At 41.6% G+C, this 69,687-nt stretch overlaps 7 protein-coding genes and 1 long non-coding RNA gene across 11 annotated transcripts in view; 2 read left to right on the forward strand and 6 right to left on the reverse strand.

The window, feature by feature from the left end:
• Positions 1–829: 829 nt before the first annotated feature.
• LOC117484080 (myosin-7) lies at positions 830–10,689 on the reverse strand. Its single transcript, XM_034132513.1, has 36 exons — positions 10,481–10,689; positions 10,224–10,367; positions 9,984–10,140; positions 9,864–9,891; positions 9,667–9,772; positions 9,492–9,584; positions 9,282–9,345; positions 9,089–9,187; positions 8,914–9,017; positions 8,695–8,833; positions 8,467–8,585; positions 8,240–8,389; positions 7,991–8,161; positions 7,586–7,895; positions 7,414–7,484; positions 7,132–7,337; positions 6,903–7,026; positions 6,678–6,814; positions 6,344–6,599; positions 6,011–6,253; positions 5,676–5,852; positions 5,447–5,592; positions 5,267–5,357; positions 4,798–5,187; positions 3,855–3,981; positions 3,656–3,774; positions 3,379–3,575; positions 3,061–3,244; positions 2,773–2,938; positions 2,548–2,672; positions 2,125–2,433; positions 1,835–2,038; positions 1,462–1,758; positions 1,272–1,376; positions 1,087–1,182; positions 830–985 (listed from the first exon to the last, which is right to left on the reverse strand). The coding sequence occupies exons 1-36, from the start codon at positions 10,682–10,684 to the stop codon at positions 830–832; spliced, it is 5,814 nt and encodes a 1,937-aa protein (XP_033988404.1). The 5' UTR covers positions 10,685–10,689.
• Positions 10,690–13,875: 3,186 nt separating this feature from the next.
• Positions 13,876–16,799, reverse strand: LOC117484157. Its single transcript, XR_004556080.1, has 2 exons — positions 16,564–16,799; positions 13,876–14,001 (listed from the first exon to the last, which is right to left on the reverse strand). It is a non-coding gene; the product is annotated as an uncharacterized LOC117484157 (long non-coding RNA).
• Positions 16,800–16,952: 153 nt separating this feature from the next.
• On the reverse strand, positions 16,953–31,119 carry slc22a17 (solute carrier family 22 member 17). The gene is given in 10 exon segments (XM_034132621.1): positions 16,953–19,011; positions 19,795–19,906; positions 20,811–21,034; positions 21,246–21,351; positions 22,241–22,365; positions 22,963–23,128; positions 23,304–23,458; positions 24,739–24,842; positions 30,589–30,989; positions 30,992–31,119. Coding segments are annotated over 10 exon segments (1,740 nt in total). The 5' UTR covers positions 31,062–31,119; the 3' UTR covers positions 16,953–18,734.
• A 5,147-nt stretch (positions 31,120–36,266) lies between these two features.
• Positions 36,267–39,519, reverse strand: cebp1 (CCAAT/enhancer binding protein (C/EBP) 1). The gene is made up of 3 exons (XM_034132622.1): positions 39,443–39,519; positions 38,155–38,433; positions 36,267–37,750 (listed from the first exon to the last, which is right to left on the reverse strand). The coding sequence occupies exons 1-3, from the start codon at positions 39,443–39,445 to the stop codon at positions 37,445–37,447; spliced, it is 588 nt and encodes a 195-aa protein (XP_033988513.1). The 5' UTR covers positions 39,446–39,519; the 3' UTR covers positions 36,267–37,444.
• Positions 39,520–39,858: 339 nt separating this feature from the next.
• ngdn (neuroguidin, EIF4E binding protein) lies at positions 39,859–43,630 on the forward strand. Its single transcript, XM_034132623.1, has 11 exons — positions 39,859–39,914; positions 40,201–40,260; positions 40,716–40,791; positions 41,181–41,317; positions 41,408–41,492; positions 41,577–41,629; positions 41,875–41,986; positions 42,132–42,306; positions 42,453–42,606; positions 43,085–43,148; positions 43,422–43,630. Exons 1-11 carry the CDS (start codon positions 39,894–39,896, stop codon positions 43,439–43,441), a joined length of 957 nt encoding a protein of 318 aa, XP_033988514.1. The 5' UTR covers positions 39,859–39,893; the 3' UTR covers positions 43,442–43,630.
• A 753-nt stretch (positions 43,631–44,383) lies between these two features.
• Positions 44,384–55,630, reverse strand: pabpn1 (poly(A) binding protein, nuclear 1). Of its 2 annotated transcripts, none has more exons than XM_034132625.1 (7): positions 55,164–55,630; positions 52,952–53,060; positions 52,199–52,266; positions 51,276–51,382; positions 50,194–50,281; positions 49,522–49,715; positions 44,384–45,082 (listed from the first exon to the last, which is right to left on the reverse strand). In XM_034132625.1, the coding sequence occupies exons 1-7, from the start codon at positions 55,296–55,298 to the stop codon at positions 44,893–44,895; spliced, it is 891 nt and encodes a 296-aa protein (XP_033988516.1). In that variant the 5' UTR covers positions 55,299–55,630; the 3' UTR covers positions 44,384–44,892. The 2 variants fall into 2 exon arrangements, with proteins under 2 accessions (XP_033988516.1, XP_033988515.1); XM_034132624.1 differs by having other exon boundaries at positions 44,384–46,194.
• A 397-nt stretch (positions 55,631–56,027) lies between these two features.
• On the reverse strand, positions 56,028–68,179 carry zfhx2 (zinc finger homeobox 2). Of its 2 annotated transcripts, none has more exons than XM_034132389.1 (5): positions 68,011–68,179; positions 65,790–65,948; positions 64,423–64,483; positions 59,959–64,055; positions 56,028–59,093 (listed from the first exon to the last, which is right to left on the reverse strand). In XM_034132389.1, exons 1-5 carry the CDS (start codon positions 68,014–68,016, stop codon positions 58,698–58,700), a joined length of 4,719 nt encoding a protein of 1,572 aa, XP_033988280.1. In that variant the 5' UTR covers positions 68,017–68,179; the 3' UTR covers positions 56,028–58,697. The 2 variants fall into 2 exon arrangements, with proteins under 2 accessions (XP_033988280.1, XP_033988281.1); XM_034132390.1 differs by lacking the exon at positions 68,011–68,179 and adding an exon at positions 67,448–67,632.
• Positions 68,180–68,743: 564 nt separating this feature from the next.
• thtpa (thiamine triphosphatase) overlaps positions 68,744–69,687 on the forward strand; it is a 2,616-nt gene continuing 1,672 nt past the window's right edge. For both annotated transcript variants that reach the window (XM_034132558.1, XM_034132559.1), the window contains exon 1: positions 68,744–68,835. The gene's annotated coding sequence lies outside the window, so the exon portion shown is untranslated. The remainder of the gene's footprint in view (positions 68,836–69,687) is intronic.

Genomic DNA, 69,687 nt, shown 5'->3' on the forward strand with positions numbered 1-69,687 from the left:
CAGACTCTGTAGTATGAAGTCTACAAAATAGACACAACAACATTCCCAGCCATCACCTAAAGAAATGTAACCTTTGTTTATATTTGTCATTTCAACATGCAATCAATGTGTTAACTTCACTTCAGTCATATTCCATTTGACTTATTGATCACTGCACTGGCTACTCCTTCAAAATAAAATATTTGTCTATCATTATGGAGAATGATATTCTTATTATTGGAGCTCTTTGTCCATCTAGTGGTGGCTGAGAGTAATTCACCTCAGTTGCTAGTTTGATTTGTTTGGTACAATAATCTTGTGTATGTTTGCACTATGAGAAATAATTTGAACCCCAAAAACCACACTGTTTGGATCTTCTGAACCACCATTTTGGCAATAGCTTGATTATAATGAGAGAGTACTGTAAGCAGGTCTCAACCACATTCAGCTGGTATGAGCAAAAGATGAGCACTATTGAACTCTTTCACTCCTGTCATGTCAAAACATGAAAGCAGCTCTTGTTTGGATGTTGGGAGGCGCTGCATTCACTTTATGAAAGAGACTACGTCAGAGTGCAGGCTTCTACTTTCATTGTTTTCTTTGTAGAGCAGACTCACCTTTTTTCAAAGACAGAAAATACAAACATAAAAAGTGTTGCATTCATTTATTCCACTCGTGTTGCATGGAGAATAAAGAAACTAAGTCGACACTCATTTGGAGGATCCTGTTGAAGGCTTCACTCTTCATCGTGTGCTTTCTGTGCAAAGAAAAACATTTGGGATAATCAGATTTTTGTATTCCTGCCAACTCATTTCATATTCTCAAAATGCAGTTATATACTGCATGATTATTATTGGTGATTACTGACCTTCTTAACACCAATGTCCCGGCTCTTTGCCCTCAGCTTGTTGACCTGAGACTCTGCGATGTCGGCCCGCTCCTCTGCTTCCTCAAACTCATGCTGTAACTTGTGCAACTTGCCCAGATTTCCATTGGCCTGTTCCTCCTGAAAAAAAGATGAGAACACGTTCAATTGTTATTGAGCTGTTTTATAAAGAGGCAAATAGACCATATATCAGAAGGGGAAGGTTTAGTGTCTTTGCTTACAGCCTCCTCTGCAGATCGCTTGTAAGATTTAACCTTCAGTTGCAACTTATCCACTAAGTCCTGCAGACGGCTCAGATTCTTTTTGTCCTCGTCCGCCTGTTAAATAATTACATGAGTCTTATTTCCTATTCAAATATAAGCTTTCATCTTAAGGTGAATGTGTATCACTGACAGAGTGTTCGTACCTGGTAGGTGAGCTCTTTGATGCGTCTATCGTACTTGCGGATACCTTTCACCGAGTCACTGCTCCTCTTTTGCTCCATATCCACCTCATTTTCCAACTCTCTCACCTTAAAACGAACAGACATTGATTACGCTTCATTGTATCGTACACTGCTTATGTGAGGCACCACAGAAGAAGACGGAGATACTCACCCTGGCCTCCAGTTTCTGAACCTGCTTCTTGCCACCTTTCATGGCAATTTGCTCCGCCTCATCCAGACGGTGCTGCAGGTCTTTGATGGTTTGCTCCATGTTCTTCTTCATCCGCTCCAGGTGAGAGCTGGTGTCCTGTTCCTTCTTCAGCTCCTCTGCCATCATGGCAGCGTCAGTAATGGCCTTCTTGGCCTTCTCCTCAGCATTCCTGCACTCCTGCACCGCCTCCTCCACCTCATTCTGAAGCTGAGCTGTGTCACATTCAAGCTTCTTCTTCTGGTTCAGCAGGCTGGTGTTCTGCACAGAATCATACATGTTTTCTTTTAGTACAATTACATGGATATACACTCAAATGACGTGATGTCTGACATACCTGAGAGTGCAGCAGCTGAACTCTCTCGCTGACATCCAGCAGCTCCTGCTCAGCCACTTTACGTCCTCTCTCCGTCTGCTCCACCAGAGACCTCAGCTCGTCCAGCTCCGCTTGCTGCAGGTTGGAACGTCTCTCCACGATAGCAAGGTTCTCCTTCAGATCATCATTGGCCCGGAGAGAATCATCCAGCTGAAGCTGCGCATCCTATTCAGAAAGATTTTTGAACATCTTTGAATCCTTTATTCCAAGAATGAATAGAATAAAGACAACATGTATAGTCTCTTCTGTACCTTGAGGTGAGAATGGGTTGCTTTGAGCTGCTTCTGAGCCTCTGCTGCCTGCCTGCTGGCGAGGCTCAGCTGGATCTCCATCTCATTGAGGTCTCCCTCCATCTTCTTTTTTATTCTGAGAGCCTCGTTCCTGCTGCGAGTCTCAGCGTCCAGCGAGCTCTGCAGACTGTCCACCGCTCTCTGATGGTTGCGCTTGGACTGCTCCATCTCCTCCTCCTTCTCAGCCAGCTTCCGCTCGATGTCAGCTTTAACCTGGTTGAACTCAAGCTGCGCTCGGAGGATCTTACTCTCCTCATGCTCGAGGGAACTCTGTTAAAAAAACAGCAAATCACTGTTTTGTCTTTCAAAGCATCAGAGGGTATTCCAGAGAAGGGAACATTGAAAAAATGGCGTGTACATGAAAAGCATTTGATATTTGTTCACCTCAGCTTCCTCTAAAGCAGACTGTATCTCAGCCTTCTCCTGCTCCAGGTGTTTGCGGGTCTTCTCCAGCTCGTGGATGGTCAGTCCTCCCTCACCGAGCTGCTCAGTCATGTCCGAAATTTCCTCTGTTTGGTGATATTCATTTGTTTTACTATTGTCCCAACCTCCCCACTGTATTGAGTGTATGCTTAAAAAGGTAAATCATGTTTTAATATATGTTCATACCTTGGAGATTCTTGTTTTCTCTTTTCATGGTCTCCAGATGATCCAGAGATTCTTCATAAGAGTTCTTCAGTTTAAAGATCTCGGTGCTGAGAGAACGAGCCTCTTTCTGGGAGCCTTCCAGCTCAGTCTGGCACTCCTCGTACTTCTGCTTCCACTCAGCCAGGACCTGAGAACATTATTAATTAAATACGTTTATGTTATTGAATTATTCACACACTAAATGTGTAAATTCATAATTGATTCTGTACGAGAATATGCTTATCAGGATGTCATTTTATATGTTTTTACCTTGTCAAAGTTTCTTTGTTTCTTGTCCAGCACTGCAGCAGCAGCATTAGATCTCTCCACATCCACCATGAGATCTTCTATCTCACCCTGAAGTCTGTGTTTGGTTTTCTCCAAGGATGAACATTTAGCATTAGCAGCTTCAACCGATTCTTCCGCATCCTGTAAGCGTTGAGTAAGCTTTTTCCTAACAACAAAAATGCAAGAATTAAATCATTAGATTACATTTGATTACAGTTAAAATGGGAAAACCATAGCATAATGTAGGAACTGTCCTAAGATGGATCCATATGACATGCTAATAAGTAACGTGATCCTTACTTAGCTTCTTCCAGCTCTTCAGTTCTCTGGATGGCATCAGTTTCGTACTTGGTTCTCCACTGAGCCACCTCAGAGTTTGCCTTGGACAAACTGCGTTGGAGCTCAGCTTTGGCCTCCTGCTCCTCCTCATACTGCTCCCTCAATAAATCACAGTCATGGCGAGCAGACTGCACTGCATGGGCAAGTGCATTCTTTGCCTTTGATAAAGAAACATGAGGTCAAGTCATTTTGCTATTAGAGATCAGGCTCTGTATGCTAAAATCAGTTTAACAGCTACCTTGACTTCCTCCTCCAGCTGTCTCTTCAGGTCTTCAATCTGCTGAGTGTAAGACTGCTTCCCTCTGGTCAGCTGAGAGACAAAAGCGCTCTTCTCCTCCAGCTGCCTGGTTAACTCACCTGCAAAATAAAAGGTGGGATATCTTTATTTTCCAAACAGTAGAAACGCCACTAATTGTGTGTGCTTTTAAAATGATTACCATTTTCAGTTTGAAGCTTTGCTTTTTGCATTGTGAAGTCATTGATGATACGCTGGCCTTCTTCTGATTTCGTCTTGTATTCAGTCATCTGATCCTCCAGAGTGCGACACATTTTCTCCAGGTTGGTCTGAGTAAAGCAAGTCATATTATTAAGCAAGTCATACAATGTCTACAACCCAAGCAGTATTTTCTGTATATTATTTCATTAAGCCAGCAACTAGTGGTTTTAGCTTAGCATAAGATTGCTAACAGCGAGCTTGGTTTTACCAAAAGCAGGGTTCATACACTTTTTCACCAATGATTTTCAATGACTTTTCCATGACTTCTCCATGACCTTTACCTAATTTTCCATGACCAAAATAAATGACTCTTTCTCAGCGGTACCACTGAAAATTGTTTATTACAACATGGAACAGGAAAATAAGGTCTGCATATGAAACATGTTGTAAAACAAATAACTTATATCAAAATAGTAGGCTTACTAGCTCCTACAGGCTAAAGCCACTGTAGACTAGAGGGCGTATTGTAAACATCTCTCACCAGCTAAATACCGCGACAGTTAAATGCCATTTTATGTTTCATTACTATACGATACAGTATTTATTATCATTATAGTATTACTATTTCGGCGATTAGATCAAATATAAATTATATTTGATGCAACTTTAGTTACATTTTCATGACTTTTCCAAAACTTTGGGAAAAATATTGTTTTCCATAACTTTTCCAAGGCCTGGATTTTGCATTTAGAATTTCCATGACTTTTCCAGGTTTTTAATGACCGTATGAACCCTGCCAAAGATACACTCTAGACTTTGTGCTTATCCAAGTTTACCAGTAGCTTCATATTAACTGCAACAGACATGAGAGGGACTGTCAGGGACAACACTTAGTGAATTCTGCATAATTCCTAAAAAGAGAAGCATGCTTTTAATTTGCTTGCCTTGATTTTGGCAATCTGCTCCATGTTGGACACCACATCATCCAGCTCCAGTCTGAGCTCGCTCTTTTCTTTCTCCAGCTTCTGTTTGACTCTCTGCAGGTTGTCGATCTGCTCTCCCAGGTCAGCCACGCTGTCTGCGTTCTTCTTCCTGAGGGTAGCAGTAGTTGCCTCGTGCTGCAGAGTTGCTTCTTCGAGGTCTCTGCGCATCTTCTGAAACTCGGCCTCCCTCTTCTTGTTCATCTCGATCTGGGCAGAAGTGGCTCCTCCGGCCTCCTCCAGCCTCTCACTGATCTCCTCCAGCTCTCTGGCCAGGTCGGCCCTCTGTTTCTCCACCTTGGCTCGAGCGGCTCGCTCTGACTCCAGTTCCTCCTCCAGTTCTTCAATGCGAGCCTTAAAGAAATTCATCATATGTTTAAAAAGTTGGAGATGGGGTAAGGGGAATAACAATAAGCCTGAATTGTGCAGTTACCTGTAACTCCTTCAGTTTCTTCTGGAGTTGAGCCCCCATGGCCTGCTCATCTTCAATCTTACCTAAATACTGGCTGATTTCAAAGTCTTTCCTACAAAAAAGGCAAAAGGGTTCATGTTGGTAATCAGCTGTTGTTGCACAATGGGCATTGAGTGTGAGATTATAAAAGACAAGTTATACTTTTTGAGTTTTTCCTCCAGCTGCTGCTTGGCATTCTCCAGATCCATCAAATGTTCTTGGGTTAACTTTAAGTCCCCTTCCAATTTTCTCTTGGCTCTTTCCAGATCCATCCTGACTTTCTTCTCTTGCTCCAATGATCCTTCAAGCTAACATACAACACAATCCAAACATTACCCATATATTGTCTATACAGGATTTGAGATTTAGTTGCAAATACCTTTGTACTCACGTCATCAACTTGCTGTTCCAGCTTGGTTTTGGCCTTGGTCAGAGAGTTGACTTTATCCTCCTCACACTGAAGGTCGTCCAGCGTTTGCTGATGAGCTTCCTGAAGAGCTTTCTTCTCTTTGGTCAACTTAGCGATGATTTCATCCAAAGCTGCCATCTCCTCAGTCATGTTTTTAACCTGAGAAACATTATTTATGAATACAGTCACCGGTCCTTAAACCTGCAATGACCAAACCAAACCAAACCAGAACGCTGAAAGGCGCTAAAACTGCAGTCTGGGGATCATTTTGTGTGGCTTTGGCACTGCCATCCTACATTGATATCTGCAGTTATTACCTTGTTCTCTGTGGCATGCTTTTCCTTTTCCACTTTAGCCAGAGTCAGCTCCAGATCATCAATGTCCTTCTTGAGTTCTGAACACTCATCCTCCAGCTTTCTCTTCTTAGCAGTCAGCTCTGAATTCATCTCCTCTTCATCTTCCAGCCTCTCTGTCAGCTCTTTGGTTTTGGCCTCAAGCTGGATCTTGCTCTTGATCAGACCCTCACAGCGCTCCTCAGCATCTGAGAGATTGTCTTGTTCCTGCAGACATCAGATATAACAAATGCTGTTATTCATTCACATTTTAGTACAATTCTGTACATTTACTGAAAAATGAATGACTGATCTTACAGTTTGAACGTGGAGCTGCAGGTCGTTCTTCTCTTGGAGAAGGGTGACCATTTTTTCCTCAAGCTCTTTCTTGCGGGACTCAGATTTAGCGTAAGCCTCTTTGAGCTTCACAAACTCCTCCTTCATGTTTGCCATCTCCTTCTCGGTCTCAGCTGATTTCAGCAGAGGTTTGATCTTGAAGTACATCTTCATCCAGGGCCAATTCTTGACGCTCATGAAGGCTCGCACGTTCCACTGGATCACCAGTATGGCATCCCTGTAGACAACATCTGTGAGCTTGAATTCTTTATTCACCTTGTCTTATTACAGTAAAAGTTCAAAGTTAAGCACCAACCTGCGCTCCACGATCTTCTGGAACTCAATCCTAGCGAGTACTCCTCTGGATCTCGCTTGAATTCCGGTGAGGATGAGAGAGAGTCGATCGTCTCTCATCTCCTCAAGAAGACCAAGCAAACCGGCTTTAAAGAACACCTGAAAAAGACAGAACGTTTTCTTAACCTTTTCCTAGCACACTTATTTATACCAACACCAAATCCTCCTCTTTGTAAACACAACCAACCTTTGTGTGTCCCAGCTTATACTGCTCATGGTCAATATCCAAGGAGCCCAAAAGTTTCTCTGCTCCTTTCTTATTGTCAATGAACTGTCCGTCAGGGATAGCATTAGGGTTTAGTATGCGATATCTGAAATAATAAAACCAAACAAATATTACAATGATTAAATAAGCTTGCAAATTAACAAATTAATTTAATATCAACGACCCTAGTTGTGAAAGAGCAATTTCTTGCCTTTGTTTGAAGTCCCCATACTGGATCCTGTTGGGGAATCCCTTCCTGCAGATCCTGATGCCTTCCAGCACACCGTTACAACGCAGCTGGTGCATGACCAGAGGGTTCTCCATCGCCCCCGGAGTCTTGGTCTCATTGGGGATGAGGCAGCGCACAAAGTGGGGGTGAGTTGACTTGAGATTGGTCATCAGTTTGTTCAAGTTCTCCTGTAAATGAAGACAATAATATATGAACAGGTCCCACATACTAAATCAAGCATACCAAACCGTAGACATATTTTACCCTGTGCAGTGCAGATACAGTCTGGAAGGAAGAGCCTTTCTTCTTTCCTCCCTTTCCTTTGCCTCCTGCATCTATGGTTGTATGGAAATAGTAGATGGTAAGGTAAGTCGAATTTTCTTCCTATTTGATGTTCGAGAGAATTAATGAATTGTCGGTGTTAAAGATCTCTTACCTGATTCTGCACCTGCATACCCAGCAAACAGGATGCCCAGTAATTTGAGGTTGGACTTCTGAAACAGTCCCACCACGGTCTCATTCAGCGGGTCCTTGTTCTTCACCAGCCAGTTAAAGATATTGTAATCAACAGTACCAGCATAGTGAACAAGGGAGAAATTAGCCTCTGCTTTCCCCTTCACTACCCTGGGCTTCTGGAAGTTTGGACTTTTACCCAGATGGTTGTCATACAGCTTGGCTTTAAATGTGGCATCACTGGCTTTGGGGAACATGCACTCCTCTTCAAGGATGGACATGATGCCCATGGGCTGAGAGAGGAAAATTATAAGAACTGCATGTAAACCAGTCAAAAAGTATAGCTTACATTTGTTACATGAATTCTGAAGTTTATCTCTGCACCAACCTTCTCGATGAGTTCAATGCAGGCTGCCAAGTCCATACCAAAGTCAATGAACTCCCACACAATGCCCTCCTTCTTGTACTCTTCTTGTTCCAGCACAAACATGTGATGGTTGAAGAACTGCTGCAGCTTCTCATTAGTGTAGTTGATGCACAGTTGCTCAAATGTGTTGAACTAGGAAGAGCATTGAAAGAAAGAAGTTAGGGAAAGTATGTTTGATCCTTACAACTCCATATAACCTTTTATACTCACATCAAAGATCTCAAATCCAGCAATGTCCAGCACGCCGATGTAGTACTGACGGGGTTGCTTTGTCTCCAGAGATTGGTTGATTCTCACCACCATCCACAGGAACATTTTCTCGTACACTGACTTGGCCAGTGCTCCAATCGAGTAGTTCACCTGGATAATTGCATGAAATCCATTACATTTACATTATTTTGTAAAGGTCTGATGCATTGCTTGCATTTTCAACTCACTTGCTGCACATTTTGACCTTTGGTGACCCACTCATTGCCTACTTTCACTCTTGGGTGACAAAGGCCCTTAATGAGGTCAGCAGAGTTCAAGCCCAACAGATATGCAACTTTGTCCGTATCTGTAATGGATTTAGTGACAGGGAACATTTTCAACATCATTTTGTGGCAAAAAGGCATGACTTTCTGGTAGTTATATTCTTGAGTTAAAGTCAACCGAAGATCCTTTACCCTCTGTGCCGTCCGGCTCTGCTTGCTCTTCCCTCTGCTTCTGTTTGAACTTCATGTTTCCAAAATGCATGACAGCACCAGTCATTTTGTAGATGCCGTTCTTCTCTTCTTGGGTAAAGCCCAGGACATCAAAAGCTTCCTTGAACAATGAAAATGAAACTTGAGTTAGCTGTGAAACTTTATATGTGGATTTTTTAACCCGCAATATGTTTCATTTACATCAGTAGCCATCAGCTCTTCTGCATCATCAATGGAGGCCACGGTTGTCTCTCCTTGGGAGATGAAGGCGTAGTCATAGGGGTTGTTGCTGATTAGCAGCATATCTGTTAAGGAGAAACGTTTTAGTCCAAGCTCGTGGCTTTTCTTTTAGGTCAAATGTATATGGAGGACTCACCCAGCAGTTCTGGTTTCTTCTGGGACAGAATCTGGTAGAAGATGTGGTAGTCTCTTTCAGCATTGAGCTGATAAGTGACACGAGATTTCTCCAGCAGATCTGAAAAAAATATCAAATGAGATGATGTGATATAGTCCACATTCTTCCAGGGGGGTGTGCTGCAAAATGGAGATGTTCATGTCACATTGCTTACATGTCTCAATGTCAGCAGAAGACAACTTTCCACTGACACTAAAGTGGATTCGGATGAATTTACCCTGTGAGCAGTAAGAAAATAAATAAGATTGATTCATTAAAAAAATCGTACTTAACAGGGAGGACATTTGAGTTTGGGGCACAGTTGGGCACAATATGAAAATCAGAGAATGCATCCTTAATAAAATTATCAAAAAAAGGAACTCACAAATCTGGAGGAGTTATCATTTCTGATGGTCTTGGCATTCCCAAAGGCCTCCAGAGCAGGGTTGGCCTGGATGATTTGATCTTCCAGGGTGCCCTGCGCATTCAATAGATGCAAAAATGTAAGCCAGAAAAAATCTATTTATTGTGGTTATCATAATATATCAAATCAAACTTACCTTTTTCTCCTGAGCAGCATCCTTCTTGCCAGAAACAGCTGCGATGCTGGCAAAGTACTGGATGACTCTCTTGGTGTTCACAGTCTTTCCAGCACCAGATTCTCCACTGCAAAACAACAGGCGTGTGAACTTAAGACAAAAACATAAACGGTACTTTTTAAAAATGGAATCAGATGTCGCTATTATGAAATACTCACGTGATAAGGACAGACTGGTTTTCTCTGTCTGCAAAATGTAAGACAGTGTTCAGTAATAATGAACATGTTAGGATGGTGTCAGAGATTACAAAGCATTGCGTTACAAAGAGCCTGACATACCTGACAGCATGTTCTGGTAGGCGTTGTCAGAGATGGAGTAGATGTGAGGAGGGGCTTCACTCCTCTTCTTCCCCCTGTAGGCGTTGACCACCGCCTGATCGTACACTGGCAGACACTTGTAGGGGTTGACAGTCACACAGAACAGCCCTGAGTAGGTCTGTTGACAGAGACAGATTAAACAACTCTTTATTTATTGATGTCATACAGTAGGAAGATGGTTAGATCTGTTGTCAGACTCACGTAGATCATCCATGCTGCGTAACGCTCTTTGAGGTTGAACAGCACAGCAGGTTCATGGAGAAAGGTGAACATCGCCATGTCCTCAATTTTATCGAACTTTGGCGGGTTCTGAGGGTGAATATCTTCCTCCTTATGGACTACAGTCTGAAATGATTTACCACAGGGAATATCTCTCAACTCAAATTGTCATCAAAGTAATTAGTTAACATTGAAACAACCATTCTCCCAATGCCGTTTCTCAGTGTCAATATACTTACTTTTCCAAACTCAGTTTCAACTGTGACTTTGTTCCCATCTCTTAGAGTGACTTTGGCTTTGACGTACTCCACCTCAGGGTCGGGCACAAAACACTCCTTCTTCATGTCAAAGAGTCGGGTCTGGGCCTCCAGGCGCTCCCTATCTGACTTTCTCAGGAAGGAAGCAGCAGCCCCAAACTCCGCCATAAGGGCGTCGGCTGACATCTTGAAGGCTGTGAACCAAAAACATTGTTTATTTTGGTCCCTGTTGTAGCAGTTAAACATAATATACAAACTGTGTATAACTTATAAGGAAATGCGTTGTAAGTTAGGTTTGGTGATTGAATGCATTTCTATATTATTGTACAGAACATCTCGCATTTTCGTAAAAAATCCTAAAATAAGAAAATAGTATTTGCAATTACTATAAACGATGATAATCAAGAATATGGTAGTGGTATGCTAGGTTTTTATTGATTTATTTTTTCAAGTTAGAATAATTCAGAGAGGGTTTAGAGAGTATTAATTTTCCTATATTGATTTTATTTTGAAAAGCTAACAACATTGATTGTTTACCTGTTTCCTTTTCCCCTTGATTGAATTGATGCGTCTCTGGATGGAAAGAACAGAAAGATGAACATAGTATGTTCAATATGTGACATTATAGTTTAGTCATTACTTGTCTGGGTACTTACCTGCAGTTAACAAGTTCCCCGAGCTTAGCCCTCTTTCTCATCCCCTCTTTATATTCATCCTGGAGGCAGAGCATCAACACCCAGCCAACCAATGAGGGACGAGCGGTAAAACAAAGGACTCTAATTAAAAAAGAAAGCTCTGTATTTGGAGATAAAAGGTGTGGAAAAAAACAACATTGGCAAGTAACCATTGGCAAGTGGATTGAAATGTAAGAGCTGACTTTAGATCAGCATCTATTTCAGTTCTCTCCTTGAAGTGACTGAAAAGCCAGTAAATTACAAAACATATTCATATATTAATGTTATTTTTCATTATATTAAACCACTTGTTTGCCAGAAACATGTATGTGGATCTATTCCTGTTTGCTCCTCAAGGGAAATATATCTTGGATATAATGATGACAATATAGCTTCACCAAACATTTTGTTATGTATATTAAAGAACAATAGGCATTGTCTGTGTGTCTCCAGACTGTGCCATTGTCTGTCTTCTATTATCCTGGAGGATAAAGATAAACTTGTGAAATGTTCTCTTGCATTACTTCTCCCGGTGGTCGACTTTTTGGCCTCCCAGTGGACCTCAGCTGACCTTCCTTCATCTTTAATAAAAGATCGGGTATGACAGCTGCCTGCTCTCAAAGGTTTCAGTGACCATACTGTATTTAAATATAAGGGTCATACAGTACACTTATCACCCCCCCACCACACACACCTTATCACGTTATCAATGACAAAGTGCTTCTAACAAGTGTCCCATTAACAGAGCAGATCCTTCAATGACTTGTATTGAGTGGACCACCTGAAGACCTCCTGAAGAAGCACTGGGGCCACTTTGACTTAAACAGATTAACACTTTCAACTTCAGACTTGGAGGTCTTGACAGTTGCTTAAGTCTGCAACCAGCGGACCACCCCTCAGCACGTCAAGGGACACGCTGGCTGTCATTCCCAGCTGCCTGTCCTTCTGCTGTCAACACGGCTTCATGAGCAGACCCCCCGGTCTGTTTGTCAACATGGGAATTATAAAGATATGGCAGGTGGTTAACAGACATACTGTATGTGACATAGGGGGGTTTTGTATTGTTTTGTAGTGTAATCATCTATGTGATTAGAAGTCTATGATTTATAGAGTTTGTATCGAATGGCATTATCTCGGATTGGGCAATTAAGAAAAAGGCCTGTGTTCAAAGAGTTAAAAGGCAGATTGATTCCACCCTCAAGTGCCACATGTTCAAAAGCAAATAACTTAATATAAAGACTGGCAAGTATAGAACAAAAACTGTATACAAAGTTGACGTAGCAATCATGATGTCAATAATTGGACTATAGTTTACTTTGAAGCCATGTATTCACAAAACATAAGAGCGTGGGACTTTGTACAACCAGACTCTAAAAGAGACATTTTCAGAAAGTGTGTAAAGCCTCTCAAAATACAACAAACCGTATAAGTGCAAGAGCAGTAAATTGCTGATATATTTCTTCAATTCAGATGCTCTTTAGACTGAAAGTGAAAGCACTTAAGTACAACCCATACTGAGAGGTGTTTATGGCACATTCTCTCCTTCTGTCCTTGAGCTCAGAGATAACCACATGACATTAACTAAGCCATTACAAACTTCTTTGGCACACTGAGGCAGATCGCAAAGGCCCCGTGAGTCACTTTGTATCAAACTTTTAGACTCACACTTACTGGCTCCTTCTCATACTTACACACCTCCAGCCTAACAGATATAAAACAGCTTTTATAAACAGCTCTGCATCTTCAATATATAGTCACCTCTTTAGGAGGTGGTCAGTTATGTCTATATTGACCAAAAGAAAAGATGTGTTCAGTAATCCGCCAAACATAAAAACAATAATGGCCTTTGTATCAATCAGATGGCCTTTGTATCAATAATTGTACGTTCTTTAATTTTTCTTAAGTGCAGTTCATAACAACGGTTCAGTGAGAACACAATGACAGTTGCAGCTGTTCTGGGATCAGGTCACCACCCTACGTTGGCACTAGCTGCTACCTCAAACTGAAACTCTATACTCCTTCTTGTTGGCCTGACTTTGTTTCCTTCTATTTACCCTTGAGGACAAAGATAAACCTGTGAAATTGTTTTGGGATTACTTCTACTGAGCTCAGGTGAAAGCGCTGACCTTTGCCACACAGCAATGACATTACTATTGTGAGTGTGTGCTATTAAATTAAATAAAGTTGATTTTCTTTACCAATTAAAACGCTTAAAAGTGAATAAGAAATGGATCAATGTCGGTGACAAACCAAATCTACTGCCCTCTTTTGACAACCAACATCATGTGCAGCTATCTTCTTTCAATTGAATTTAATGTCCAGCAATTTGGGAGCAGAGAGGGGACAGCATAGACTCAACTTGTAAATCGTCTGAATTCACAAGTGGTCAGAGTAAACACAAGGATCAAACCAGCTATTTGTGCACCATGCGAGGTGTTAAGCCGTCTACAAGGTGGAAACGTGTCTCAGATATTGGAGATGACATCTAACTCCTCAAGACCTCTGCATAGCATAACAAGACCTTTTCAACACTTGATGCCCCACACCGCAGACCCTAACCCTGAGGAGTCTAATTAGCTTTCACCAAACTAACCCTGTCAGTCCTCAGCTGCTGTAGAAGAGCTGGCCTCTGACATGTTCTTCTGACACTCTTTGTAACTGATTCACACATACTCGTTCATTGAAAAGCAACACCTTGTGTGATTGATTTAATCGTTTATTGGACAATCTGAGGAGCGATATATGATGGTTGAAACTGGACGAGAAGAGAGGGATGTTTGGAAGTTGGGAGATTTAGGTTCGGGTTGTCTGTTTGTCTCCAATGGGTTCCTAAAAAGTTGGAAAAATAAAGATATTGGTGAAGGAACCGATAAAGTTAATGGTGATTAAGTTTGCACAATCATAACATCTAAACTGCAATTCTCAGGTTATCAAGTATCATGCGTACCATATTGTGTTCACCATTGTAGTGGTGAACTTTTAACCATTTCAAATGATCATTAAACACAAAGTTAGTCAACATTTCGTGGCGACCCATGCATGTACGGGTACAGTCTGGCATCCAAAACTAGTAGCACATTTTGTTTTACTTGCTCATGTAGAAAAAGAGAGACTGCATTCATTCAACTCCCACATGGCATTTCGAGCCTGCTTCTGAATTCTAACAAGCACTCGCAATGTAAATAACAAGGTCCTGAGCTCAGTGCTGGGGTCCTGGATTTATTGCTTCAGCGAGTAAAGGTCAAGTGTGCTGTCAAATGCTTTCGGGGGAAAGTGTGCAGCCCCTCTACAAGGTGTTAATTAGTGATGTGTCGGTCGCGAACGAGCCGATTCTTTTGAACGGCTCTTTGGTACGAACGAGGGGAACCGAGTCCTACTTGGTGAGAGCCGTTCTTGTTATCGTTCAATCGTTGGTCCGCACTCACTGCCTGCCAAAATCCACTCGCCTTTTAAATAGCTTGATTTTGTTCCCCAAACGTATTCTGTGAAGATCCGCCCCTACTCTGTTTGGTAGGTTTCAGCCTTCTTATTATACATCCATGGTTTCAGCACGAGGAGTGAAATGGGGTGGGTGTTAACGGAATACACGAGAGAGAGAAGTCATACCAAGTGGAACAGGACAGGTAGACAACGTGTTTTTCGGATGGAAAATGAGCCAAACGCGAAAACGCAGCAGCATTTGGATTCACTTCAACCAAAACCCAGGCAGTGATAAAGCGCACCATTTGTAAAGGCAAAATATCCTTTAAAGCAGGATCAACAAATAATCTCCATCGCCACTTAAAAACACAGTATCTAATATTAAGAGTTGCATGAATTTCATTCAAGGCAAGGCAACTTTATTTACTTAACACATACAGAGGGTAAATTCAAAGTACATTCACTGACATGATGACATGGATATGGCGCCACCTTGTGTCATGTTTACAATGCCGATTATTGACATTAGGTCTGGCAATACAGTCAATCATTATCCTGGTGATTATTTTGCAAATAAACCTAGTAACCTTCAAAAAACGGCTCTTTTGAACGGCTCTTTTGAACGGCTCTTTGAAAGGAACGGAGCCATAAGATCCGGCTCCCTTCAAAGAGCCATAATTCCCATCACTAGTGTTAATGGGCTCTTATGTGACTGGAGAAAGTAAGACGACCTAACTCGCCCTGCTCACTTTCACAGATCCGCACCTCGTGTTCCGAGAGGCGTGCTCTAACCTTGAGGCCATTGTTCTTCTATCAGGGTGGAACATACCAATCTGTGTTGAGAGGGTCATTCTCAGCTGCCTTGCACTCGTCACTCTGGCCGTTTCTCAATGTCGAGTATACCTGCTGCAGAGCCACTATTTCAAGTATACTACGTCATCGAGTGGCGCCGAATGCTGGGCATTTAACATGCATTTAAACAGTCCTTCGGCGCCACTCGATGACGTAGTATACTTGAAATAGTGGCCACTTGTGTCGCTGCACATGGAAAAACTTTCTCAGTTTCAGGTGTTTAACACTACTGAAAACATGGTTATGAATATTTTATTCCGTGTCTGCTCATAGATCCCATAATTACCACACACACTGGCCCTTATTTTCTGGCAAATAGGCTGCTTTAATAAGAGATCAGAGTCCTTTGTCAACCACTGCTTACTTTCCAACTTTTATTTTCCAATCAATTCTGAAAAATGTGTTTTTTTACATGTTCAGCTGTTGAAAATTAATCTACACTCAACTGATCCTACATTGATTCCCTAAGCAGAGTCTTCTGTTTTAACACTTTAATGCATCAATAATTATACTCAAAACATATCATATATATTATTCTGAAATGGGCCAACCTGCATAGTTAGTACTTTAAGTATATTTTAATGCTAATACTTTTGTGCTTTTACTCGAGTAACATTTTGATTGAAGGACTTTTACTTTTAACCGAGTACTCGTACACTTTTACTCAAGTATTGAGCCTGTTGTACGTCTCCATCTTGTGGTTTCACAAGGTACCGTCTTCTTGCACACTTCATTAATGTGATCAGTGACCTGACACCCCCCACCTACACACCTGTTCCCACTCTCCTCTTCAGACCTGCATACTTACCTTCCCACACACCTGTTTCCAATCACCCTCGTTAGCTCTGCAGGATTAAACCAGACCATTTCCATTGATTGCCTTCCCATTTATTAAAGTTTCTGTGAGCTTGTAACTTGTTGTCTGTCTGTTTTTGAAATATGAATTTCCTTCCTGCCCCTTTGGATGCATTTGCTGTTTTTTTTTACACTCACCTGATAATTTCAGTTATCAGCTTGTGCCATATATTTTTTCTTATATCATTCATTAGTGGTTAGGCCAGCAGGAAAACAGAGCATTGAAAAAAGAAGAAAACCCCAAAATAAATAAATGGAACTCACCAGCAGCCGAGAGGAGGGTTTGCTGATCAGTCCTCATTGTCCTCAGAGTTCACTTGTCTCAATGTTCCTTAAGTACATTAAAGTAACACCATACATACTAAAGAGCTCAATTCTTCTTAATTCACTGCCAGGCTTCCCTCTTTCCTCTCTGTCTCAAAACTCCCTCCAAAACAATTCCCTTCCCCTTGGTTCCCCAGGCCACGCCCCCTTACACCTGGAAGGAACAGCTCAACTGATCAGTGCCTAGTGGGAGGAGTCAAGATCAAGCAGGGGAAAGAGCACACTCAAGACTAATGAACTGGAAATAATGTCAGTTGATTAGTTTTTATACAGTGGCACAACTTCACACATATCATATTGGTAGAACTCCCGTACAAAAAATGTCCATGTCTCGTTTATTCAACCAATTTTATTTTTACATTAAATCAGGTTATATAGTTAACTGCATAACACTCATCATTTAACAGGTCATCAGTGGTGTCAGACATAATACTACTCGAGTCAAGTAAAACATAGTGATAACAATTATCAGTGTATACGTGTTAGGACTTGTCGAGTGCAACATACAAAGAGGGGAAGAAAATTGACAGAAAGGCTGACGGAGGAAGAAGCCATCAGCTAAAGTGTCCTTCATAATTACTTTTAGTAAATCCTTTACGTCAGAGTCCAAATTACTCCCGCTTCCTCTTAAAAATCACGCACCCAGGAAAATAATTACCCAAGAACACAAGCATACATTGGGATATTTTTGTGAAGCACTAAAATGGCCATGCTTTGGTAATTCTCCGTCATGATGTAACCATGTGCAACATCAGCCAGCACACTCAAAAATAAAAAAGCCATAAGAGAAAGTATTTCCTCGGTGCGTGGTTGAGGAGTCGGGGGTTCATTTGGAGCTCTAGGGCCCTCTTCAGCTCCCATTGAGCATAATCACCGGGCCCTTTCTCCAGCATCGATAAACATTCAGGCAAGATAACCGATGACCTCTTTCAAAACGTACACATTTTAGTGCTGACATACAATATATGTGCCTGGTTATAGAAGTCATATTTAAACTTCTACTGTTCATACCCGTCTATTCTTTTACAGCTGGTCATCTAGAGAGGTATTAAATAACTATTAGCTTCTGAGGAAATACAGAAAAAAGCCCTGCAGTGCTCCCGGACATGCAGAGAGGAATGTTGTGACAGTTTGCAGCCAACCCAATTTAACAATCTTTAGCTTAATACTTAAAAATGCTAGGCCTCTGGATAATTTACTGATTAAGATTAATAACAACATAAATAAGACATAAATATTGCTGGCTCCAGGCCAGACCAAAGAATTGGTTTACACAGTTTGAACTCTTTTCTGTTTTAAGGCCTTTTTTGTTGAGAGTTATTCACCCTCATTCCAAAATTGATTGGTTCGTACAACTGTCCCTTATATTTGAAGATTTTGCTCAAGTTATCCACCATCTTTAAAATAAAAACTCAAAGTGCTCTGCACCGCTTCTTCACTGTACAGCGTACTGTACAGTTTCCAGCTACAGGGTCTGCTTTAATGTAACTCAGATGCCCTACAAGTTAAAGAAACTAGGTCTAGAGTATTTACAAGGCACCAACACTCAAACAACATATGTTGGAGAACAGCGGCCCACCCCTGTTGGGAGTGCCACATGGGAGAGTTTTACCACAGGTGTCACAGGAAAGTACACAAAGCTGACTCTGCTTTGATTTTGCACACCTCCGAGCACTTCTACTGTTGTCGTACACATCAAACACGACAAAAAACGCTCTACGTCAAATGCTAGGAATAATTTGCCGACTACTCTCCGGGCCCCCTCTGGTCTGGAGTGCCGTATCAAGCAGCTAACATCTCTACAACAGACGCACAGATGCAGCAGTGTATGCTGGTGTGCACATGGAGATTAGGATGGAGACTCCCTGCATGTGTCGCTGTTAGATCTACACATGTGAATGGCAGGAAGAGGAGAATGGTGAAGAAGAAATGGCAGCTCGACCCAACCGCCTGGAATGACTTGAGGATGATATGTTAGGAAGCTTAGAGTCTGATCACCGTCCCTCATTGTCCAATCATCTGTGCAGCTCTCCTCCTCTGCATGATGGATGTGAATGTTCTAGCTGCAGAGTGGGTGACTTGAATCCATCCTACTCTTTTTCAGGAGTGTTTTAGGTCTCTGGGTTGGGCGTGGCTAGCAGCGGCACGTTGTCCCTCCTCCTCCTGCCCAGCGGGGGGCGCCGGTACTGCTCCCCGTCGCCCAGCGTCTGCGGCAGAGGCTTCCTCTTGCTCTCGGGCAGCAGCAGGATGGACAGCACGGCCAGCAGGGCCAGGGAGGAGTAGACCACGTGGTGCAGGAAGTACCCGTAGTGGTTCCTCAGGTCCATGAGCGGGGAGCTGAGGCGGCCCACGCAGCCCAGAGCCAGCACTATGCCCACACCACTGCCCCTGCACACACACACACACACACACACACACACACACACACAACATCAGGGTTAACATCTATATGTAATGATTACATTTTTCTTGTTCACTCTCCACTTATCAAAGACATAACTCTCCTTTCATTTCTGTATTGCTGCTGTTCGGTGTACTACAAAAAGTGGATTGTTTTCTTCTAGTGCCTAAACTATTTTTTTTTGCCTAACCATATTTTTGGAAATGCACTTGTTTACGATTACTAACAGTTAGATGTTGTTCTATAAATATGAAGCTGATTATTCTTGTTTGTTTAGACCATTCAAAACTTGAGTTTAAGCATGTCTTTACCTTTGGACAACGCTAGGCTAGCCGTTTCCTCTGTTTTATGCTAAGCTAACCACATCCTAGCTGTAACCTCATATTTGGCAGACAGACATAAGAAGGATATCGATTTTCAAATATGCATATTGAACTATTCAAGTATGGCTTAATAAAATGTGTTTAAGAAATATCAGGTTTTACAGAGTAAACTACCATAAACCCCCCCCATCAGGCGTTTCCTTCAGTTCCAAAAGATGATTAGCTAAGCTGTCAGAAATGTTCAGTGACCCCTGTCAATGAAGACATTTCTCAGATATCTAAAAGCGTCTCTTCATTACTTATAGATACAATGATGGAAATGTACTGCATTTTTCATGTCCTTCATTTCAGCAGCTGAGCAGGCTCATTTTCCACATCTCAATATATTTGTACAAAACATAATAACGAGGAGAGTTGTAGCTTTTAAAATCAGTGTTGATGCGTTACCTGATGACGGTGGGCATGATCTCTGCAGTGAAGAGGATGCAGAGGGAGGCGGTGGCCTGGGAGGAGAAGAGACCCAGCACTGAGAAGACTGTGATGGCCGTCTCACTGAGATCTAAAGGGAGGAGGAGGGACAAGCATCAGTTACTGTGGACTACCTTAATGAACCGCAGCCTTTCTGAAGATATATCATGCTGCCCTGTTGATTTGAAGTGATGTAGTACTCTGAGTCATTTCTCTACAGCTTCCAGACTACTGTAATTAACAGTAGACACAGAAAGCAGTGAAAAGAGGTGACCTGAAACACACCACCACCCAGTGCTTCGCCCCCCCCCCCCCCCCCCTGCCTTTGATGCATGATTAAAGCTCAGCACCTGACACAGCTTTGACATTGCTGCCACTGCAGTGTCCTACATAAACGGGGTGTCATACTCATGTTCAGCCACAAGGAGGAGACTGAGACTCAGGCAACTGTGTGAGTGTTTGGACATCATGCTGGGGAAAGACAAAGGCACCTGGAACATAATTTTCCATGAACAGACCGGTTTGCTTTGGATCCATTTCATAATGCATGATTAACTTAACACATAACTATGGTGGTTAAGCATCTATTAAGCTAACTTTTACCTTCATTCCAGTTAGGATTAGAGGAAGTAAAACATGTCATCCTCATACAAGCCTCACATAATGTCTCTACAACAACAGAGGTGACTTGTGAGTCAATGTGTCACCCTTATCATCTCCTGAACAGCTAGTATGAATTGTTAGCATCACATAAGTGAGTCCCAGGATAGACTGGACACTCTTTTGTGCACCAGTCAATCCTGAAATTAAATACGAGCCATTGTAGAAAAAATATGTTCCCTTGTTGCTTCCTTAAATATTTGTCCTTGAGCTGCTGTGATGCAAGAAAAATGACAGTTAAGTATCATGGTGTCGTAAAGACTATTAATAGATTTCTTCATCCCTCTCCAGGTTTACTTGGCAAAAACAATATCCTGCAACTAAAGCCTGCTTACACTCCATGAGTCCCAGGAGGATCAAAGAGGCCAGCCCCGTCATTGTCATGGCGAGGAGCAGGATGCCGCGGCGACCGAACCTGTCTACCGTGGCCCAGAGCAGCAGCCAGGCCCCGCCCCCCGCGCACACCGACAGCAGGTACGTCCAGTAGAAGCTGGGGGCTGTGCCTCTGACGTCTCCACGGAAAGAGCTGTAGCAGTGACTGATGCCGTGAGAGATGAAACTGAAGGAGGAAGGAAGGAGAAACAAAGAGTAAGCAGTCATTGTTCATGAGAAGTTCTTTTTTAGAAAAGTGGTAATAATCAGTCAAGACACTATGAGGATGAAACATGAGACTGCAGCAGCAACCAGTTCCTGTTAATAAAAGTGCAGCGCAAACTAAAGTGGAAACTGCAGAGGTGCTAAATTACTGTCACGAGTGTGGGATGACTTACGAGGTGAAGCCCAGCACACACATGTTCTTCCAGATGTTCCTGCTGTGGAAGAGCTCGGGGTAGGACAGGTGGGGGCGTGAGGAGGGGGCCGGCTCTGAGTCCAGCTCTGCAGCATTAAAACAGGAGTAATTTACAACAACAGACAGAGAATGATGACCTGACCTGGATTCTCTTTTAATCAATAGCCCACTGTCCGTGTTTATTTATGTCTAAGTAACATGTACAAGAGGACATGAGTTAATCAATGTTCCAATGTCTATTTGTCAAATAGAGTTTGTTCAATAGCCAGAGAATGAACATGTATGCTATGGTAACACTTGATGTTAACCAATATCGTAATATTTCTGCAATAAAAAAATATTTATACGAGATTTCAAGAATAGACTTTGTTCGGAGTTTCAGCAATAGGCGACCTTTGGAAATGCATGGATGTATTGACTGATTTTTACAATATGCAGAGTAATACATATTTAGATTAGTGTGCGGGGATGAAAGTGTTACATTGAGCACAGCATTGTTGATTATAGGTTATAGTTTTTATAAATTATTGTATGGTTTTGAAATAATACAACAAGTATTTTAAATATATTTAAAAAAAATAGGTACTTTTGCATCTATTGTCATTATTTCTACTTATATAGCAGTGTGATCTATGGGGAGCCCCAACAAATGAAGGAGTCAAATCAATGTCACCAAATGTATCTTATAGCGGCACAGTGGATATCCACCATATCATTGTCTATGCACGGCATCATGCCTTATTCTAATTCCATGGCTCTTTAATAAATCATGAATTATAATTGAGCATCATTACCTGCTCGGGGTAGTGATGTGTGGGTTATCATGTTTTGAAATGCACTGCATCAAGTAACCCATAAATAATGCAGACTTCATAAACTAAACCCAGCATTGAGGCAGGAAAATGTAAGCTGCTCTCTTTTTGTGGAGGACAGTAAGAATCTAAACTCTCTGCACACACAAACACACAAACACACCTGTGAAGCTCTCGTCATCCCTCAGGTCCCTGTTGGAGTTCCTCCTCTCAGTGAAGGAGTTCATGTCTGCAGATCTCTCTGACAGAAGGAGCCAGCGAGGGGACTCAGGGAACACCCCAGGAATGCTGCGGAAGAGACAAAACATATGTTCGGCTCAGTCTTTGATCTTTGCTGACCTTTCACCAGCACTTATAACCCAAATGTGCGTCTTGCTCCATGAAAAACAAATGTAGGTCGCACATTAACAGAATTCCTCCAGCTTTATTTCTAAACCTGCAATCCACTGCTAGTAAAATCATACTTTAATCTTTATTAATTTTGCTTTGAAACGGCAATGGAGGCTAATCTTGTTACAGAAGTCCTAGAGGGACCGGGGACCATACCAAGTGGTCCTAATGCATTCTGACATGAACTGAAAGCTTCAGTGTGACGAGGGCATTGGAATCAATACGATCCTACAGAGCGTTCAGCCAGACAGCTGGCATCAGGACACTTTATCAAAAGACTATCAGGTTCCTTCACTCTCCTGTCCCCTCAGTTTCACAGTCAAATAAAACATGTGTCCATATACAAGTACACAGAAAAGAGGAAAATCTAAATATGAAAGTACTGATTACGTACTGGATGGAATACAAGAGCTAAAACTGAACATTTCACAGGAAGCTTACAAACAAATAATCCTACATGGATATTTTTTCAAACAGATAAGCAACTGCTCGTACCCGTAACTGAGGAAGAGTGTGAGGGGGGCGGCGCCGGCCCCCAGCAGGCCCCTCCAGGACTGGCAGCCCAGAGCCACGGCCAGCAGCAGCAGCTCTCCAGCAACAGTCATCAGCCCGGCCAGCATGGTAACCAGCAGCCTGATAGACGGCTCACACAGCTCCAGACCTGAAGGGCACACACACACAACATCATTACTGACTCATTTGGGTTCATCATAACAACATAGCTGTAGATGGAAAGCTATATAGCCTTTTTCTCAACTAATGACATACTTTTAATCTTGCTTGTTTGTACATTTACACTAAAACAAACTCTGTGCTTTAAATGTTGAAATACTCACGTGTGATGTACAGAATGAGGTAGACTCCAGCACTAGCTGCCGCCAAACAGAAACGCATGACGATGAAGATGGGGGGGCTCGGAGCGACACACACCAGCACCCCGAACACCACCGACAGGGTCAGAGAGGCCAGCAGAGTCTTAGACCGGCCCAGCCTGCAGGGAAAGGACACACATTTTTAAACAAAAACATCTACAACTTATTCATTAATGAAATTGGCATATTGTTGATTTATATTTTCACAAATCTATTAAGTAATTAGCATAAAACAAAAACGATTAACAAAGACAGTTAAATCCAAATCAAGGTAAAAACATTTAAACCGAGACTTGCAACAGCAAAAAATGATCTTGTAAGTCCTGATTATGCAAGAGCAAAAACACTTCACATAAAATAAATATTAACAGCAAGAGCGTGGAGAACAGAAAATAGGACAACAGTCTACTGTGAATAAATTAGATAAGATAAAATGGAGAAACACAGTTAGAACTGAACCATTAGCCTTTCTACCACATTCCTGAATTTATGTATATAAATGGATAGCCTATCATTTTTTACTAAATACAATTTTAAGGCCGGATTTAAAGCCTAAGATGAAAAACCTGCAGACAACCTTAAATGTGATATTACCTAAAACTTAGCAAAAGAGATGTTGCGATCACAAGAAAATAAAAAGGCATTTTTCACCTCAGCTCACTTGCTGATAAGTAAATGTGATGATTAACCATTTTGCCATGCAGGTGCAGCACTTTGTATCCAGCCTGCAGATTAGCACTGCCCCCTGTTCTCCTTTGTACCAGGAGGCAGCATTAATTCACCAGTCTTAACAAACAGACACTAGGCTCAATTGGTCAGCAAATAGATGAAGGCTGTTAGCTGATTAAACTGGCATCATCTCCCTCACAATTCCCCCTAAAAACGACTGCTTCCCCTCTTCCATTTCCAATCTGACAACACAGCAGGCACAGGTTGGAGCCATTATGACAATTATCAGAGGCTGTGCCTAATGCAGACAGCCGTGCACTATGCCTTAAAAGCGAGCATTATAATGCATTTCACTTTCATAAAAGGCCCTAACTCATGCTTATGTGTAGTAAATCGTGATTGAGATACATTCTGTAGTTCATCTTGCACAAATGTATGTCTTATAATAGATGGAAGCGGCTTTAGAAAATGACATCTGGGCTTCTTGGTACTAAAGCTATCTTGCTTTCATCTGCAGGATACCATCTGCAGACTGGACTTTGTAGTGTGTGTGTGTGTGCATGCGTGCGTGAAACTGCAACATAAAGACATGAGACTATAGATTAAGGAAGTGATTTAAAAGCACAGATGTCTGCAGAACGAGCTGTGTGTGTGTGTGTGTGTGTGTGTGTGTGTGTGTGTGTGTGTGTGTGTGTGTGTGTGTGTGTGTGTGTGTGTGTGTGTGTGTTACCTGTCAGCGGCATAGCCCAGGCCCAGACAGCCGGTCAGGATGCCCAGGATGCAGCACACCTCCTCCACTGGGACCAGCCAGTACTGACCACACACCAGATCCCACTGGACAGCACACACACACACACACACACACAGGAGACAGATCTGTTAAAGATTATCTGCTCAGGTTAGCACAACAGCATACATGTTAGAGAACTTCAAGTCATGAGGAAAACATCACCGCGCATATTATTTGCCTTACAAAACATGGGAATTATACTAACATTACTGATTTGTACTTATCAGAAATGTATTGAGTGTAAAGAGTAAGGACAAAGGTGCAAGGTGAGGTCCAAAACCAATGTTTGTCTGTTACAATGACAGAAAACAGAAAAAAAGCAAATCATTGATTGAGAAAGTATAACTGAATGACCGTAACTCATTGAATTATCCACACTTTTGATGAAGTATTAAAACTGTAAACCAAAAGTGTTTCGAAGATCAAAAATATAAAAATCACAGAACCTTCCACCTCAAAAGATGACTGCAAAGATACTGTGGTGTATGAGTTCTGAAGAAAACACAAAGACAAGTAGAAGCTCTTTTCTCACAAAGAGAGTTTTTAATGCGTCGCCTTCCTATCTGCATCTTTTATAGCCTTAAGACAAAATGTATAACACCACTGAGCATTCACATTTATTGTTAGCTTGAATTACTCATGAAGAAATATGCCTTTGGCAAATCAAATCAACTTCATGAATTACTTAGATTCAAAAGGCAGCACAGCTCAAGGCTTTAATTTAATCAACATAATAAGTTATTATTATTCAATAACTTCACAGAGATAGAACAAGAGAATTACAAATAACACTTATTCAGCTTTGTTTTGTTAAATATTTATTTAAGTGTACACTTAAATTACAAAAGGCTGAGAGAATAATGCAGTAAAAGTAAAACTATAACAAAGGAATACTTAACTAAAATATTACTTTGTATTCAGAAAATGGTATTACTTACTTACTATAATTAATAGTAGTACTGGCAGTAGTAATAGTAGTGCCACATGCATTAACTGTGTGACTGTACATGTACTGCTTCTACATTTGAAGTCAGAAAACTCAAAGTTTTAATCACATTAAGCCGACTCACTGATTTGCATTAACAGCTGAGCTCTGCTAATGTCTGCATCCACGGAGAGCAAAATGATTTTAATGATGCAGAGAGGGGAGCAGAGGGCTGGTCGTAAAAAGGCCTTACATAATTGGAGCCCGTGCACAGAAACATAAAAGCCTGTCACATAATATCAGTGGTCGTACTGCTGAGGCTGGGAGCCACTACAGTGCACACCGGGCGGGTAAAGGGCAGCAAAACAAAGCTTTGTGCTCACAGGGAGGACTGCTGGGGACAACAGGAGGAGGTGAAATGCAAACAAACAGGTTGGTGAGCTCCTCAGACTGGTTCTACAGATGACGCTCAGGCACCATCACGCAGCGATGCTCTGGGAGGAAACCTGCAACCAAGTCAACCTTTAACATTTCTCACTGGGCCTCGCCTTGGCTGGGAGATAAGCTCAACTGAGACTTTGCCAACTCATGTTTGGTTGTACTTTTCCACTCAATTTAGCATTAGTCAGACTCTGGACAAGAACAGATTTTTATCAAAACGTTAAAGCCTCTTTAGTATAACTGTTTAGCTTTAGACCAAGACAAATCTTATGATTATATCATTTTGCTTTGCTTTTAGGACTTAACACTTTGCAAAACCCATCTGATTGTTATTATATAAAAAGGGAATGTTTTGAACTATTATTCTAAAAGTAATATTATATAACAGATGTCTTTCTTTAAAACTGCGTAATAACATTTTTAGGTTTGGAAATTTCGGCAAAAAACAATACTTAAAGGTGGGGTAGGTAAGTTTGAGAAACCGGCTCGAGATACACTTTTTGTTATATTCCATGGAATGCTCTTAACATCCCGATAGCAATGAATATCTTAAGTGCTTTGACAAAAAATCCATTAAAAAATGTCATCTGTGGAAGCCGTAATACTGTAAAAAAATACGACCAATCATTTTAGCCGGCCCGGCTAAAATAACTGGATGGCCTACCTGCCTGTCAGCCTTCCATCTGTGCACAAACTTATCTCGTGCCCTCATTGGTCATGTGCGCGTTTGTGTGTGTTGGAGGAGGGGCTCTGTAAGGAAGTGGCAGATTTTCTCCGGTTGTGTATTTTCAAATTCTAGCGATCTCGAGCCGGTTTCTCAAACTTACCTACCCCACCTTTAAATCAGAATAGTTTGATAAATATTATACCTTTAACTAAATAATGCACCTTCTGGGATTCCAATAAAAAATTCTGAATATAATATAGTAAATGTATTGGAAAAAAATCAATTGAGAAGGAGTTGTGTTAAACCTGATATATGAGTTTTCCATTAAAAACGCTGCCATTAATGGAGTCCCGCTTATTGATTTGCTCAATTATTCCAAATGGGAATATAACACCAAGAAATATCAAAGATGAAGCTATTGAGGGTTGACATATTAATAACCTCAGGGAACATTATCATCATTCTTCCGAACCGTAACGATGACAGGAAGTGTCTGTGCATTAGCCGTGGATCCAGCACGGGGATGTTGAGTGGAGATGCCTCTCGTTCAGTGACACAGTATGTATTGATTGTGGTGGAGGAGCAGCTGATCAGAGCGCCTCCTGCTTCCTGCTCAGAGACTGGCAGCTCAGCACGGAGGAACAGATCATCATGACAGCAGAAATACTTTATGAACTAACCCTGATTTAAGAGACAAAATAGAACAGTGTCCATGTCCCGCTCAGTATGTAATACAAGGGGAGGACGAGACTTTAAGCTTGTTATTTTCCATGCGTCTATAAGAATGCATGTGCACACTTTCTCCTGCTCAATGCCTCCCTTGGCAGTGTTTACGTCTCCTCAGCTTGCTGCAGTGCTGTGGGTGGATTACCAGCAAACTGCCCTAATACCACGGACTATAGGCCTGGGTGTGGTTCCCACATCAGAAGGCACCAGAAATATAAACAGACACACAGTTTCCACTCTGTGACCTGCCCCAGTGACTCTGTTGAAGACATTAACAAGAGTAAGTCGGGTTCTGCTATTGAATAAAGCTATGGGGTAAATGCATGTTTACTCCCATCCATTGCAAGTTAAACAAGCAGTGTACAAAGTGACACTTTAATGCATCAACACAGAATGTACTTGCTGTGTTTATAACATTGTCTACATGTAAGGATAATTATAATACATGTACACAGAAGCTGGTTTCTTTTATTAATTTAAACAGCATGAGCAAGCTTTCATCAACAGCTAAGAATGTGAAAATCAGACCTAAATCTATAATGATTATACGATATACAATTGTTGATACAGGGTTATCATTCTAACCTGTAGAAAATGTCTGTGTTTCTGTGATTCAAAGCTGTCATGAGTTGTAACAAATATTTACTCTTCCACTGTAGCTTATCTTCAACATGGTTCTGCTGTTTGAATAAGACAACTAAGTTACATTTCAAAGAAGCAAAAGTATGGCCACAAGCGAGACATTTCTGTGTACCAATCTTTTTTAATATTTGTATATGTTTTGGTTTATAAAGTAAAAAACTGATGCAAATCATATTCCGAAGCATGACCTTTAAGATTAAGATCAACCTTGGTGTTCATTCATTTAAAGGAGACCTATCATGCAAAATGCACTTTTGATGTCTTTTATATATAAATAATATGTGTCCCCGGTGCGTCGGGGAACTCACGCAGCGTCAGAAAATAAAACCCTCTCTCTTTTCCTCCGTACCCAAATCTTTTTAAAACGGGGGTACAACGAGCGGATACAGATTTGCTGCCGATATGACGTCAAATCGGCAGCGGACCCACAGAAAGTTGCTATCAGAAACAATGCCTGACGTGTTTTGGACGTAATCTCGTCTTTGTTTACATTAGCAAGCCTCGCTAACACTCAGAGCTAACCTGTGCTGGAGAGCACATGTGTTTAAAAAGAAGGACATTTAAAAAAGGAACTCACCTTGTGATAAACCCGCAAGAGAAAAAGCATTTGAGCTCCATACTGTTTCAGAAATAATCCTTGATGTGGTTTAGAACAGGATGGCGTTTTATCACAGCAGAATTGAACTTTATCTATAATTCTGATCAGGCATTATCTTCGCCTCCTAATTATTTTTTTTTCAAGCTAAGGACCCAAGATCCGCGTTTCTCTAAGGCCCAATCCCAAACCACGCCCTACACCCTACCCCTACACACTCAACGAGGCTCCCTCCTGTCAGATGGAGGGAGTAAATACAGCGGCAAGCTTTGGGACAAACTCTCTCTCCGGCAGAAACAGGAAATGCCGTAACTGTATGCAACAACAAAAAATTAAAATAAAATAATAACTAAAATAAAACTCCAAACATCTTTGATTGTGTTACTTTTTTGTAAAGCTCTTTTAGTTTTAAACCTGATGTTTATAAGCTTCTTAGTTTTTGCAACAGTCTGTAAATATACACAACTTTATAATAAAATGCACACATTTACCTTTTTCTAGACTAAACACAGGTATGATCCTAAGTTAAAAACATATGAGGTTATCATGAGGCTGTTAACATCGCAGTTTATCAGTGGATGTTTGCTGGAACTACTTGTAAACAGCGCGTTTCCTGACGGACACACACAGCGTGACTCCGGTCAGGTAGAGACCGGTCTCAAGTCAGCACCGATGCAGACTCGCTGTTTGAGGGCTTGATAGCCCACTCCCCCTCCACACCGCTCCACACTCGTTGGTTTGGAACAGCACTTAAAGTGGCGGACCCTCCGCACGAACGCGCAAACGGAGGGGTAGTGTGTAGGGGTAGGGTGTAGGGCGTGGTTTGGGATTGGGCCTAACAGGGCTGCAAAAGAGGGGTATGAGCAGTATGAAGCATGGCTACAATGGGTGATCCGTTTGGTATTTTAAGCAAATAACTTCACAGACATGTTTTGTATAGGTATGGCCCTACAATATATTTTTCCAATATAGCATAATAGGTCCACTTTAAATACACTTTCTTTCTTTCCATACTCTCAATGGTTAACTGGTTATGAGAAGGAATTGGTCTGTCTTAGTAAAATATTAAAGAAAAACTTCAGAAATCTGTCAAATCTATCTCTCATGGCCTTTTCAGTTTGACACAGTGACGTAGATGAAAACAAACATATCTGAATGAGTCACCGGGCATTCTTCAACGTGGTTTCACAACTTTCTCGAAAGGTGCTAAAAGGTTAGTCAGATACTCAGGTGTTTTCCGATTAGCAGCTAATGTAGCGAGTCTCAAGCAGAGGTGAGAAGCTGACCAATCATGTGTAATTATGTTGTGTAGCAGGGATGTGTTTGGAACAACAGCATCATCCTGTCCTGGGATTCATTTCTGACAACAGTCTGACTACCTCACACGCAGGTACTACGCACATCAGTTCTTGAAGCAAACAGCAGCTTTGTTTAGGGAAATGGCATCAGGGATCTCCCAAATCTCTTACATTGGCCTTTTTTTAAGGAAAGAGTTTTCACAACAACTCATGTCCCCATACAAACCTTACAAAAGCAATTAAAGGCTCAAGGATCTACTGTACAAACCACCAGCATAAGACTTTTTGTCCGACTAATCCGAAAAATGTGCAGCTTAAATTTAGCAGGGTATTGCAAAAAAGGAAGCTGCATGCTCAGCAAGACCCTCCTGTGGATAACTACCGTTTCAGCATTTTAAAGACCTTAGTTCATACATAAATGAAATGTTAGCCCCCCCACAGAAAGGCAAAACAATAAACTATGCTAGGATTGTAATGAGAGGGTTTAGGAGCTTACCTCAGTAACAATGTTGTTCCTCAGTCCTTCCGTGACGTTGTAGTCCCATCCGACCTCGCAGTCCACCACCGCTGACTGGCTGCCGTTGAGGTACTGCTTACAGTGAGACAGGCCCCCGCTCTCCCCAGGTCTCCCCCCTTTCTCCCAGGGCAGGGAGGCGTTCAGCACCTCGGGAGACGGTAAGGGCCCCGGCAGGTGGCAGTGGTGGGGCGAGGAGAGGGTGATGAGGGGGTCGGAAGACAGCAGGAAGGCCAGGAAGAGGTTGGGCAGGATGGAGAGAGCTATCAGGACTCGCTGCTTCTTCCTGCCCAGAGCCAGCACCATCACCTCACCCGTGGGAGGCAGGGAGGGCGGGGGGGGGAGGGAGGAGGAAGACGGGGCTGGGGAGGAAGGAACAGGGAGGAGGGGAGGGATGGAGGGGGAGCAGGGCATGGGGATGGGGAGACAAGAGGGGGAGAGTCTGGGGAAGTCATCGTTGGTGTTTAACAGGGAGGATGTTGTGACCACAGTTGGTTCCCAGGTAGAGACGTGGAAAACTGTGGAAAGAAGAAGAACACAGGATTATTTTATAGTTTAAACAGAATATTTAACAAGATTACAAAAAACATTCAAAACGTAGTAAAAAGCTACAAAAAAATAGTAAATTAATGATGGCTGAATTCCATTTAGCTACTTCCATAGTGTCCCGGTATCATGCTTACTTACAGTATTTAAAATCTGATTATTTATTTGACATTATGGCATTACTAAGATGCTAGGGTGTGTACCACCCATGTGTCTGCTGGACCACGTGTTGCACGTCACTTGAGGAGTGACACTGATGTGAAAGTTCACAGGAACGCAGCATTTTGGCCCACACTTGCAGAGTAAGAGGGGACACACTGGGTCCTTTCACAGTGAGACTACACTATTTTAAACACTGAGCAAATATTTGTCCACACTTTTCTACTGAACAGAAGCACACTGTACCACACAGGAGGAGGTTGTTTATTTAATCCAATTCTCTCCATCCACAGAGAGTACATTTACCACTGGGGTTATGAGATCATACCTGGACACTTCTCATGTAACCACTGGAACATGTGACCCAATTTCAGAATAGATAGAAGAGCTCAGATGATAAATTATGATTTGTAGGCCAAAAAAAATTATGTTTAAATACATGTAATGTTTGCTGTAGCCCTATTTCAGACCCAGTGGTGTTTTATGCTTCTAAAACTCTAGCTATTGGTTTTATGCTTGTTAAGAAATCAAAGTTGATTTGTGCTGACAAGTGTTGCTATAACAGTCAGTAGCCTTTATGGGAACATGAAGAGACAGAAATGGACATGTATAGTTAAAAAGGTTTGTGGTTAGAGAAAACCCCTGAAGTGATGGGTGTTTTCAGGGAAGAGGGAGCCCTTCCCTCTCTGTATTACAGCAGTGTTCCCGGTTGAGGGCAGGAATGTGAACAGCCTGTGCTTTCCTCTGTCGGTGCACATGGAGCTCCTCTATCAGCCAGTGTTGTTGCCTTGCACAGGGCCAGGAAGTCTTTCCACAAAAAAAAAAAAAAAAGGAATCCCAATGGGTTACATAAGAGCTTTTACACGAGGGGGTGACAAGGGACGTGGGGGGAATTAACACCCAGGGGCTGGCTGGCCTCTGTGAAGTAGCTACTAACAATAAAGAGACAGCGGCAGTGTGAGGAGAATTAAATGAAAATTGTAAGGAGTGGAGGGGACTCGAACCAGCTTTGATAAAGACTAACACCTGCTCCAAACACATGCAGTGACTGCGTGGTTTAAGAACAGACGCATACTGTTACTTACCCCCTTTGAAGTGTTGTCAAATGTGAGCCAAAATGCTACTGTCAGTGGTCTCTTCCAAGCGTCCAACACATTGCGGGGTAAAGGGGGAGTACTTTCACCGCATTCACCGAGTCTCCTCTGCCTTGTCTGTTATATGGAAATACATGTCCGTCCCGGAGAAGTGTCGTAGCCTCCAATAAGCACCGCTGCTGCCTTTGACACACGCAAGGACACCGGACTCCTGTTAGCCACTTTCACATGAGATGATGCTACTGCTCTCTCAACGTCGCTGCTTTTCAACGCTGCTGCTTAGTCCATTTGTTCTGCCTGCCGAGATTACAGAAAATAATTAAATAAGGCATAATTGTTTCCGACATCATCTTAAAGGGGAACGTGTCGTTGGTCAGCCGGTCGCGGACAAAGAGCGGGTGGAGAGCTGCATTGGGAGAAGCCTGTTTATAGAGACCAGCAGCTGGCGGGAAACTTCGACCCCACTCGGCTAAAACCGGCAGAGCGACGTCGCCTCGTCTCCCTGCTGCCGAAGATCCTTTATTATTAGCTGGTGTTTCACTCGGCAACAAATCCTGCTTCCTTTGTTCATGTATTTATTGACCATCGAGATCAAAATGGTCAATGTAAGTCCCTGACCATTTTCGTCTCTGATGGTATACAAATTTATTTAAAGCAATGCATTAAAACAGGGAAACATTTAACTACATTCTTATGATAAAAAAGCCATAAAACAAAAAAGAGTCTGAGTGCTATATTATAACAGACTTAGGTAAAAAAGGATAACATGCAGAATTACTTATTTTAGGTATTACATACTCTAACCAAACCACCATGTACATTCAGCTAACTCTCCTCTTATTTCATATGAATATTTAGAGAGGCCACCCTTGTCTGTATGGCTTTTTTTTAATTTAGTTTAAAACAAATCGCATGACAAAAACACAGAACCGCTCTTGATACAATTCAAAAGTGTTAGTATTTGCAATAATAATTGTGTGTACACCTATATTAGCTATAGACACTAACTCGAGATTTTTGCACCAGTCTAAGAATAAACATCAAACATTGGGATTGTATTTGGATAGCAGAAGAAGTACACAGATGCATGGGTTGAGTGAGATATCTGTTGTTTATAAAATATCTTTGCAGAAGGCCTACTTGTATGCTCCTGCCGCATGGTGGAGCCATAAATCACAGACCAACACCAGAGACACCTCACCTCCATGGTCCAGGCTGATATGGGTTCGATCTTTCTCATGAAATGAAATTATCAAAAAGTCATTCTTATAGGTGAGAAATGTCACGTTTGTTCTCTATAGTTTGAGATATTATTGATGGTCCTTGAATTTACAGTAATAACATCCTATTTCATGAACAAAGACATGACCGCTGGTGTGAGCCAACCATTTGGTAATGACCGCTAAGCTACACTTGATGGCACTACGCCAGTTTGTTTCACTCGTGTTGCAGCAGCCAATAGTGTAAGGCTTTGATTATATCAGACAACACACACATTGCTGTAGATCTGGTCATCATGAGTCTAAAAATTGATAATTTAAAAGATTCTTGCAAAAAATAAAAAGGGCCAAGGTTTAAAAGTAGCTAAATTACCCTCGATGGGACAAACATAGCCCTGTACACTCATGGATGGGTTACTGAACTGGCACAGACCCAGGGGCCCAAAGTGTATAGGGCCTTCACCTAGAACATGTCACTCAAAGAGACACATACTGACCAGGAAGAGACTCAAAATGACCACGAATAAATGTAAAAGGACTGGGAAGAGACAAAGATACTTTAAAGAGACCAAAACAACTACAAAAACACTCAAAAATGCTGCAATGCCACAAATAAATATCACAAACAACTATGAAAAGGGGTAAAACAACCACTTAAAGACCTACAACTATAACTCAAAATGACTACAAATAGTCTCACGTTGACTACAAAGAGACACAAGACAAAAACAAAAAAAGGCTACATTACTATAAAGTCAGTGTCTCTTGCTTATGTGTAGCAAAGGGCCTTTTCCATATCAGCGCCCAAGTGGCCAATTGTCTAATAATGCACCCATGTTTACTGCAAACTCTGTCATTGCAGGATTCTTTCTTTTTATTTGATTATGTTGTTACCATCGCTGGAAAGTTTTTTGGAGATGTGGTTGGAACCTGAAGCTGAGAACGCCAGGCATCTGACCGCAGAGCTGTACAGCGGAAGTGCTGAAACAGAGGTAAAGAATTTGTTTGCATATTAGGACTGAATATTGTGCAGCTTGTACGTTAATATATTCAGTTTCTGTGGAGAAAATTCTGATTACTTTCTTATCTGCTGCAATAAAAAACCTTTAATGGACAGGAGCAGTGAGATTGGAGCTCTTCTCTGGGGTTGTGGTGGGGTTCATATGGGCTGCTGCTGTTGAGTAACGCGGTAGGGATTAGGTGAAATACGGTCTTTCTTCACTCTGTGGAGATGTTGCAGTCCTGGGACCACAGATTACCCCACACGACTCTGCGGGACATTTCAACAGACACGGACACACAAGAAGTCATTGTGTGCTGCTCTACACATGTCCTCTGTAAATGTTCTTAACTCTTTATAATAACAAAAATGAATACATAATCAAATATTTGGCAGTATAGTGCTCTATCCAATGATAACATGCAACCACCACTCTAAAAAATAATGCTCCATCTACCCTATGCTGTCTTCCTATCATGACAATTATGATCAGACTTATATACAGCAGATTTGAGGTCCACTCATATGGAAATTAAGTCCAACTTTTTCTTCTTTTAGTGGTATTTTCAAATGCTTTTGAGCAATCATTGTTTTTAGCTTGCACTTTTAATGATACTGATTGTCCATGCAGATCTGCACTGTGTTATAAATAGTAATGAAACACTCGTGGACTGTATGTGATTAGTTTAAGTACGTTTTGGATTAATAAACCGGCACAGTTAACAGTGTGGGCGGATTGAAGTATGTCATTATTATCTGTTCAGTTTGGTGATGATGACAACAAAGATAATAAACATTTCTAAATATAAATGTTGATCTTAAAGTCAATAGCAAATTAAGCTGTGAAACAAATGTAATGGGATCAAGAGTGCAATAAATGTGGTGGAGTACAAGTACAAAGTAGCATCAAAAAAGTATTGTATTTGAGTAAAATCACTTCAATGATAACAAATGACAAGTTTTCATTTTTGTAAATGAAACTGAGTGTGAGCTTCTTTCTTTGTATTATTACAGAAAGAATGATAGGTCATGTGGTCATAAATCTTGGTAAATGCAAAGGATTCGCATGCTGTTATCTAATAGTGTTGAAAATAGATTAACCAACTATTTGGACTATAAGATTTAAAGAAAAAAAGCCAAATGTCTGGCTGGTTGCCCCCACCCCATCCTCTGCATCTCCTATCTCTGTGTCCCTTCCCTGCCATCACAGCCACAGGAAGGCCCTGGCAGCCCCAAACACTGATACTATCTCTGCGCTCCGCGTCTCTGTCCTCTCTGTGTCGAAATGTTAGCCATCCCACAAAGGGAAACCGCGGAGGCACAACGGTCCATGGCATGACGTCCGTTTCTGTGGCTAGACAACTTACGGTAAATAATGTGGCAGGTGCACGCATGTTGCCTGATGCAGGATAATGAGATATTAAGGTTATATCACAACATTTTCTAAGAGAAATATCTGTTGTTAAAGGTTCAGTGCAATGTAATAAAGATTTCAAAGGTTGTTTGGGGAAGCAATGAATGTGCTTCAATAAATGGCATATTTTGTTATCATTTGTATATATTTTTCATATGAAAATAGTATAATTTGTCAGTTTTTTAAATACAAGGGACTTGCAGATATAAAAGACATTTGATACAAGCTTAATCTCAATAATTTGTTTATTTAAAGAACATTTTTCACAAAGTATTGCTATAACAATGCTTGACTATAAAAACACAATCGACAACATTAAAGTTTACAAATGATTTAAACATTCTTTCAAGTAATTCCACACTCACTTAGTGACAAAAGATAAGAGTATATACAGAGAGACATTTAGATTTCCATTCAATCCCCTACAAACCACAGGTAGTTGTGTAACCTTGTTGGGCAACAACATTTACAATCATCTCTGACAATGACAAGAAGTGTCAAGTGTATGATTAGGCAATGTTTGTTAAATCAAATAAAAACAAGACATCTGTATAATGCACATAGTGGTTTTCTTTTTGAAGGCTCTGTGAGATTGATGCATGCACTACAGGAATGCACTTTTGTTATACCCATGTTTTGCTTGTGTCGCATAAATGGACTAAGCTACAACTGCATTTTGTTTGCGTTGACAGTTGACATTGCAAAGATGGTATCTTCAAGGAGATTCAGTAGAGTTCATTTGGAATTTGTGTGCAGTTTTTGTGCATTTTGCAGCAATTAGGATTTTTACATCTGAGGTACTCTCCCTAAAATCCATTCACCACATAGTCGTATTAAATCTTGATATGCACATATTTAACCCCTCGCATACGGTTTATGTGCAGTCTCTTCATTCACAGTTAAGAATATACAATGACATCTACAATCAAACCACGTCTTACGGATCTACATTAGGACTGAATGTCTCTTGTTCAGGTGATTATTTCATTTATTTAAAAAGTCCAGCAAACAGTGCATTAGCCACACATTTTTAAAAACCGAGGTCAGCAGGAAGTTGCATGGGGTGAAACCCCCCTTATAATATGACTGGAAACCCCCCAAAGCCAAGAGTACTAGGGTGGGATCCAGGTCTTTTCTAAGCCAAATTTGAATGCTTTATATTTATTTATGTTAGGAATTCAGATTTCCCATGGCCCCCTCTGACTGTTTTCCTGGATCTTTCTGTGCCTCCACAAAACAATCTCTCTATTACAAAATCCTTCATCTTCAAATGAATGCCTAATTATTTTATAAATGACTTTTTTCACAAGTAGATGCAATATTCGGCACCAACAAGAAGACATTTAGAGGCCTGTTTGGACACGAATATTGAATCTGATTGCTATGATTAATACAAATGGTGGTTCTAGATACCGGCCTCTCCTGCAGCCCCCCCCTCGGCTCCCTGCAGGTGCCGCTGGGACAGGATGTGTTTCAGAGAGTCCAGCTCCTGTGTCAGCTGTCCGATCCTGCTCTGCAGCCTCTGGTTCTCCTCCTGCAGCTGCACGGCCCTCTGCTGGGTCATCTGGATCCTCCGGCGGGCCTTGTCCCTGCTCTTCCTCACGGCCACGTTGTTCCTCTCTCTCCGCAGCCGGTACTCTGCACTGTCCTTGCTGAGGCTCCTCTTGTTGACCGGGGCCCGCAAAGTGGGCATGAGGAAGGAGGAGAAGTCCTGGAGAACAGGAACACAAGCAGAGGAGGAAATACTTAGATCTCTTACACTGAAACAACTGAAACGTTGACTTTAATTACATGTATTATGTCAACAGATTTCACATAACTGTATTAGGTTAGTTGAAAGCAATAATATTAAGTTGCACCATATATTTTTTATTTAAACGTCATATTATTGCTTCAAACCAACCTTATACAGTTATGTATTATAATGTAGCATAATGTGAAAATACCCCAGTGAACTACAATTACCTCAACATAAGTTGAAGTACTTGAGTAAATGTACTTAGTAAGAATCCGTCACCGAGCACAAGCACCCCGTTTGATGGTTTCCCCGCATCAGAAATGTTGTTGGAATTGTTATATATTAAGTAAATAATCTTTACACACACTAACACACACCTGCTGCGTGTTGATGTGGCTCTGGTGGTGGTTTGTGTTTCCTGCGTTTGAGGTGTTGCTGAGACAGGAAGAGGTGTAGGGCAGATAAGACAGTCCCATCATCTGCTCAGAGACCCTGTCATCAGGGCCCCCCCGCCCCAGCCCCTGAGCCTGCCCGTACGGCATCATGTCCATCTGAGACAGCTGATTGGACGCCGAGGTCTGGTTCAGGGTGTGGTTCTGACCCGGGTATGAACCGGCCCACTCCTGGATCACAGAAGAAGCCCTGGAATCAGACATCTGGGGGGGAGAAGCAGAAAATAAATGAAAAAACACAAAAAGAACAATAAAAAATACACAACAGCTAGAAAAGTAACACACGAATAAGAAAGAGAAACAGATCACAGTGGTATACTCAGATCTATGAGTAAAAGTAATACAACAGTGTATCAAGTACCGAAAGTTAAAGTACTCATTATGCATAATGGCTAAATTTAGAATAATATAAATCATATCACAGGGTTAAAACCATTATGTTATATCACTGGGGTATAATTAGAGATGTATTAATGTCTAAGTATCACTAGACAGCTGGAAATGTTTTATACTTTAAGTAAAATAGTGTCCTAGAAGTGCATTAGAAGTATAAACTAAGAATGATAATGTAAATACATCGAAGTGGTTCAAAATGGTGTAGTTTTACCCAGTTAAATGTAAATAGTAAATAGTTAAATTTGACCAATGAGAACAGAAGAACTGCAATGTTAAAACATGCAAAAATGTGTAATGTAGTTAAATCTGCTGTAATTCTATCAACAACATTAGTAAAAAGGTGGAATACATGTTACTAACAATGGTTATAAAATGGAAATATCCTAATTCTACTCCCTCATTCTATATTGTATATCTAATTTACTCTTGAGATTTCCAATAAATATGAAAATAAAACCTATACGAAAAGGAAACCATTCAAAGGAGAGATGCAACTTTGGCAGATCGTAACAATGTTTAAAGTGTACAATAACAGCATATTATAGCTGAAACTATTATCGACAGAAACAATCAACATTTTGGATTTTTTCTTTCTTTTAAGGTAAAAAAATGCAAGCCTTACATATTGAATATTTGCTGTTCATATTTGTCTTATTTAATAGTAATCACTGTGTCTAGGTTGAAATATAAAGACTCTGGTTATGATTTTTTTAAATGTTTTAATTCATTTCAGAAAATAATCAAGAGATGAATCCACTGCTAATATAAGTGCAAACTATTTTTCACACACTATAAACAAACTTAATATCTGACTTACCATGATTTGGCACTTCAGATAGACTGTTCTTCAGGTCTGTCTGACAGTTTGACTTACACTGGACTGAGAGACAGGAGACACACTGACAGGTACTCACCATCACTTCTTCCTCTCTCTCTCTCTCTCTCTCTCTCTCTCTCTCTCTCTCTCTCTCTCTCTCTCACTCTCTCACACTAAAGCACATGCACAAACAGTAAAACGAGGCAGTGTAATTATCTTGACATTCAGTATAATGCCAATAATGTTACCAATCAAAAGTAATTTTCACTGTAAACTAATTCTGGAACACGAAAATTAAACAGATTATTGTGTGAGGTCACTAACTACTACTGTCAAAAACATTATTTAACTTTACGCTTGCTAAAGTGTTATCATCGGTTTTCATGCAATTTTGTAACGCGCATAATCTCTATTGTCCCTCTTCCCCTTCCGTAGACCACTTTCAAACAAAATGGCTGCCCCTATTGACAACGTGAGTAAAACTTGCTAGCTGAAAATAAAAACATTTATTTAATCTTTCTACACTTTACGTCAATATTATAGACATTTTCTACGATGTATAACCATGCTTTTATCGTTTATAATTGATATTGGTAAAAGCTAGTGATAATACTTTTTTGAAATGGCTCAAGTTAACCAGCTTGCCACTAGCTCACTCGCTTTTTACTAGCATCTCTACTACATTACCCACATTTTGCTGTAGATAAATAGTGCTATGTGTTTTGCATTGTATTTCTGACATGTTTTCTTTCTGACAGGATTTAATAGAAAGGGATTTGCCTACAGCTGTACAGCTACTGAGGAACCTCACAGAACAGGTAAGAACTTTGTGTTGTAATAATGCTCACTAATAGAACCATTATAAACAAATAGCTATTACATCTCAAGGTGACATTACAGAAGATTAAGGATAAAAGACTTGTCTATCACATAAAAACACAACATATTCTTAGTTTAGTGGCTCACCCAAAACTAATAAAAAATACATAAAACTACATTAAAAAACAAACAATTCAAAGACAAGTCAGAGCCAGTGTGCAAAGCTGCATTCAAAAGAAGGGAAAGTCTATAAGGCTTTAGTTTTTGTTAGTTCAGTCTTTTTTTTCCTGGTTGTTTTGGTTGCATGCATGCTTGAGAAAATATTATTTGTATGTTGTTGTTGTATTTTGTATTTTTGGTAGAATTGGTCATCAAGTGATTTCATGTCTCATTGTTATTTTACTGTGGTGGTTACTTTTGTGACATATAGCTTGTTTTGCTTTTCTCTCTTTAGCTGGCCTCAGTAACAAGTCATGTGCGTGAGCTGATAACAAAAGTCAAAGATGGGGCATTCAAGACATCGAAGGTGAGTGGGATCTTGTTATCTAAAATCCTGGACAGCAAGGCTAATAAATATGAAAAACCAAACATCAGATTTAAACAATAAGATTAAAAAAACTGGTACATGACAGGATACAATTTAAGGAACCAGCATACATTCCGAAAACATGTAGTAAATCGTTAGAAAAGTATAATGACTAGTAGTTTGTTAAATGGGATTAAATATAAAGTGGTAAAAGCAGTTTTTATGTTTGCAATTACAATGTTTTTAGAGAATTTCCCCTTTTTTTAGACACCTGTAACTAGGGATTTTTTTTTTTACCCTCATCTAAATAAAACAGATTGTAAAGAATTGTTTAGCAGCTCTGATCTAGACGAACAGTCCTTTCCGGACTCACTCTGTCTTCTCTCTCTGCAGGGTTTGTCTTTTTGGACCTTCGGTATCACCTGCTGGTCTTCTACCTCCAAGACCTCACTCACCTGATCAGCATCAAAACAGAAGGAGGCAAAATAAAAGACAGTGAAGCCATAAGTAGACTGGTCACTATAAGAACGGTGAGATGATGGTAGAGATAAGCTGCTAATAAAGAACCTATTTTTTTATTCTTAAAGCGTCTAAATGCTTTTTTCTCATCCTGCTTTAAGGTCTTGGAGAAGATGCGACCGCTAGACCACAAGCTTAAATACCAGATTGATAAACTGGTGCGCACAGCGGTCACTGGCAGTTTGGGTAAGACTGATTGGACTGATCTGAGATCCTTCCCTCCATGTTTAACAGGCTTCAGTGTATAACAATGCATTATCTTAATTTCAGCTGAGAATGACCCACTGCAGCTGCGTCCTAATCCTGAGAATCTCATCAGCAAAGTAAGGGCTGAATATCGTGATCATTTTAATAACCACTTTTATTTAGGTGTTACACTTTTGTCATTGATAAACCTTAATGCTTGTGCCAAACTGAAAACAGTAAGAGTAGCAAAATTGTATTAGTTATTTTTGGATAGTTCCTTTTTCTACATTTGCTAAAAGACATTTCAGGCGAGCTTTGATTTAATAATTTGGGATGAAAACACAGCATTTTAACTGATTTCCTTCTTTGCTTCATCAACCAGTTGAGTGAATCTGAAGAGTCTGAAGGTGAAGCTGAAAATACAACGGAGAAGAAAGCAGCCCACTCTAGTGGCAAGAAATATGTACCTCCAAAGATTGCTCCAATGCACTATGGTAAGGTCATTTGTCTTTTTTAAACTGTTATTTGTTCTGTTTCTTGTCAAAAAAATCCAAATCAAATCCCTGCTCAGCCATAAAATCAAAGATGTTTCCCATGTGGAATATGTGCATGACAAAAATCTCACCACGTGTCCTCCAGACGGTGACATGACAGAAGCGGACAAGAAAAAGGCTCTGTTGGAGCGTCAGAAGCGAGCGGCCCTCAGGAGCTCAGTGATCCAGGAGCTGAGGCAGCAGTACAGCGACGCTCCAGAGGAGATCAGGGACAGGCGGGACTTCCAGAGCGACAAGGAGAGCCGCGACGAGCTGCACAGGTGTTTAACAGTTTGATTTATTTCAACAGGTCTGTTGGCCGATAGCTGATAAGATGCAAGACAGTGGGGGTTTAGCCTTTACTGGAATACTTGATGAGGATTTTTAGATGAGTTTCCATCCTCTATAACTCTTTTCTTCCTCATAGGAAAAATTACGAGGAGTCTATGTTGGTGCGTCTCAACGTGCCAACTCGTCAGAAGAACGCCAATAAGAGAGGGTCCATGTCCATGTCGGGCCAGCTGAACGGCATCACACACTTCAGTGACATCTCAGCATTGACTGGCGGCGAGGGGGGCCAGGTGAGCGTACACTGACATCTTTACACAAACCTCTCAAAGAGGGGGTCACATCCCACTCTGAGCTACATTTGTAAAAATCTGAATATTAAAGTTTGAGAGGAATTTATTGAGAGTTTGTCTCAGAGAGAACAGGAATTTGGGGCTCTAATCAAGCAGTAGACCCTTAACTGGAGAGAACAGGACATGCTGAATTGTTCATATTTACTTTAATTCAATTTGGGCTTCCAAGTGCACATAATGAATGTCAGAATGGACACATGCCCCTCTGTACCCTGTCTGAATTCACTGTCATAAAAAGTACTAATGAGTCAGAGTAATGACTTGCCAACCTCGTGCTGCTATGTTTAGATTTGGTGCCGGACAACATGAGAAGCTACAATTGTTTATGCTCAAAGGCTCATCTCGGTCCGGCATGAATGGGAGCGTTGTTTTTATTTTGATCACATTCCTAATGTGACTTTTTTCTTTATTGCTGCAGGATGGGCTTAGCTCTGGCCCCAAGAAAAAGAAGAAACTCATGAAGAAGAAAACCAAAAGAAAGGGTAAGGACTTTCAAATATACCTCAGAAAACAGAATTGAGAAAAAACAATTATGCTCCATTACCTTGAAATCCTACTAATTGACTTGTTAAGAAAGTAATTGGTGTACTTTTGGTAGGTTAAATAAGATCTTTATTTTAGAACCAAAGTGTGATATTGGTTTGGTGTAATTTACTATTCAATACAATGTTTAAAAATAAGAAAATAAACCACAATCAAGTGCTTTTTTTGCATTTTAATCCTGTTTGTGAATATCTGCTTGTCCTTCTCTGCAGCTTTCAAGAAGCACAAATAGACCGGCAACATGATGCAAGAGGACCAAATTATGACAAGAGGACTTATCTACAGCCGTCATTGTTTTAGTTTATACTTCAGAGGATTTGGAAACAAAGAAGTCAGTTGTGCTTGGCATACATTCTCCACCTCTGCAATATGTATGACTTTTTCATTCAGTTTGTCAAATAAACATTTACCTTTGACTCTAGCATGTCTGTTCAATTTTATTTATGTCCATTAGAGGGCAGTCACATTGCTCCCTTATCAATTAGGATAAAAACTGGAATGTTGAGTGACTTTCAAGATAACTGCCATCTAATTACCTCGTGCTAGGAGAGACATGATAATGTATTTCAGGACATGTTCAAGTATTCAATTATTGATTAACTTTTAAATAGACCTTCAGTTCCACCATGTGTACACAATAGCTTGGGAAGCAGCCAGATGCTGATTTAAGCTGCTGCAGGAACCTGACAACTATACAAATAATTGTTTCATTATGCTGGTCTCTGGGTGATAGTGTGGTGCTAAGGTTAACCCTACTGTTAGCGTTAATTAGTAAGCATACATGTAGACATTTCAGGGCTACAACCAAATACGTTTTTCATTGGCAAATCGGGTTATCACTTTGTCAAAATATCAACCCCAATTTCTCAAAGTCTAAGGTGTTAGTTGAAAACCCAAATGTTTTCAGTTCATGATATAAAACAAAGGGCTAATGTTGGAGAGGCTGCAAACATCATACAGGCATAAAAACAATTTTGTTGGATCATTTCTTTTTAATAAGGATTGCAGCACTGTATCAACATAGGAAGGACAAGTGTAATTGTTGGAATAGTATTTAGATAGTGTACAGTTTAACCTTTTCCTATGGTAGACAGTCTTGTTTATTGATATTAAGCATCACTTTTTACCAGCGGGGCAGAAATGGAAGTCAGAACAAACTCAGACACAAACAGTCTAATTTTTACACAATGTCTTTATTTATTTTTTCTCTAATTACAGACTCATGGGTTAAAAATAAAATTAAAAAAAGCAAAACATTTGTTCAAACCCACTCCCTCTTTTCAAAAAAAGAAAAAGTCTCCACACAAACCCCCACCCCTGAAGTTCCCCACCCTAAAATAACAGCTCCGGCCCACTCCAATTATTAAATTAATACTCAATGCCGTTAGCTTGTCGGCCTTCCTCAGAGAAGCCGTGGCTGCACTGCGCGTCGTCAGAGAAAGGGGGGGGGGGGGGCTTAAGGTCAGCGCTGTACACCCCCTGAAAAACACCCTCGTCTCTGGTCCTGCCTTCCTCACTCTCACGCAGACTCGCCTGCCACTCCGCTAAGTTGGCGTCAGCTCTCTGAATATAAATCATGTGTTGGGTTGGCTGCCTGTTAACGTGTGTGTGTTGTGTGTGTGTGTGTGTGTGTCCTCTGTGTGTCCTCTGTGTGTCGAAGTGTGAAAGGGTCTAAAAGCATCATCAGCGTTTGCTGTTGTAGTAAATGCCCCCCGCGGCAGGCCTGTGGTCGCCCTGCCCCCCTCCCCCCCACACGGACAGGATGGGGTGAGTGTGCATAGCGGGAGCAGAGAGAGAGAGAGACGCTGCAGAGACAGTGGGGGGGGCCTGCGCCACTTGGGGAGGGGTCGTCAGCCTCCACTGGTCCTGAAACCTGAAACGACAAGAAGTGGTCTAATATACAGAGAGAGGACGGGGGAGGGGAGGGGGGGAAGACGGGAGACAAGGATCACAGAGGAGGGGAGGGGAGAAGGGGGATGGAGGGGGGGGGGTGCACGAAAATAAAAACATCGATGCCTGTCAAATGAATAAAACGAGCTGTGGCCATGCCTGAGTTGGAGGTGACAATATGGACGAGCGGCGGGGAGGGGAGGGGGGGGTCAGCAGGAAGACCCCACCCACGAAAAAAAAAAAAAACTAAGCATTTACAATCCCACTGAACACTGAGGGTCCATCACTGTCCAGAGAAAAAACACAATCCATGGTGTGATGAGCCAAACAGCAGGGCAGGGGGGAGAAAAAGCATGAGTTATAAAATGCAGCAGGGGTAAGGGGTGAGGCAGACACAAAGGGGGGGTTCGGGGATGGGTAGGTAATGATATACTCCAAACCACAAACTTAAAAACACAACATATATCCTGGCTGAGTGGAAGTTTCACATGTGTACGGTACATTAAAAAACATAACAGTTGATTTTCTTGTTGCCCCACCCCCCCCCCCACATGTTTTTTTTTTTTTTTTTTCGTTTTTTTTGGTGGTGGTGGAGGGTGAGTGGGTGGGCTGTGTTGGTGATGGTGTGAAAGCAGGAGGTCACAGCCAGACCAAAGGAGACACATCTGCAGCCTGAGATACCACCATCTTCTCTGCCCCCACATGCCCCGCCTCCCACTCCCCTCCCTCAAAACCAACAGAAAACAAACGAGCCACCGTTTCCTCTCCCCAATGGCCAACTGATACCTTACCAGGGGTGACGCACCAACCTCCGCACACGCACGCTCACACACAATCGCACACTGCGGCCAGTCAGTCTCTCTGTCCAGGAGAGCTTTTTTTTTTTTATTCCTTTTTTTTGTCTTTTTTTTTTCTCTCTTCTGGGATTCTCTTCTTTTATTGTTGGGGACTTTTCTCATATTGTGTGTGTGTGCGAGTGTTTTTTTTTTTTGTTTAAATGGGAACAGAGAGGGGAGAGGGTTGATAGTATGGGAGTGTTGGGAGGGGGGGGGTGTTTAGTAAGGGGAATACCACGATGTTGTTCGCCCTCGGCCCCTGGAAAAGAGAGAGAAAAAGAGGGTGAGTTTTTTTTTTCTGGTTGGCTTAAGAAGACTGACACCAATTTCCTGGTGTGATATATGTGTGTGAGATTGTGGCCAGAGAAAGAGTCTGCAAACTGAAGGGGAAAAAATATATTTATATATTTCAATATGACAGTGTTCACAATTAATATATCGACATACCATGTTAACGGTATTGACAAGGAGTGGACTAAAGTGCTGAAAGAAGCTGAAAGCAGCTTTGTCAAGAGAGAAAAAGTGTTTAATTTCCAGATATTGGAATAATCATTAGTGTGTGGGTGTGAGGGGACAGCAAAGGCACTTTCTCTCCCTCTTTCTCTCTCTCTGTGTGCGAGAGCCGCCTCTGGGGTCACTGTGGGGAAAGACCTTGAGGACAAACAGCACCACACATGCCCCCAGCAAGACACGGTGCACATACATACACACCGACACACAGTTGACAATTTGGGGGACTCACAACTGCAGCATTATTATTTACACTCACAACACTGCCTTGCACACATCTCCTCTTCCTCACTCACACACACACACAAACACACCATTCAGTGGCAACGAACAGAAAAAAGGCCACACTGGGACTGAAGCCTGTGGTTGTCAGTCTAGATGCTGAGGTCAGGCTGCAGTAATGAACCCTCGTTTCTGGGAGTGAACGCTGTAAAGGTGAATCTGGGTTGGAGTATGTGTGTGTGGGAGGGGGTTATGTACATGCAAGGACATACACTCTACGTAAGCACAGGAAGGCAAAGATATTCTGCATCGTGTACGTTTTCTGGCTCATGTCAAAATCTCGAATTTCCATAGTGTATACTTGGGAAGATGACAATAAGGATGTGAATCAATGCAAAGCTGGAGACAGAGGCCAATTTCTGAGGTGCAAATTATAATAAATGACTTGATTTAGCTTTCAGTCAAGGTGCAAGGTGTTAAGTGCTTCCCTAAGCCCATTAATACTATTCAATCTATGAAATCTTCCCAAGCTCACAATGGGTCATTGCAAAGATTTTGTGATATTCTTCAACATGGATGTGTTCCAACAAGACAAGGCACACGTGAAAAGTGTTATTTGGTTCAGATCTGAGCATGATTCTGTTCAGCTGCAGCAGTCCTGAGAAGACGAGGGATGAATTCCTAATGTAGCAGCCAGACTGCTCCTCTGCAAGATGTGACCAAGGCCACTTAGGGTGGAACAACTCTCTGCCTGCTACTCTGTAGGTGATTAGAACATATTAGCCAATGCTGTATGATAATACAGACACACATTGTGCTTATCTGTGATACACTTAAGGGTGTTTTCTATGATTATTAATACAGTTGTATCACTTTTGGCAACAACAAATATTTCACAACCTCGGAACTGCCATGTTCCATCTGACTGACTGCAATTTACTCATCAACATCTTGAACTGTTAATATGCATGGTTTTTGCCACTCATTATATTAACATAACTGCACACATAACCTAGCACACCAACCAACAACTTAAAGCCGTTAAAGGAAAATGCAAAGAATGCTTTACGCTGATAAACTACACATGACTATCAGTTCTTTAAGCTTCTGCAGATTTGATGTAGTATTAACAACCCTTTAGCTTCCCCACATATCTGTGTGCGTTGTCCTGCCGCTCAGCAGCGAGTACACTGGCAGGGTTAGGGCTTCTTGGTATGTGGGGGGGGGCGGGGGCCGAGCGCACAGAGTGATTAGAGAGATTCTGACCTTGAGGTTCAGACACTTTCTCACACAAAGGAATGAACAGAGATGTAACCATTTCTCAGGTTACATCTCCAAATGTAACCCGTTACAGGCAGTCTTGCTGAAATGGGAATTAATTGCACAAATACTAGTAAGAAGCATGGGAATAACTTAAAAGAAAAATACACAAGCTAAAATAATTAGAATAAATAGCTGCTCGTCAGAAGAACTTGGCATACTGTCTTCAAGACTGAAATACAGATCTCTGTATGAAGCGCTTTCCAAAAGAACTGCTGCAGCATCTTTTCCTGGAATATCCTCTGTTGGACATTAAGATTGAAGCATCAGCCAAGGCAAAAGGTTCCAGATGCGTAGCAGGGTGGATCAAATCAGAATCTCTCGATCTCAAAGCTCAGTGCGTGTGTAGGGAAGCTGGCATGCTGATCAACGTGTTTGGCGCCACACCTCCTCAGTTATGGAGTTACCATTGACATTCTTTGTAGCCTGGATTTATTCCTGCTTTCAATGACTGGCAACATTTTACAGTAAAAGGGACAGCAGATTACCTTGTTCCTTATGTCAGATTTAGAAACTGCAGTTAATAGTTGACTGCCAGGTGTTTTTATCATCTCATGCTGTGAACGTTTTAAGTTATACTGGCCTTGCAGTAGAAATGAAGACTACAAAAGACTCTCAGGGTCTCACTGCAGAGGTCTAAATCACAGCCTAACCCAACACTATGTAGAAAGCCACCCTGTGCACAACACCAGGCTAACTGTGGGTCAACATGGATCACAGTAATGGCATTACGAACACACTATTGATGGGATGGAGCAAACAATTGCCACAATTCCTCCGTAGAGAAAGCAAAGCTAAGGGTCACAGTACTGACTAAAATGATTGATCATTCCTTTGCTATAAAAAGGATCCAATTACAAATGACATCCCATATTTCCAAAAGACATTAGCATAAGAAGCAGCTGCCGGAGTTTTAGCAGCATCTTTCTGTTGTCGATTAATTACCGAAGAATGGGCACTGACCCGACTTAGTTCCAACTAATGCAGAGTGTATGTACAGCCTGGGATGAACAAACTGATGTGCACAGAGTTGAGATGTTATATGTGATGTGGCATGCAATGAGCCCCGTAGTCCCACAACCGTTGTGATTTCTAAACCCACCGCATGTACCTGTGTTTCTATTAAAGTCTCCAAAACAATCTATATAGTTGAAGGCAGGCTTGAATTTGATTTAGGTTCCAGTTTGCGGACACTACAAACAATGGCGAACTAATAAAATATTTTATAAATGTATATTGTAACATTATATACTTCCTCATTGTGTTATTGTTTTTAAATACAAGCAGAATACTTTTGAACCATTAAAGGAAAATCTAAGTAGCTGTAGAATAGCAGCCTTATCTGAGTTTCATTTTTTCTGTCTGTACAACAAATAAATATCTACAGGTCTATGTAAATCATTTTGCCCTCCTGGCTGGTCATGATAGTCTGCCTCGTTCGTCCTGTCCTTTGAGAAGCTAACAGTGAGTGAGGTGCAGTGCATGTAGTGTTCTCCCAGGGTCTCAGAAGAGAGGTGTCTCGGCGTGAGCTCACCTGAAGGCCCGGCCTCTGCCTCTGGGTGGTGTGTATCCACTGTAATAGCGCGCCCTCGACGAGAAGCTTCCTCCTCCTCCGCCGCCTCCACCTCCTCCTCCGCCACCGCCGCCTCCACGTGACCGGAACCGAGCCCGTGGAAAGCCGCGGTCTGTGGTGCTGATGCCAGGTCTGTTTGTTCTCTTAGCGCCCACCTGAGGAGCGGGGATTCAGCAGGAGTTACAAAAATGAATGTGACCTTAAAAAACAGATTTTTAGGAACACTGCTAAAATTCCTGATTATTATTGAGGTTTATCTCAACTCGGAAAAAAAAATTCACAACTGTCTTGTTTCCGTCTTGGAAATACAAGATATATTAAGGTTTCTGTGGTTTGCAGTTCCAGTCAGGTGCCGCTTTGGCAAAGGCATATAAAGCCATTCCATTCACTGTTCACCCAGTGTCAATATAGGTCAACTATTTTGTTGATGTAGTCACGGTTACTTCGGCTACAATATATTGAGTTCAACAATTCACAAGATAAAGTTACAGTTTTTAGAACACAAGGGATAAACATGCTTAGGCTCATTTAAGAGAAAATGAAAGTAACCGCGAATGTCTTGTTTCCCTTTCACAGCGTTCACACTTGTCATTACAACCTTAAACTGCTGAAATCTCAATGAGCGAATCTTACCTTTATCTGCCTTCCTCTAAAAAGGGACTCATCCAAAGCCATGGCTGTCCTAACAGACTCTTTGTCTGCAAACTCAATATAGGCAAACCTGAAGAAAACACAAAAAGATTAATCAACTGGATGTGGAAAACTTGATTTGCTTCATCTTTGATAAATAGTAGAATAAATGGGATCTCAGTTGTCTTCACTTGAATCTATGTTTATTAAAACACCAATTTGACACCAAGACTTGGTACAGCATGTATGTGTGGATGGTTATAACAAAAACATTGCACTTAGCTCTATTTGCTAACCTAGATTCTTGAATAATCACTGCGTGTGGGAGGAACAGTGTCCGTACCCATTGGACCATTTCTAATTTATGTCATTGGAGTCCGAACATCTCTGAGGTCTTTATCTCTACATCCAGACACCCAAAACATCCTCCCATTGAACATGTGAAAAGGACTCTGCGGCCCAAACACAAATGCTGAAGCGGTGCTTTTGTGTGATTCTTTGTAAAGAAACTCACTTTTAGTAATCCGTCCAGTAACTAATTGATTTGTCATGAAAATTGCCATGACTGTTAGTTAAAAATAATACTTATGGACTTGATAGAATTAACTCGTTTTTCAAGGTTATCACAAATATCTGAAAGATGTATTAAACTCTGAATAAATGAGTTTGAATAAAGCAATCTCTTGTGATCTAATGCAAACAGTTTAATGAAAAATGTATGATGTCAGCAACGGATACCAGATTTGTGTTATCTGCTCAAAAAAAATGTAAACAAAAAGTAAAAGTGAAAGCGCCACTCACAAAATGCTGTCAGTTGTTCAAATCTGGTCCCAGCGAAACATTACTGTTGAGCCCTGGCTTTTTTTTAACAAAAGCAATCACATTCAACCATCCAGCTTTATTGAAACTTCATGATTTGTATAGATACTTAATGAGAAGGAAAAAAAGCTGTCTACCCAGAGCAGTTTTTTTCCCCCTCTGCCAACGGCGTGACTTTGGTGTATTTGATATACAACTTGGGATCCACCCCTCCACTGATTCAAACACTGCATTATGAGAGACACAGTATTATGATGGCGTGTTACCCTTTGGGATGCCCTGTGTATTTGTCACATAGGATGGTGACTCTGTTTACTGAACCGCAGCCATGAAAGTGAGCCTCGAGCTCTTCTGCCGTGGCACCATAGTCCACCTGCAGAAAGACGAGATAAAAGGTTAGACACCAAAAGAGCTGCATCACCACTTCTTAAGCATATGCACATATCATCAAGATTCATTTTTCATAAGGATATGCTTCATCGTGGCCATTTTGTGTGCTAGTCTTTAAGGCATATCCACAAATCTTTTACATTTACAGACTGATATAAACTAGGTCAAATGTTAAAAATGGATAACAAAAACTCTACACATCATCAAATCGAGCCCAAATACATTCATTGTTTTTTAAGTGTTATTAGAAATGAGAATATGAATATCTTCTAGAGTTCAGTTACTCCTTTATACACAGCTTTGACTCATTCTATGGCATGCAGCCCTAAAATGGTTTGTGTGTAAGGGGCACCAGTGTTTAGCTACCTAAAGGAAATACTAGAGAAGTATATGGGCTCCATTGATTTAGGACACTGTAAATAAAACAATTGTTGCCAGGGTGCTTCCCGCAGCTTTATGGCAGAGTAGCAAAGAGAAAACCATTTACCAGAACACCCACTGGGGACAGAGTGAAAGACCCAAACAATGCTCTTGGGAGTCATTTTCTAGCAAGAAAGGGGCTGTGAATACAGCTTGAGCTACCACCACCTAATTCCAATTAAGCATTTGCTAGAGGAAGGACACACAATCAGCGCCATCAACCAGCCAACTGTGGGTATAACATGAACGTGGCTAATACATTTGCATCACTCTTAAGTCATGATTATCTGTCAAAACCATTAGAATTGATTTTCCGTGATTTCATAAGTTGCAACAGAAAATGTGGCCAAAATGGCATCTAAACGGGACCATTACTTACGTTTCCGACGTAAATAGATCTGCCATCTGCTTCCATCTTTTCCTCGATGGACATGATGACAGGGCCGACTGCACAGGGGAAAGAAGGGAAAACAAAACTTTATATTTTAAGTGCATTTACAATGTTAGGTCCATCAGACTTAAGTCCATTATCTGAAATTGGTGTAGGGTTCAAAGTGATTTTTAAAATGTTGTTTCAAGACTATTTGTGAAGTACTGCATTTTCCCCTATTCACTACCATTCTCTCTGATGTTTGCATTTCTGCAGCATTATCAAACCTTTAAAGATACAAATTGATCTGCAAGTTGTGCATCAAGTAATTGATGCACAACATTTGTATGGAAACAGCCTTCAAATAGCAGACTCGGGCTATGCTATTACACTACTCTACTGTATTATTAAATCAAGTGTACCGCTAAGAGAGAAACAAACAGGCTTCATTTAACAAAGCCATGCATCAAATATAGATTTAGATGTCAAACCTAACAAAGGTACATGCGGAGGGATTAATCACAGCTTTGTACACTCCAATAATAAATAAGTGCATATCTTAACACACGTTAAAATGTTAAAACTGTAAATTGGGGTTACAGGCTGAAGAGGATTCAATAGTTTAATTTCTTATGAGAGTATTGTGATGTTCTTTCATTATTTTGACATGCATTTATTTGACCGTAGGGGAGAAATTGAACATGTGGACAGATTTGGAGAGGGAAGAGGCTTCCCAACTTACAAAAACACACACAAACGAACCTGGTGGGGGGCTGAGATTCATCTGTTTCTCCACCTCGTTCTGGAGCTCCTTCAGCTTCTCTGCCTCTTCCTCCATCTCTCTCACCCGGGCTTTGATTGCCTCCAGCTCCTGCAACACAGACAAATCCATCAGTTCATTGTGAGTTATTACAAGTGTCGTTATCACTTGATATAGTGGATGATAAAGGTATGCTACAGGGAAGTGGAGGTGCGGCGTTAGACAACCAAAATGTCCAACTATTAGTAAATCCAGGTAATAATAGTCTGATTGAATCATAATGAAACCAGTGTAACTGTTAGCTGCAGCCCTGCAGGAAGATGGCAGAGGAGAAGGAGATGCTGCACATGTGAAAGTGATGCTGCAGTCCTAACATGACCTCGATCTAAAGAGAACCAAGTATGTGCACTGATTCTGCCCAACTATAACATTTGAACATAAGTAAATCATACCAATTCCAGTACATCATTTAAGGCAATGAAAAAATGTGTACATATGCACTATACATAAAAGTGAATATGGGCCCTTTTTCTCTCAGTTATAAATACAATATTTCTGGCTGACATGTCTATGGGTTCATGCACGTGATAGACATTTGCATTTAATTTATGTTGACAGGGAACATGTCAATCGATAACTAATGTATGTGCTGCAGCTCTGATACAACTGAAATTCAATTAGTCTTTTAGGAAACTCAGCTGGAAATATATTTGGGCCAGAGACGCTGATGAGGTCTGAGGAATAAAGACATTGTGGAACCCACAAAACAATCACTGAAAAAAGAAATATTCCTATAGTAAACTGAGAGATGTCCTCACGTGGGAGTGGACCCCCTGTCCAACAGTGGTGCACTGCAGCACTGTGGGATTCAGTCCAGCTCCATCTAGGCCTGAGCTGACAGGATGTGTAATGTAAAGGCTCTTTGTACAGCAGGGTGCAGTGACACAGACACCCATATAAAAAGCAAGGTATTTTCACTAAAGGAGAGTGGGGGGGCTGCAGAGTGCACCACATTCACACTGCATGTGATGTACCCTATCATTTCTTAGCTATCCACCCTTTAGCCACATGCATGTGGAGATCATGGAAGAGGGGAAGTAATCCACCTACACGGAAAGATTGTATAAAAAACCAGCAACAAGACACCTTGGGTCTTATTTTAGTTGTCGCATATTCAGTGGAAGCTCATCCAGTCCCCTCCCTTTTCTCAGGCTTGCAAAACATTGAAGGATGCAAACCCAGCCCCTCAAATACCGCAACCCCTGCTTCTGCGTTGCATGCTGCGCTCTCACTGCCCAACAGACAGCAGTGCAACATCAAAACCCACCTGGGCATGCTGCAAATACATAATCATGGATTGTGCACGAGTCTGCAGGTGATGAAAAAAAGAATAGGCAGCCTGACTTATTTTTTCATAATTGATCTTGTGTCCAACTGATGCCAATACCAACCATCTGACAATGAATGACAGCGATGACCAGGCAGGTGCATGTCTGTCTCCACCCCAGCTTTGTTAAAATGAGCTAGCCTGATAGCATGTCAGGCTCCTGTTATGGCAAAATAATCTAGCTAGCAGGTTTAAAGTAGTTGAAGGTGAACAGCCACATTTTATATCGTGAGTACGGTTGACATGTCCCTTGGTCATTTTAGCTGCAGCACTTAATACTGGAGCTTGTGATAAGCGAATGTTAGCCTGCTGATGCTATGCCAATTGCGTGTGCACACACCGGTTTTTTGTAATGCAGCAGCAGCCTGCACAACTGGGGAAATACAAATATAAAATAAATCATTACCGTAAGCAGGTCGCCTTCTCAAGCAGGTAGACTCGCTCAGCGGCGGCTAATGGAGACGGCCTGTCCTACCCTCGCCCCTGAATGTCTCCTGCATCTCCGTTTCACATTTTTTGAGACGAGGATTCCCCCCCTCAACAGCTCGAGCTGCTCCCTGGCGCAGAGAAACTAGCGCTGCTGTTGCGCCAAGATGGCTGCCGACACAACGCATGTCACCACCCATTTCTACTGCACTGCGTGAACCACAATGGTGGTCAATATAGACATGGCGATAGCAGTAACGCACAACGCATGTGACCCAATATTCGTGGACTAAATTGACATATGTATCGCTGCTTTCACTACCTAACTTACTACGCTTTTGCCATACCGTAACCCGGTAACCATGTGCGCTCTCACAGTTGAAACAATGCCCTTCACTTACCGGGTCTTCAATCGAGGCCTCCCCCTCTTCTAACCCCGGTTCTTCATCACCGACTCCCGGGTCTTCCAGCTCGGGATGTCCGGGGTCTGAATCTAGTAGAGATTCCTCCGCCAGTCCGTTACCGAACTCCGCCATCGTTCCAACTGTACCGACGCTCCTCGTGGCCAAACCAACGTTGCAGGCCCCTACTCACGCGCAAGGGGGTAGTGAGCGGGGCGGCGGAAAGAAAAAAAACGGCGGAAAACGCCGCTTAGTAAAGTTAAAATTGGGATTAAAATGCTAGCTACAGTTCCAGCCACCACTCAAACAGCACCCCACGATGAAAAATAACTGCTATTTCACTCGATACCTTTAAGCATAAGTCCTAATTAACGTCAGAGAACCTAGTTTATTTACTTAAATGAGTGTATAAAAAAGGCGAGTAGTCTACGCGGAGCGGCGGCGTCCCTTCAGTTCAGAAATGGAAGCCGGGGGCGGAGTCATGTATCACTGCGGGCGTAAAACTCTCAATCCTATTGGTCGATGCATTATTCTGGACGTTCCTTTTTTTATGTCTGCCGCGTTCCTATTGGATAGTCAAGCAGGATTTTCCGGTTCCCAAATAGCATGTGTGCTTTTAATTGGATTAGGTTTCTGTCATTCATATTGGTTTCGGTGGTTCGTGAACTGGCAAGGCAAATAAATTCCAGGCACACTGTGTGTAGACTGTAGAGTCATATCAATTGTCTCCTCCAGTGTGACCTGAGTGACCTTTATTTGAAATATGCCCCTCTTGTAAATGTACTTTTTTTATATATTATTAATTTAAACCATCAAAAAAGTACAGATAAAAGCCCCAATCGCACTGCAGTCAGACAGATACACTTGTTGTTCAACTGATTTTATTTCTTTTTCTGTATATCAAAGAAAGCATAATGGAGACCAAACACAAAAAAGGCAGGTACAAGTGAGGAGGAGAAAAAATAAGCTTAATCAAAAATCTAACACCACTGCCACTATTATTGTTCAATATTAGAGGAATACCATATTGTTTTTGAGCAAAAAGGTGGCATTAAAACCATTATGGATCAATAATAATCAAAAAACAGTGATGAGTAGTAATGAAAAATCGTATAAGTAGTAGTACAGTTATAACAATAGTGATAATCAAAGTGACAATGAAACATAAGAGAGTAAAAAGCAGATCTCCATAAAAACCTATCTAGTTTGGACAGTGCAACACCGTGTCTGTGTGTGTGCGTTTGTGAAATCCCAGTCTTGAAGCTAAAGCACTCCAGTCCAGTTGCTTGACACACAAGATACAGTTTCCAACAGGAGTACAAATTATTACTCATGAAAGGACATTGTTACCATCCTGGTTTCAAAAACCACACCAAGTGACTTTAATGTCGTGTAAATGGCTGTGTTCATTTGAAATGTCTGTAGCTTGTGCAAAAATTGTGGACTAGTGCAAGTGTCAAGCTGTTGGATGTCCTTTACAGTTTGCATTTACAAACACCTCTCCTGCTCTCTGTCGACCTCAAGATTGCTTTTTGGTTTTTGAATGACAGAAAGCGAAGGAAGGATTACTTTGGAATATCAGTTATTTTTTTAATATATTTCTTTACAAAAGTTCATGTTTTAATTTTGCATTTTGTTAAAACTATCAATAGTAACATTAATATACAACTTAAATTGAAGGAAAACATCTTTAGTATGTTATGTGTCCTTCAACACAGCACCATAGCTCTCAGTCAACACGTTTAATGTTTCCCAATTTGCTTTCAAGATTTGAGTATCCGTTAGTCCCTTAAGGATACTAGTAATACCCAACTTTCTCCCTTGTTATGGTTTCCAAATATAAGAACTCATGTCACAGAATTACATGACCAGAATTAGTAACTCTTTGTATCAAAACAGAACAAAACACGTGGGGAACAAAGTATGGGAAACAGCCCATTTCAAGCCCTGTTATATAATATTTCTAGAGGCTTGGCTTTTGACCTAAATAAAACAATCTGTTACATCAGTTTTTAATTGCTTCTATTGGCTTTTGTATAAATATTGAAGTAAATAAAATGAGTACTTAAATTTCCTGTCTTATGCACAGTATTCATGGCAAAGAAAACCTTAAATTCATTAAATTGGTCTGACCCTCCAGGCCAGGTGAGGAGGAAATCAATTCACTACTATTATACGAAGATCACCTGGGCTTAAATTCATATACCTGGGGGTGTTTCTTCTTAAGGCTGTCAAATTTCTAACGCACCCACAGTTGGTGAAAACATTTATTTTCCCCAACAAGTTTGAAGAGCTGCATTTCAAAATGAACTATATACCATTGGGAGGGAAAGGGAAATCCACAGGATCAAAGAAATGTGTTGCAAAAACAAGATAGTTGGTAGTTATGTAATTATAGTCCTTGGCCAAGAGTGCTGAAAACTTTAGAGGCGGAATTTGCTATGTTCTAGGTACAGAATGGCATTGAGATGTTTCCCCCCACCCCCCCAATAATAATAATATAAAAGCCTTTTGGAACAGAGCTCTTCATGTACATATCCAGGTCTGCTTCTTGTACAATATTATAGTCACACCTAAAGAAGGTTTTATTAGACTAGCAAAAATCAATTTATCTCACGTGATTTATATTAAGGCATCCAACATGCATTTATGTATCTTTCCATAAAAGACACTTGCATTAGAATGCTTAAAAACATTTCAAACTAGGTAAAATGTGTCAAAAGTGCGATATGCCGAGACTTTCCTCAGCCTCTCTTTTTGCCCTGTCTATTTGGATTGTCATGAAAACTGCTAACATGTAAATGGGGACAATTCAAAAGCCCTATTCTCTCTAAAGTACCTATTTTTTTTTTATCCCAATGAATGGACACAACACTCTTCAGATCACACTTCTGTAGCAAATAAAAAAAGGTGACAGTCAATACCACTTCTTGCTCTCCCAATGGTTCAGTCCAGTCATATTATATCCAAGCATTCTTTGCCCTAGAAGTGAACGTAGGCATGAGAAAAACAATTCCACAGGAGAAAACTGGGAGTTATTTATGCAAGTTTTTCACGTTATTATCCCAAAAAGTTTCCGGGCCTATCGTCAAATGGCCACTTGCAAACAGGAAACACTTTTGCATCCGTCTTTAGGTTAGCAAAGTTCAAGCATGGCAAAGTTGAGTGCCTTTACAAATCATAGGAAGGTAATTGAATTAAGGTAATATATAACCACAGGAGTAGGACCAAACATGTTTGGATAAAGTGAGTGAGGATTGAGATGAGTTCATCACTTGTAAGACAGCATCTGAGTGAGTGTGAAGCAGCATGGAAAGAGTTTGCTGTTGTATTTGATTCCAGGTGAAGTCTTTAGATTAACGGAGTTCGAGTCGGTGAAGGTTGAGCAAGGGATAGTGGGTGCTGGGGGAGCTAGTTTTTCAAAAACTAAAGAATATTAGCTCTCGAGGATTAGTGCTCAAATTTTATTAAAATCTGAGGAGCCCAAATGGGTCCAAGAATAGTCAGTGTGCAGACCAATCCTGATCTGAGTCTTTAACTGTTGCTGGTGGCCGTGGGTGGAGGCGAATCGATAACCATCTCCCCTCCCGAGCTGGTTAGCGGAGTGGACTGAGGGACCTGCGAGCCGGTGCCATTCTTGTTGACCAGCGTCGTCGGCTGGCCAAAGTTAGTGGTTCTCAGGGTTGCAAGATGACGTGGGGAGAAGACGTGTGCCCTCGCTGCTGCCCGGGATTCAAAGGAGATGCTGCAGGCGTCACATCGGCCTGTGAGAGTCTCCTTCGGCCCTGGCTGACCCGCCACTGGGGAAGCTGGAGATTCAGTAACGGTCAGCTGAACTGGTTTCGGAAGAATGGGACGATTGGCTTTGAGAGCGTTGTACTGCAGGTAGCTTCCCGAGCTCATGTCTACTTTTCCACCTGACAGAGGAGACTGGGAATGGAAAAGGAAACACAAGAATACGTTTAATGTCACATCTTTTTTAATTCAAATTGGGGCTTGAAGCAACCAGCTGACATTGAAGCCCTCTATCATTTCTACACACAGAATTCTGCAATGTTACCTTTTAGAAATGACTTGTTTTCATAATGTGAAATGTGTGTGTTTCCAATTGTTTGACAACTTCAAACTAAGCAAAATTTGTATAAAAATTAAATTAAAAAAAGTCAGTTTTGGTAAGAGTATTACTAAACTAGATTAGCAACACTGAGTGACAGCAGTAGAGTACTTCAGGCTTATAAACATTTTGCTTTCAGATGAAGAAAACACAGAAAAACACTTGAAACGAGCAGTGCCGGGTCCTTGAAATTAAATTCTCAATATCAATATGAATATTGAACCTATATGGGAAATGTATGTCACATCTGCTACACATCACAAAGCTTTAAATGTGTAGGACAACAACTTTAATTATTTTTAATAAAAATCTACTTGAAATCTCTCATTTATTATTTATTTTATTTTAAATTTATTGTAAAACAATAACAGTGAGTGCACCACAATATGCCCGTCCCCTGCACTGTTGCAACCTCCAGCAAGGTTATGTTGAATCGTTGTTTACTCTGCTGTACCACGTATTGCTCATTTGGGGTCATTCAAGTTTTTCTAAGACTTACTGAAAGTCAATATCTGATAATAGATATTGCCCAGCTTTAGAATGAAAAAAGGTGCACAGCAGCAATGGGATAGCACGTTTCTTGTTCTCAGTGACCTACATTACATTACTCTATAAACAATGATATTGTATCAAAGACCTTGAAAAATACTGTACAGATACTACGTCTCCTTGCCCACTTACCATTTTCTCTTGCTGCAGCCTCCAGCGCTTCTCCTTGGCTCTTGTGTTTTGAAACCAGATCTGCACCACCTTGAGCGGCAGGTTGAGCTCGGTGCCGATGGCCTCACACTCCATCGCATTAGGGTGGGCGCAGGTCTCGTAGCAGGACTGCAGTATGGACAGCTGTAGGCAGGACAGGTGTGTGCGTGGCCTTCGGCTGGAGTGAAATTTGCTTTCCGTCGGGCTTGATATAGCTAGGACCGGGGTGGAGGGGCTGGCCACTTTGGCAGAGATGGGGGTATTGGGGCTAACTGGTGCAATGCTGGGGGTGGGAGGAGGGGGAATGGTACGAGGAGACGAGTGTTTCGGAAGAGCCAGCTGTTCTCGTGATAAAGTGTTGATCTTAATGGGAACCTTGGGGGTCCAGTAGCTGAGCCCGTTCTGTTTTTGTGGCACCACTGTCGTGGCGGGGGGCCTGTTGTTGATGAGGACGGTGGGCAGCTTGGGCACCATGCGGTTAGTGGTTCCTGGCCCAGAACCCATCTCAATGTCATTGTCCCTCTCATCGTCCGTCTTTTCTTCTTCGCTCTCGTCTTCTAGCTTTCTTTTCTGGACCGGTCTTGGTGCAATGGGGATTGGATCCTTGGGTGGGGATAAAAGGACAGGCGTGATCATTTTGGGTGCAACTTTGACCATGGTGACGTTGCTGGTGGTTTGGAGCTTGGTCTTTGGCACTGCAGAAGCACTGCTGCTCACAGGAGAGACTGTGGTAGAGGAAACTAAGGAAACTTCCCTAGGCTTGATAGGAACTGGGCATATTTTTTTCCCCACAACAGGGTTGGCCAGCTCCTTTACTGGCTCTCTCTCCGTCTTAATGAGGGTGCGCACAATAGGAGTAGTTGTGATGCACCCAGTATTATTTGGAGCAGGTTTGTTGGAGAAAATGGGTTTGGAAAGAGGCCAGGTAAACTTGATTAGAGGTTTTCCAACCGCTGCCAGCGTCCCATCACTGATGAATCGGACCTCGCCCTTTCGTTCCCTGGCCCTCATGTTCTGGAACCAAATCTGGACAACCTTCTTTGGAAGGTGGACCCATTCTGAAATTTGTTCAAACTCATGTTTCCCAGGATTCGGGTCTTTGAAATAGCAGCCATACAGAATGTCAAGTTGTTCAGCTTGAATGATGGTTCTTGAACGTCGCATATCCCGATACCTTTTGCCTTTGGACTTCCTCTGCTGCTGATCCTGCTCCCTCTCCTTTTCTCTCTCTCTTTCCAATAGTGTGGCATTCATTTTCTCTGCTGCTCTCATGTAGATACTAGACTTTGACATGTTATAGTTTATCAGACTCATGCCGTTGGAGGACATGGAATTAATAGGTTCAGGTTTCACCTGGACTACTACCAGACCTTTGGAGGTTGGCCTCAAGCCAAGGCCATCCAGCAGTTGTCCCTTTTGTGCTGCAATTTTATCAGCCAGAGATGATGAGGAAGAGGCAGATTTTGAGTTATTTTTTCCCATGCTGAGATCCAGGGCGGACTCACAGTCACCACCATTAGACAGGTAGTGGGAAGTTTGGCTGTGTGATGAGAGGGAAGGCGAGAGAAGGGAGCTGGAGAAGCGTGTAATTGTCGGTGGGTTAGGGAACAGGGGTAACTTGCACCCATCAAGCAGTGTAGGAGTAAGAGAGAGGACATAGGGGCTGAGGAACTGAGTAGAAAAAGGAGCAAGGGACAGGGGAAGTGAGTGGAGGGCACTGGTTGGAATTTCAGCGTGGGACTGTGAACCTGGAGGATCCCCTTGGGCCTCCAACTCAAGATCAACATCAGAGTCCTGTCTCTCCTTTTTCACCTCCACCTGATCAAACTCCCCCTTCAGTTTTTTTCTTTTTGCCCTTGGACCCCCTTCATTCTCCTCATTTTCATACTCATCCTCTGCATCAGATAGAAACACGGTTGTAGAGCGCAAAACCTTTCCTCCAACCCCCACTTCGGACTGTCCGTCTTTAGCAGGGCTCTCAGGGCCCCCCCTTAAAGATCCATTCTGACTTTCCTCATCAGACACAATGATGGAGGTGTACACCTCATTTTCTGAGTCCGAAGTGAGACAGGAATCCCCCCGACCTCTCCTTCCCAAATTCCTCTGTCTGCGTTTCCCTCCTGTTCTAGACAAATCCATCGCGTGGCTACCTGATGGTTCAATATCATCTTCTGCTATTACCAGTGAGCTCTCCTCGTCATCATAGTCATTGTCTGAACTTTGGGAATGCCTTGTAAATCCTGCCAAGCGTTGCAGGTGTTGTAAGCCTGTGGCCCTCTGCCTTTGTTTTAGATGTCTGGCTTGGCTCAACCACCTACGTACGTCTTCCTCAGAAAGCCCTACTTCTCTGCCCAGCGCCTCACAGTCCTCACGGGGAGGACTTGCAGCATCAGCCTCACTGCGTGACTCAAAAAACGCCCAGAGAACCTCCGACTGGAACTCTGACAGCACTGGAAGGTCTGCATAAATGAATCTCATTTCATTACAATGGCCTCGAGTTCGGTTCTTCGTTAAGGCAATTGTGTTTGGGCTGGATTTTGGGGTGCCAAGAGAGCCACAAGGGCTAGTGCCAGATTGTGATTTTTGAGGGGTAGAATCAGGGCTAAGTGTAAGATTTAAATTTAAAGGACTTAGGCTTGAGTTGCTGGCCACAGATGCAGAAGGCGAGAGATTCTTATTGCGGAGGCTCTTGTCTGTGCCCACTGGGGAGAGATTCAGGCTAGCGTCTTTATCACCTTCCAGGTCCAACTGATTAGTCGAGCTGTCTCCATCTGTTGTGCTATCTCTATGTGCCTTTCCATTGTCTTCCTTATTATCAACCTTCACTTTGACTTCTATATTGGGACACTGTGCAGATTTGTTACGGTCCTCTGTAATCAGGCTATTGCTGTCCTTGATCTGATCCGAGCCATTCTCTTCAACTGTCGCATCACTGTCCAGCTCTTCTTGTTCTTTCTCACACTTTATAGTCTGTTTTTGCTCTTCCAGGCAGGGCTGCATGTTTGTTTGAACTCCTGCAGAGGGCCACAGGTTTTGTAAGCTGTTAAGTCTTTGAGTTAGGAGAGCCTGCTGTGCTATGCTCAGACCTACAAATGGCAGACACTGGGTTAGGAGCTGGCCTTGCTGGTTCTCTTGGTGCTGCTGGGTTTGGGCTTGGAGCCCATTCAAGATCAAGGGCAGGACCATTTGAGGCTGAGGCACGAGCTGAGGCACGGCGGCACCAGGAACAGCACCAGCTGCAAACAGGGAGGGGAGGAGAGAGTGCGGGAGGTTGTTGGGGCTAGATGTGAGGAGGGTGAGAAAGGCTGAGACTGCCTGAGCTGAGGCCACAGGGGAGCTGAGGAGGGAGGGAGCTACTTGAGACGCTTGAAGCTGCTCTCCCTCTTTTGTAGTAGTCACCATTAAGGTCCCAGGAGCAGCACAGTTGGTGGTGGTAACTAACTGACTGGTTCCACTTCCAGATGTGGTCACTACAGTGTTTAAAACACCGGTGGTGGTTCCTCCCAAACTAGCAGTGGCAACTGCGCTTTTTGCATTTCTGCTACGGGTCTGGTGCAAGACAGATTTCATATGGCTCTCAAGGGTGATGGCATGATTGTAAGAGACGTGACATGTAGCACACTGGTAGGGTTTGTATAATACATATGGCCGAGAAAGGAAAGGAAACGAGGAAGCCGGGGGATCGAGGTCCCCACCTTGTTTTGCAGGGCCTTTTGTCATCCTCTGAATGTGGGATGCAGAGTTGTAATGAACTTTCAAGGCAGTTTTGCCGGGAAAAGTTTCCTGACAGGCATTGCATTTGAATGACTGGGTGTTATTTTCAGCTTGCACACCATTTTTAACTGAATTGTCCCTAGTGTCTGGGATTTCTGTGTTTTCAGTTGTATTTTGCTGTTTGGCTCCTGGGAGTTGATTTCCCTCCTCTTCTGGCACTGACTCAGCGTCGCCTCCCTCCGGTTCCGTTATTCTCCCTTCCTCCATCTCTTTGTCTCCGGGCGTCTGGGTGGCGTCTGAACTCTCACTAGATTGGCAGGGATCTGCGCTGACTTCAGCGTGCTTCAGTTGGGAAGATTCAGCACCTGATGAAAATAAAAACACATGTTTCATTTGTATGTTCTAGTAAGCTGAGGTCTAACAGAACAAACAAAAATACAGGACAGAATACAAGTTATCCGGCTCATCAACCTTTTAACCCACATTATCTGCAAGTTTTCATTGTCAATGCTTGTCCTTGGCTTTTATTTATATACTTTTGAATTGTCACAACCCAATTAAAGAGCCACACATATCTATATTATAGAAATCCAGTGAGAGTAATTAGGGTTTAGCTGGATTAAAAAAAGGTTGGTAATTACAGTGTTATTATAAGAACATAAAGAAAACCATGCATGTGTGTTACTACAGTGCTCAATGATGCCATGATTTCAAAGTATTTTTCACACTCACCTGAAGACTTAAGATCACTTTTGTTTCCTTCTCCTCTACTGGAACCCTGTTTTATAACAGCCTGTTGGAAGAAAATGAAAGGGAGTGTCAGCAAAATTCCCATAGCAAACCTAACTAACGGTTCCTTTCAGATGAGCTAAATGCTGTGTGGCTTTTGAGCAGCACAACATTTGGGCGGGACTCATTGATGTGCGGTTATATTACACATAGCAAGATTGGCAACTCTTTAATTTATAAATTACCCTAAAGGCATAAATTAAGAGGTCTTTGATCATTTCATCCACCAATGACATTCCTTCTATTTCTTTACATTTAACGTGCCAAATTGTCCTCCACCCATCGCAAATAGTGTGTTAATTGCAGTGATAATTTGATCTCTACTCAACCAATAGTTTTAACACTCATTCAAACAATGAAACAATCAAAATAACTTTGACTTTTTGGAGGGAAACGTGTCCTGTCAATCTGCATAAATAAGTGATTAACAGAAACAACCCAGTCCCCATTCACACTAATTAATAGAGAAGTAATGATTAGGTAACTAATCGGTAGTCAATGGACAGAAGATTCTTTCTTTAGCCACTATTTGGATAATCCATTAATACTTAAAGTACATTTACATTATAGTTTAGGATTGACAAAACATTTAAAAGACATCATCTTTGAATAACTGTGAGGGACATTTTTCACTATTTCTGACAAGATTATTAATTGAAAAACTTTCCTGATTGTATGAAAAAATATATATATATAAAAAGTAAATATAAAATTGTTGGGCTGAGGAAAGTTTAATTAAAAATGTAAAAGACCATTTATGACTATTTTGTTCAAATTACAGCTTTAACAAAACACTAAGATGTGAATATTAATGTGCACTAAACTATGTAAATATGGTAACGTCCTAGGATAAACATTTTTGTTAAATAAAAATGTCAAATGCATAGCCTTTATGTAACCAATCTTACTTGTGTCTCTCAAACAAGGGGACAAATAAGGTTATCCGTATGTCTGAGGGATCGTTTTGTATCCAACATAAAATATACAACATAGGGAGGACAAAGTAACAGAAACAAATTAACATACAGTACATCAGCAGTGAGTACTTATTTGGTAAAGCTCATATGTTTTATAAAAGTTAGTTTAAAGGTCGTTGACAATCTGTGACCACTGTTCGTCTTTGCTAATGCAGTTTTCCTTATCACATCATTTCTATTTACTGCAGAGCTACAGCATTGCAATGCATGTGATATTTGGTCCAACCCCTGTATATCAGACAGCAACAAGTGCGCTCATTAAACATTACGCATTTATTTTATGTACAACCCAAAGTAATTAGGAAGGAGACTAGGCTGCCCGGGCATACTTACAATGTCCAGCAGATTGTCGACACAAGATGGAAGTACGCTGTGTTGCTCAGTGAGATGTAGAGACAGGCAGGATCTGTTGGGTTGCCCTTTTTGGCACAGGGGGCACAGCCACTCAGCCACTCCATTGCTTTCAGTGCTAAATGTCTCTCCAGACTCCTCCTGACAAGAAAGGAAGTACAAAGATGATGTTAAGGAATGCTACACTTTCTGAGTCTGTTCTTATTATTCATCACAATTGAAGAATAAAAAAAAAGAAGAAGAAAACAAGATCAGAAAAAGAGTAGCATCCCAAAAAGATAAAGGCAAACCATTGTGATAAATATATATAATGTAACAAGCGTTTTAACTATTGGAACCAACAATCTGAGGCAATTTACCATAGCCTTCAATAGGTATGCCGTGTCCCTTTTACCAGTAAAACTATTCCTAAATCAGTATTTCATTAGTAAAAAGGTCTTTGAAGTTTCATTCAACATTAACTTTGTTGTTTAGGGAGGTTCCCAACACTTAGTCTTCAATGACCGTGTCAAATTACACAATAATGCAATCGTTTAAATGACATCTTTGTCATGTAAATTAGTACCCACCTAATGCTTTCAGAAGGGTTTACATTGCACCTTTGAGAATTCTAAATACTAGACTGATTAATAAGGCTTTGAAATCAATCTCACATTCAGCAAACTAATGCATCACATTTACAGGACATTTGGAGTAACGCTCAATCCAGATCATAACATGCACTGCTTGACAACTACGAGTACACAGTCCGTGGAAACACTTATTTCCCCCCAGTTTTGAACAAGTAACGTGGCCAATATATTAAATATGATCTGAAGCTCGACGTGCGTAATCAAATAACTGTTACTCCCTCCCACGCAGTTATAAGGAAGTCAAAATAGACCACTGGTCTGGATTTCACCACGCAGCTTTGATGTATTTTTCTGCAAGCTTTCATGATCCAAGATGCAACCAAGACAGCAATCCTCGCCCATGAGCAGAAATACCAACACAGCTACAAAGCTCACTTCCTCGTCATGCCAATTAGCAAGCTAGCAGGGTAATATGAGCAGATAATGTTTCGAAAAGTCTATATCTGCGGTTTATATCGTGTCTAAAAGCTCCTCAAGTCGAGTTTCAGATTTGAAAGCCAAGATATAATAACCAGTTTGACATATCTCTGCTCATAGTTGGCCAATTAATGAGCAGTCTAATTAGCTATGCCGAACAGCGATGAATCAATTAGCTAGCAAGCTAACGTGAGGTTTAGAAGCCCCCCTGTAACGTCGCATTACAGTCGTGTTTCTACAAATGCTGGTTAGCTGTTAGTTTACTGAAAATAACACCGCAGTGATAGCCAGACACTTCTCAGAAACTGCAAAACACAGTACCGTCGCATGCATAATGTCGCTCTCGTTTGAGCCCAGACGGTCATTACATTAATAAACAGCTAAACAGCTAATAACAGTCGTGTCACTTTGCTAGCTAGCCTGTTAGCAGAGATAATTAACCGCTCCTCAAACTGTCTCCAACTGGCTGCTCTCCGCAAACTCTGCCTGGTCCAGGTGGGAACTGCAGCTCCGATACACCGAGTTCACCCAGGATACAAAATACTCTCACTAGCGCTGATCAAAAACCTCGGCCTCGAGTTATTTCCTTACCCCTCTGATTGTGGGCTGACAGTCGGGTATGTAGTGTTACTCCGCCCGCCGCCTGCTGCTCAACAGCGCAAATTGAGGCCTAGTCGGACTAAAGCCATTTAATTAATGAACGTGGGCTCCGTTTACAGATGTGTTAGAAAACACTCGCTCCCCCTCCTCCCTCGCCGCCCAGCAGACCCCCTTTTGACGCGTCCTAGCGCTCAAATTCATACCATAAATACTTACGGTGCAACACATGGCCATTTAAACTATAATTTTAACAGATTCGAGCCGTAATTGGCGAACGAATTAAACGCTGAAAAGCTACTTGAAGCGGATTACGTGCGCCGCGGTCGCCTCGACGATGGGGGTAGTGTAGGGAGGCGAAGAGAGAGACGGGAGGCAGAAAAAAGTTTGGATTTAATGTTGGATTCTATATGGGATCGGATTAGTATGGGGCACGATCCGTCGTTTGCTCGATCCTCTATCAGTCGCAGGCCACTCTCCCCGTTCAAATCAGCACAATTAACCGATCGCGAAAGACGTTTAATTAAGTTCAGAGCAATTAGCTAATGCGTTTTTACCTGCATGGTCGCCGCTCCAGCACGCACACACACACACGCTTCCTCCGTGGCTCCTCAGAACTGAAAAGTTTTCTTGCCTGCCCTCCCTCTCTCTCTCTCTCCCTCCCTCTCTCTCTTTCTCTCTCTCTCTCTCTCTCTCTCTCCTGTTCTCCCCCTCCCTTCATTCGCCCTATCCCTCTCTCCTTCCCCTCTTCCCTATAGTAAACAGACCACAGCTCCCCCCAAGGCTGATTGCTGACATTCAGAAGGGGACAGCTATCAAATCCCTTATGTAACCCCGCAGATATTAGAGAGTATTAATGAATCCTGAATTAATAATTTAGCAATAAAGAGAAGGCATGAAAAAATGCATGATATATTTTTTTCCCAAAAAGTGTGTCGATGCCTAGATTACACTGAATCTTCCCTCTTTTTTACATTAAAAGGTGAATAAAAAATGAGTCCCCATTCTGCCAAATTGGATTGTCACAAAAAGTGTGACGAGTTAATTAAGGCTGAATAATGGAGGTGTGACTGCAGAGCCACTACGCAGCACTATGAGCGCGGTTTACCACTTGTTTTCAACTCAATGAAATGATAGGTGTGGCGCACATAATCAGTCGAGTATGTGGAATAAATATTTATGAAGCAGAGGGGATTAAAACTGCACCATCTGTATGCCCCTGCGTTACTGGGACAGGAAGTGATGTTCCTGAATACCCTGAAAGGTGTCTCCAATTACGCCTGTGCAAAATAAACTGCGCTGACGTGTTTGCGCTGCTGATTGATTGTCTCGCTGGTTTTTTGGAGCCGAATTATATGCACATTAGGACTTGACTTGTGAAGGTGTGTGAGTGTACTGTTTTCTACTCTCATGGTGGTTTTTGCTGCTCTGTAGTTCACTTTGGTGATTTTACTTGATCTACTTATGAGCCTGCAGCAGCTTCGAGCCTGTGCATGATGACAGGTGTGGCTGCTTGAGCTCTGCTGCGACATTACTAAATAACACAGTTGTTACAACAATAACAGTTTAGTTTGGAGCATTTACAGACAGTTTGCATTAGAGCTTTAAAATGAAAGTATACTAAACATAATGTATTTTGCAAAACGCAAGAGCAACCAAGGTTATGTTACAGAAGGAGTGTATAACATTGTTGTTGTGTTTATTGCTCGCAGTGGTGTTAAGTAACTATAGATTTACTCAAGTACTATACTTGAGTACAATTGTGAGATACTTGTACTTTACTTGAATATTAAAAAAATACTCAAGTAAATATCCATGTTATGCTAGCCTACTTTGTACTTCTATTCCACTGCATGTCAGAGGTACATTGTGTACTTTTACTCCACTACATTTATTTAATTACTTTGCAGATTTTGATGAATGATGTGAAATATAATCAACTCTTAAATCAGACTTTAGTTACACCTGGAGTAAATTCACAAGCTACCCTGCAGTATACAAAGTCATTAAAACTAGCTGCACCTTTACCAGCTTTGAGAACACTTTAATGATCAATCATTATAAAACATATCATATATTATTGTGGAATGGGCCAATCTGCACAATGAGCACTTTTACTTGAAGTACTTTAAATATACTTTGATGCTAATACTTTTGTACTCTTACTCAAGTAACATTTTGAATGCAGGACTTTTACTTGTAACAGAGTATTCCTACACTCTGGTACTTCTAAT

This window comes from Trematomus bernacchii, unplaced genomic scaffold, assembly GCF_902827165.1.
Source record: "Trematomus bernacchii unplaced genomic scaffold, fTreBer1.1, whole genome shotgun sequence".
In the NCBI taxonomy this organism is placed as follows: domain Eukaryota; kingdom Metazoa; phylum Chordata; class Actinopteri; order Perciformes; family Nototheniidae; genus Trematomus; species Trematomus bernacchii.

Coding starts and splice junctions, on each gene's coding strand:
- cebp1 (XM_034132622.1), bottom strand. Junction 37,751..38,154: donor GCCACATCAACACGCAGCAG/GTGTGTGTTAGT, acceptor CCTGTTCTCCAG/GACTTCTCCTCCTTCCTCAT.
- LOC117484080 (XM_034132513.1), bottom strand. CDS start 10,684: ATGTCAGCCGACGCCCTTATGGCGGAGTTTGGGGCTGCTGCTTCCTTC. Junction 7,896..7,990: donor GCATTGAACTCATCGAGAAG/GTTGGTGCAGAG, acceptor TTCCTCTCTCAG/CCCATGGGCATCATGTCCAT. Junction 6,600..6,677: donor CAGAAGATCGTGGAGCGCAG/GTTGGTGCTTAA, acceptor TGTTGTCTACAG/GGATGCCATACTGGTGATCC.
- ngdn (XM_034132623.1), top strand. CDS start 39,894: ATGGCTGCCCCTATTGACAAC. Junction 41,987..42,131: donor GATTGCTCCAATGCACTATG/GTAAGGTCATTT, acceptor CGTGTCCTCCAG/ACGGTGACATGACAGAAGCG. Junction 42,307..42,452: donor AGCCGCGACGAGCTGCACAG/GTGTTTAACAGT, acceptor TCTTCCTCATAG/GAAAAATTACGAGGAGTCTA.
- pabpn1 (XM_034132625.1), bottom strand. CDS start 55,298: ATGGCGGAGTTCGGTAACGGACTGGCGGAGGAATCTCTACTAGATTCA. Junction 49,716..50,193: donor TTAGAGGAAGGCAGATAAAG/GTAAGATTCGCT, acceptor CCCGCTCCTCAG/GTGGGCGCTAAGAGAACAAA. Junction 45,083..49,521: donor GGCAGAGGCCGGGCCTTCAG/GTGAGCTCACGC, acceptor TTGTCGTTTCAG/GTTTCAGGACCAGTGGAGGC.
- zfhx2 (XM_034132389.1), bottom strand. Junction 64,484..65,789: donor TCGACAATCTGCTGGACATT/GTAAGTATGCCC, acceptor TTCTTCCAACAG/GCTGTTATAAAACAGGGTTC. Junction 59,094..59,958: donor GGCTGCAGCAAGAGAAAATG/GTAAGTGGGCAA, acceptor TTCCATTCCCAG/TCTCCTCTGTCAGGTGGAAA.